We start from the raw sequence: 72,089 nt of genomic DNA, 5'->3' as shown, positions 1-72,089 counted from the left end.
TTTTTCAGTTCTGCCCACAAAGTTTTTTTTATAGGATTGAGGTCAGGGCTTTGTGATGGCCAGTCCAATACCTTGACTTTGTTGTCCTTAAGCCATTTTGCCACAACTTTGGAAGTATACTTGGGGTCATTGTCCATTTGGAAGACCCATTTGCGACCAAGCTTTAACTTCCTGACTGATGTCTTGAGATGTTGCTTCAATATATCCACATAATTTTTCTTCCTCATGATGCCATCTATTTTGTGGAGTGCGCCAGTCCCTCCTGCAGCAAAGCACCCCCACAACATGATGCTGCCACCCCGTGCGTCACGGTTGGGATGGTGTTCTTCGGCTTGCAAGTCTCCCCCTTTTTCCTCCAAATATAACGATGGTCATTATGGCCAAAGAGTTCTATTTTTGTTTCATCCCAGAGGACATTTCTCCAAAATGTATGATCTTTGTCCCCATGTGCAGTTGCAAACTGTAGTCTGGCTTTTTTATGGCAGTTTTGGAGCAGTGGCTTCTTCCTCGCTGAGTGGCTTTTGTCGTTATAGGACTCGTTTTACTGTGGATACAGATACTTTTGTACTCGTCTCCTCCAGCATCTTCACGAGGTCCTTTGCTGTTGTTCTGGGGTTGATTTGCACTGCTCGCACCAAAGTACGTTCATCTCTAGGACACAGACCTTGTCTCTTTCCTGAGCGGTAAGACGGCTGCGTGGTCCCATGGTGTTTATACTTGCGTACTATTGTTTGTACAGATGAACGTGGTACCTTCAGGCATTTGGAAATTGCTCCCAAGGATGAACCAGACTTGTGGAGGTCTACCATTTTTTTCTGAGGTCTTGGCTGATTTCTTTGGATTTTCCCATGATGTCAAGCAAAGAGGCACTGAGTTTGAAGGTAGGCCTTGAAATACATCCACAGGTACACCTCCAATTGACTCAAATGATGTCAATTAGCCTATCAGAAGCTTCTAAAGTTATTTTATTGTAAATAAAAAAGTGTTTATTTATAAAGTATTTTCTTTACTGCATTGTTGGTTAAGGGCTTGTAAGTAAGCACTTCACTGTAAGGTCTACACGTGTATTCAGCACATGTAACATAACGTTTGATTTGATGTCTTGTTTTGAGCTGTTTCGACTGATTTCACTTCTATGCTAATATGGCTAAAATTCGCTAGCTAGCTTATCAACAACTAACAATGTATTTGAGAGACAAGTGCTCATTGTGCAAATGTATATATGTTTTCAATAAACATTTGGAGACTAAATATATTTTGTTAACAATCTAAGCCAACCCTGTCTGTTTTGCCCCAATGTTCCGCATGCATCGGTTTTGTTGCTAAATAACCAACCTGTTTATAGCACCGTAAAACCACTCTGCTTGACCTTCCATGTACAATACAGTGCCAGTAGAGGGCACAGTGTGATATTTTGCTGCAGACTGTACAGATAGTTTGCAAGATTTCGTGATTAACTTGTTAGCAAATGCATGTGGAACCTCTGTTCAAGATGTATTTTGTGTTAAAGCTGAAGTTTTTGTTTGAGGATTTTAACCTTTTTTGCCCTGTTATTGTGTGTTCTCTCTACAGGCCCATACAGTGAGATCCAGCCAGAGGTGTATTTTCAAAGTGGAGGGGACCCGCTGCTCTAACCATTTTATCCCAATGACACGACACTGCTCTCTCGTATCCATCATAGTATGATCTATGATCCATCATGGGTTGACTTTAAAATGTGCACGAATACAATAACTTACATGGACTTATGTAAGTTATTAATGCTCTTTGTGACAAAACCTACAACATAACCTTGAATGTTGCCATGTTAACCAGCCAGCCTCGCTACTTCTTGGACATTTCCTTCAATTTCTTACATGTGCTTGAACTGAAGAAGATGCATGCACCTGCATTTTCACACTCCCTCTTATTGCTAACGCGGCCTTAATCAAGTCTGGCAGGTTTTTGTAGCTGTCCAGATCCAAACCAGGGCAACATTAACTTCTTCCCATGGTCTGTTGGTTTTCCCCCATTCTAGCAAAGGGGATAGTCAATTCAGTTGGAAGGAACAAACACCTCCTTTTCTCCTTAACAAATCATTATATCATTATTCCAAGCAGATGCATACATCCAACAATTGTTTTTAAATGTGACCTGCTTACAGTGCATTCAGAAAGTATTCAGACCACTTTACTTTTTCCACATTTTGTTACGTTACAGCTTTATTCTAAAATTGATTAAATTGTTTTTTTCCGCTCAATCGATCGGGTTCAAATCCGGGCTCTGGCTGGGCCACTCAAGGACATTCAGAGACTTGTCCCGAAGCCACTCCTTGCGTTGTCTTGGCTGTGTGCTTAGGATTGTTGTCCTGTTGGAAGGTGAGCCTTCACCCGAGTCTGAGGTCCTTAGCACTCTGGAGTAGGTTTTCATCAAGGATCTTTCTGTACTTTGCTCTGTTCATCTTTCCCTCGATCCTGACTAGTCTCAGTCCCTGCTGCTGTAAAATATCTTGGTGGTTCCAAACTCCTTCCAATTAAGAATGATTGAGGCCATGTTGTTCTTGGGGACCTTCAATGCTGCAGACATTTTTTGGTACCCTTCCCCAGATCTGTGCCTCGACACAATCCTGTCTCGGAGCTCTACGGACAATTTCTTCGACCTCATGGCTTGGTTTTTGCCCTGACATGCACTGTCAACGTTATATAGACAGGTGTGTGCCTTTCCAAATCATGTCCAATTAATTGAATTTACCACAGGTGGGCTCCAATCAAGTTGTAGAAACATCAAGGATGATCAATGGAAACAGGATGCACCTGAGCTAATTTTCGAGACTCATAGCAAAGGGTCTGAACACTTATGTAAATAAGCTATTTCTGTATTGTATTTTTTTTATACATTTGCAAAAATGTCTAAAAACCTGTTTTCGCTTTGTCACTATGGGGTATTGTGTGTAGATTGAGACAACAGTAGTTTAATCCACTTTAGAACAAGGCTGTAACGTAACAATGTGTGGAAAAGTCAAGGGGTCTGAATACTTTCTGAATGCACTGTATAGTCACCAAGAGTAAGCTGAACATAATGACTGATGTAGCAAGTAATTCAGCTGTTGATTTAGCATGTTTTTCCAAGAATCAATAAACCCTGATTTAATTCAAACTAAAGCCATTGTAAATGTGGTACAGAGTATTGTTGCACAAAACCAATCAAGCTTGTAAATAATTTGCACCTTCCAGCTTTTCATACAAGTACCCTAATACTGTTATTGTAGTGAGCTTGTGTGAAGTAACGCTAGTAATCTAGTAAGCTAGTAAGTCTAATTCATAGTGTAATTATATTAAGTTTATTGGTATGTGGTAATTGTAACCCTGATAATCTCCATGTTATATGCGTTACTAACTGGTAGATGTTTGTTTCTGTTTAACTTCTTAATGCCATATGCATCTATGGAAATGCAATAACATCCTATAGATCTAATAGTCACGGTCTGTTGGTGTGGTCCACAAAGATGCAATCTAATACTTTATTTAATTAAGTGTTTATCCTTGACCATAAGACATCTACAAGGACAGTAACCAGGTACTGTTTAACATGTGTCCGGGGCTAAAGGATGTTCCGTGTGATAGGCCGGTCCACATGGGCCAGTCTGAGGAGCCTCGCTGCCCCCTGCATCTCTGCCTGCCACCCCCCATGTACCAGCCTGAACAGGAGACAGCCCTGGCCCCAGAGCAGCTAGATGCAGTACTACCCAGAGACATGTACCTGAGTGCTGCAGCGTTACAGCCCACAGAGAGCCTGCCGCTAGAGTTAAGCGACGTACGTAAAGTCTGACTCCCACCAAGTTTCCTGCTCTTATGATATATCCATAATATAATGATTAACCCATTGCTAATATACCCTTTTTTTTTTCTTTTTTTTTTACTGATTTTCACCCCAAATATACATTTTCACTCTCCCTAATCAAGTCTGGCAGCTTGTTGTAGCTGTTCAGATCCAAACCGGGCCATCATTAACCTCTTCCCATGGGCTGTTGGTTTTCCCCCATATTAACAAAGGGGATAGTCAATTCAGTTGGAAGGAATAAATGCCTCTCTTCCTCAAATGTTCACCCCCAAACTGTCTAAAATGTTGCATGTTGTTTTGACTCCCATGTTTTAAGTGTTATACACTCTGGTGGGGAATGCGGATGAGTGCAACTGCACTGAAAATGCAAACCTCTGCTCAAAGCTACTTCCTGCCGTTGCAACACAGCTGTCTAACGTGCTGACCACACTGCCAGCGTTGCGAGCGTTGAATAACATGCATGTGTACATTTTATTTTACAATTTCATCCAAACTGCTCGCCCACATCAATTAGCATCTGCGTAGCCAGGCACTAATATATTACTTGGTTCTATTTTTTATATTTGTGCGCTGCAAGTCCGGCCTCTCCCATCTCCTCATTGGGTTTTAGGAGCATATACCCACCCGCGTGGGGGATTGAAAGATGAACTGAGGTCCACACTCAAGTCCAGTTGGTGGTGGTAATGCACCTTTAAAGTTGGTTGCCAACTGCCATATAAAGTCCACAGAAGAAGACTGAAGGAGGAGAGGTTACTAGAAACTAACTAGGTTTCCCCTTTAATCTGTCGATTTAATTGTCAGAGTAGGTAACACATGCTTTTTTGTGACTCAAAAGGGGTCAAAATTCTACAAAGATCCAGAAAATAACAACCCAATGTTTATATTCCAGGACAAATTAGCTAACAACAGCAAGCTAGCTAGCTAAATGTGCATGACCTGTCCTCAAATTAATCTAGTTGGTTCAGAGTTCGTTTTGATATTTCAACCAGGGTGTCCTGATGTGTGGTGTGGATGGACAAAATCAACATGCGCGCAATGGCGCATGCCCAGTCTAGTCAGCATGTAAGAATGTGTTAATATATTAATCATGACTGTCTCCAGGATTTGCACATGATTTCTCGCTTGATTTCCTGGGATGCCAGACAAAACCCAATAAAAAAGTTCAGGCTTTTTTTTAAGGCATGAATACAAACTTAAATGATGGGTCTTTGATACAAAAATATCTTCTAAAATACTAAAATAACACTTTGATACACACACCTCCTAGAACAGCATTAACAAGGCTTACAGTTTGGTTATACATGCTCACAAAAATCTGCCTTTTACTTCCCCTGTAGCCTATTTAGCTGTATTAATCTACTTTGTTGAGGAATATAAACTTCTTGCAGCATAGGTCCTCCCCCCCATCTGTTAATTTCCTGTAGGACACCCCACTACATCCAGGACCTATGTCCATTCTGACATGTCACACAGCCTTGGCCCTGGAGGACCAGGCTATCAGGGCCATTGCTGAGGCCCCAAAGGACTTCCTGACCGGGGCTGTGTTGGACGCCTCAGGACACGACGACTCGGCTGACATGGAGCTCTGTGAGAGAGAGATGGAGTCTATAGAGGACCAGGTGAGATGTCATGTTTAATTCTTGATAATGATTGTGGACCAGTAGCCTTGTGAACCAGCCAGACCTGTCTATAGCTCACTCTTGTTAAACAGAATGGGGAGCACAATAATCAGGCTGGTCCTACGTGGCTAGTGGACCAGAGCCCTATATAGGTGTTTGTCTACCATTTTATTATGGTACTCTGCACCAACCCCCTTTTGTTGCAGCACTGTCAAAGCTGTTAAATTATACATTGACATTTTTGTCATTTAGCAGACACTCTTATCCAGAGCGAATTACAGGAGCAATTAGGGTTGGGTTAAATTCGGAAGACACATTTCAGTTGAATGCATTCAATTGTACAACTCACTAGGTATCCCCCTTTCCCAAGTAGGGTTAAGTGCCTTGCTGAAGGGCACATCAACAGAATTTTCACCTAGTTGGCTCGGTTGGCTCGGTGGCTCAACCTAGTTGGCTCGGTGGCTCGGTGATGGGGAGTGATTGGATGGGGAGTGTCGCTGTACTGCTATTTTCAGGTCTCTCCAGAGATGTTCGATTCAGTTCAAGTCCGGGCTCTGGCTGGGCCACTCAAGGACATTCAGAGACTTGTCCTGAAGCCACTCCTGTGTTGTTCTGGCTGTGTGCTTAGGGTCGTTGTCCAATTGGAAGGTCAGTCCCTGCCTCTGATAAAAATCTCCACAGCAGGATGCTGCCGCCACCTTGTATCACCGTAGGGATGTTGCCAGGTTTCCTCCAGACATGACGCTTGGCATTCAGGGCAAGAGTATCGAGTGTCAAATATTCGGAATACTTATGTAAATAAGATACACTACCTGTCAAAAGTTTTAGATCACCTACTCATTCAAGGGTTTTTCTTTATTTTTACTATTTTCTACATTGTAGAATAATAGAATACGTCAAAACTATGAAATAACACATAAAATCAAGTGTTAAACAAAATCAAAATACATTTTAGATTTGAGATAATTAAAATAGCCACCCTTTGCCTTGATGACAGCTTTGCACACTCTTGGCATTCTCTCAACCAGCTTCACCTGGAATGCTTTTCCAACAGTCTTGAAGGAGTTCCCACATATGTGGAGCACTTGTTGGCTGCTTTTCCTTCACTCTGCGCTCCGGCTCATCCCAAATCATCTCAATTGGGTTGAGGTCGGGGGTGGATTGTGGAGGCCAAGTCACCTGATGCAGCACTCCATCACTCTCCTTCTTGGACAAATAGCCCTTACACAGTGTGTTGGGTCATTGTCCTGTTGGAAAAACAAATGATAGTCCCACTAAGCCCAAACCAGATGGGATGGCGTATCGCTGCAGAATGCTGTGGTAGCCATGCTGGTTAAGTGTGCCTTGAATTCTAAATAAATCACAGACAGTGTCACCAGCAAAGTATCCCCACACCATAACACTTCCTTCTCCATGCTTTACGGTGGGAAATAAAAGTGCGGCAATCATCCGTTCACCCACACCGCGTCTCACAAAGACACGGCGGTTGGAACCAAAAATCTCCAATTTGGACTCATCAGAACAAAGGACAAATTGAAGCAAATGTCCATTGCTCGTGTTTCTTGGCCCAAGCAAGTCTCTTCTAATTGGTGTACTTTAGTAGTGGTTTCTATGCAGCAACTCGACCATGAAGGCCTGACTCAGTCTCCTCTGAACAGTTGATGTTGAGATGTCTGTTACTTGAACTCTGAAGCATTTATTTGGGTTGCAATTTCTGAGGCTGGTAAGTCTAATGAACTATCCTCTGCAGCAGAGGTAACTCTGGGTCTTCCATTCCTGTGGCGGTCCAGTTTCATCATAGCGCTTGATGGTTTTTGCGACTGCACTTGAAGAACTTTCAAAGTTCTTAATTTTCCACATTGACTGACCTTCATGTCTTAAAGTAATGATGGACTGTTGTTTCTCTTTGCTTATTTGAGCTGCTGTTGCCATAATATGGACTTGGACTTTTACCAAATAGGGCAGTCTTCTGTATATCCCCCCTACCTTGTCACAACACAACTGATTGGCTCAAACGCATTAAGAAGGAAATAAATTCTACAAATTAACTTTTAACAAGGCACACCTGTTAATTGAAACACATTCCAGATGACTACCTCATGAAGCTGGTTGAGAGAATGCTAAGAGTGTGACAGCTTTGCAAAGGCATAGGGTGGCTGTTTGAAGAATCTCAAATATAAAGTATGTTTTGATGGAACACTTTTTTGGGGTTACTACAGAATTCCATATGTTTAGACGTCTTCACTATTATTCTACAATGTAGAAAATAGTCAAAATAAAGAAAAGGCCTTGAATGAGTAGGTGTTCTAAAACTTTTGACCATCTGTTTTTAATTTTGAATACATTTGCACACATTTCTAAACTTTTATTTATTTTTGCTTTGTCATTGTGGTATTGATGAGGAACATTTTTATTTATTTAATCAATTTTTGAATAAGGCTGTAACAATTTGGAAAAAGGGAAGGGGTCTGAATACTTTGCGAATGCACTGTATGTTGAAGTAAATATTTCAACACCATAGGAACAGACTATGGAAATTGTCTTTGTCTGAACTGCATTTCTTCTTGTTCTCTCCAGATTGTCATGGAGGTGAAGGGGAACCTACAGAAAACTCAACAGAACGGGACCATGTTGCTGCAGATGAGAAGATATTTACCTCAACCTATGTTTTAATGGGTTGAAAAGACTAAATCCCACCCATATAAAAAAAAGACATGTTGAATTCCAGCATCAGTGCCTGACCTCACTAATGCTCTTATTTTTATTTAACTAGGCAAGTCAGTTAACAACAAATTCTTATTTTCAAGACGGCCTACAAACAGTGGCTTAACTGCCTTGTTCGGGGGCAGAACAACAGCTCAGCTCGGGGATTCGATCTTGCAACCTTTTGGTTACTAGTCCAACGCTCTAACCACTAGGCTACCTGCTGCCTCTTGTGGCTGAATGGATCAAGTCCACACAGCAATGTTCCAACATCTAGTGGAAAGCCTTCCCAGAAGAGTGGAGGCTGTTATAGCAGCAAAGGGGGGGACCAACTCCATATTAATGCCCATGATTTTGGAATGAGATGTTCGACGAGCACGTGTCCACATACTTTTGATCATGTGTACATACCTCAAGTACCTTGTACCTCTGCACATTGATCTGGTACAGATACTCGCTGTATATAGCTCCATTCTTGTATTTGTTTTTTTTCCTCGTTTAGTTACAAAAATAAAATAGTAACTCTGCGTTGTTGGGAAAGGTTCTGTAAGCAAGCATTTCACTGAGTTGTGTACACCAGTTGTATTCGGCGCATGTAACAAATAAAATGATTTCTAAGCTTTACATAAGCATTTCTAAGCTTTACATAGGCAGAAATTATATATTTTTTTATACAATAACATATTTTAGATTGAAGGCAGGAAATGGCAATAGTAGGCTTGGTGCTAAAATGACTTTCCAGATTAGGACTAATAAGAAAGTCAGTCTGTAGAAATGTGTTTTAAGGCCCGTTTTTAAAAATTCAGATTAGTGGAGCAGCTCTTGTCAGGGAGAGAGTTCCACAGGTGAGGGGCAATGGAGCAGAAGGCTCAGTCCCCCAAAGTACATGTCTTGGGGACTTGAAGCAGTGGTGTGTTGCAGGAGTGGCATGTGTGATGTGGCTCATTGATAGAAATAGGTCGCTAATGTAGGTGGGGCGAAATCCATTCAAGGCTTTAAACACTAGGAGGATAATTTTAAAGTCAGTCCTATAGTTGACCGGTAGCCAGTGGAGTTCGGCAAGGATGGGGGTGATGTGGACTATTCTAGAGAAGCCTCTGAAGTGATTTGGCTGGAAGGCCCCCGAACAGTGTTGTCGATTCGGGAGACGATCAATGCGTGGATGAGTTTCTCTGCATCTGGCTGGGAAAGCGATGGTTTGAGCTGGGCGATGGTTTGAGCTGGGCGATGGTTTGAGCTGGGCGATGCTTCTTAGGTGGAAAAAATAGTTTTTTGCAGATATGTTTTATATGGGCATCAAAGGACAGCGAAGGATCAAACTTTACTCCCGGGTTCAAGATGACAGAAGGATGGGTTGACCATCAGTTTTAGTGCAGATGTTTTCAGCACTGGTGACCTGCTTGGGTGTCCCAATAAGCATAGCCTCTGTCTTGCTGCTGTTCAGCTGGAGGAAATTCTTTCATCCATGCCCTGATGTCATCTAGGCAGCTGCTAGGGCTGAGATGGTGTCCGGATTTGTGTTAATATATAATTGTGTATCGTCAGCGTAGCAGTGGAGGTTGATGTTTTACACTGAGTATACCAAACATTAGGAACACCTTCCTAATATTGAGTTGCACCCCCACCCCCCCACCCCTTTTGACCTCAGAACAGCCTCAGTTTGTCGGGGCATGGGCTCTACAAGGTGTCGAAAGCATTCCACAGGCATTATTGACTCCAATGCTTCCAACAGTTGTATCAAATTTGCTGTATGTCCTTTGGGTGGTGGACCATTCTTGATACACATGGGAAACTGTTGAGCGTGAAAAACCCACCAGCGTTGCAGTTCTTGACACAAACTGGTGCGCATGGCATCTACTACCATACCCTGTTCAAAGGCACTTACATCTTTTGTTTTGCACATTCACCCTCAATGGCACACACACAATCCATGTCTCAATGACTAAACATCCTTATTTAACCTGTCTCCTCCCCTTCATTTACACTGATTTGAAGTGGATTTAACAAGTGACATCAATAACGGATCATAGCTTTCACCTGGTCAGTCTGTCATGGAAAGAGCAGGTGTTAATGTTTTGTATACTCAGTGAAGTCTCTGAGGATTTGGCTGAGAGGGAGCATGTAGATTAGGAACAGAATAGGCCCCAAAACAGACCCCTGTGGGACACCACGTGTGACTGTAGACTCCTCCGATCTGGACTTTCCAATCGTAATTTACTGCTTCCTATTGGAGAGGTAGGTGGAGAACCAGTTCAGAGCAGTTCCGGAGACTGCAATGTGCTCTCTGAGACACCGCAGGAGATTGTCTTGGGCAACGGTGTCAAAAGTAGAACAGATCTAAGAGGATGAGGAGGAGGCTAAGTGACCCAGATCTGCAGCCATCAGTAGGTTGTTGCTAACTTTCACCAGAGCTGTTTTGGTGCTGTGCAAGGGCCAGAAGCGAGACTGGAAAAATGTGTACAGCTGATTGGAAGACCGATGGAATTGAGCTGGTTTGCAGCCACTTTCTCCAACACTTTTGTTGGAGAATGTTTTGAAGAGTGATTGCATTGGTACTTCACCGGTCAGCAGGGACTTGTTGATGAGGGTGGTGACAAACTGAAGTAGGCTAGATGAGCAGGTTTTGTGTAGGGATAAGGTCAAGGGAGCAAGTGATTGACTGTAGTGGTGGATGGAACTTCTGTGAAGTTGCTGAGGGGAGGGGCGGTCTGGGTTGGGGGTTCAGGACAGAGTGGGTGCAGGTCGTCTTAGAGGCCACGATATTTGGAAGAATTTGCTTGTTTACATTTAAAGCAAGGCACTCAAGACTGAAAATCAGCAGCAGTATGTGGGTTTAAAATGAAGCAGTCTCTGTATAAAACAGCAAGGCCGTGGCTGCTCGCCTTTTCAATGTATTTACAGTGCATTCGGTAAGTATTCAGGCCCTTTGACTTTTTCCACATTTTGTTACATTACAGCCTTATTCTAAAATGGATTAAACAAATGTTTTTCCTCATCAATCAACACACAATACCCCTTAATGATGAAGCAAAAACTGTTTAAAAAAAATGTTTGCAAATGTATTAAAAATGAAAAACATCACATTTACATAAGTATTCAGACCATTTTGCTATGAGACTTGAAATTAAGCTCCGGTGCATTCTGTTTCCATTGATTATCCTTTATGTTTGTACAACTTTATTGGAGTCCACCAGTAGTAAATTTTAATTTGGACATGATTTGGAAAGGCACACAACTGTCTATAAGGTCCCACAATTGTCAGAGCAAAAACCAAGTCGTGAGGTCAATGGAATTGTCCATAGAGCTCCGAGACAGGATTGTGTTGAGGCACATATCTGGGGAAGGGTACCAAAACATTTCTGCAACATTAAAGGTCCCCAAGAACACAGTGGCCGCCATCATTCTTAAATGGAAGAAACACACCAAGACTTCCTAGAGCTGGCCGCCCGGCCAAGCTGAGCAATAGGGGGAGAATGGCCTTGGTTAGGGATGTGACCAAGAACCTGATGGTCACTCTGACAGAGCTCCAGAGTTCTTCTGGGGAGATGGGAGACCCTTCCAGAAGGACAACCATCTCTACAGCACTCCACCAATCAGGCCTTTATGGTAGAGTGGCCTGACAGAACCCACTCCCCAGTAAAAGGCACATGAAAGCATGCTTGGAGTTTGCCAAAAGGCACCTAAACGACTCAGACCTTGAGAAACAAGAATCTCTGGCCTGATGAAACCAAGATTGAACTCTTTGGCCTGAATGCCAAGTGTCACATCTGGAGGAAACCTGGCACCATACTTACGGGGAAGCATGGTGGTGGTGGCAGCATGCTGTGGGAATGTTTTTCAGTGGCAGGGACTGAGAGACTAGTCAAGATTGAGGGAAAGATGAATGGAGCAAAATGAATGGAGATCTCTCAATGAGAGATCATTGATGGAAACCTGCTCCAGAGCTCTCAGGACCTCAGACTGGGGTGAAGGTTCACCTTCCAACAGGACAATGACCTTGAGAACACAGCCAAGACAACGCAGGAATGGTATAGGGACAAGTCTCAATGTCCTTGAGTGGCCTAGCCAGAGCCCGGACTTGAACCCAAACGTCTCTGGAGAGACCTGAAAATAGCTGTGCAGCGACACTCCCCATCCAACCTGACAGAGCGAGAGGATCTGCAGAGAAGAATAGGAGGAACTCCCCAAATACAGGTGTGCCAAGCTTGTAGCGTCATACCCAAGTAGGATCGAGGCTGTAATCGCTAAAGGTTCTGAATACTTATGTAAATGTGATATTTCAGTTTATTTATTTTTTAATACATTTGAAACATAAAAAATAAAAAAAATGTTTTTGCTTTGTCATTATGGGGTATTTTGTGTAGATTGAGGGGGGGGGGGGGGGGGGATATCATCCATTTTCTAATAAGACTGTAACATAACATTTGGAAAAAGTCAAGGGGTCTGAATACTTTCCAAATATGTATATCCAGGCGGCGCTGCCTCATTTTGATGGTAAAAGTCCCCTCTTTGAGCCATGTTTCAGATCATGTCAGTCATTGTCTGAGAAACTCATACAAAAGAGGAGACTTGTTAAGTATTGGATATTGTAGATTGTAAAACTTGTGGAGGCATTGGTGGAAACTGTTTCATTACATTTTGGGTGATCCACTGTGCTCTGTATGGACTGAATTGGCTTGGAGTGGGTGATGTCATTTGCCTGAGGGTCAGTCTGCAGAAATGGCTGGTGTCCTTTATCGTCCAAGTCCGGTGGGCATGTTGTACTGCGCTCATTACGAGTGCACATGTCGTGGAAAATCGTATTACAAATATAACACTTACAAGAACTTGTGAATTCAATAAAGGATTTTAATACAAAATATCAGAAGCCGTGTCAGTCCGCGGAAAAGACCAACTTCCATAAGCACTGGCTCTGTTCTTATACACATACATCAAATGAGTCCATCCCACATGCAAATGAAGTTCCTTCCCTTAGTCCATCTGCCACCATTATCTTTCAGTTTAAGCTTCCTGCTTGTTTACGCCCAATAACGCCCATATCTGCTTTCAGTTAGGTTATAATGGTGGCAGGACCCCTTCTTGTCCTAAAAATAATATATGTCCATCTATCCTATGGGCCTATATCTTTGGCCTTCGTACTTATGTTTAGCTTGGTGTGCTCTTTGGTATGTTTGCCCTTATTAGGATCAGCAGACTATGTGTCCCTCTAACATTAGTGTGTCCAGCTGTCCTATGCGCGCCTATGTGTCGCCTTCTCCTCCTGTGGTCTGATGTACAAATTTATATCTGTCCCTATATGTACCATTTACTCCCACACACACAATAGACTCTTGGTTTGTTAATTAGTCTCCTACCACCTCGCCGTCTGCACGTTTTCCATAGGAGCCTGTATTGAAAGAGGCTGTTATTGAGCTCCTTACACAGGGTTGTTTTAATCTGTGCAAGACTTCTAAGGAATCCTTCTGTATAATGAATGAAGGTTGCTGACATTTCTGAATGTTTTGGTCCTGCATTTGGTCCAGTACATGGTAGATGAGATGAGGATATAGGAAGATTTAGCTTAGTCTGGCATTTGAATTCAGACAATTTGCTAGTTGATTGGTGACGTTGGAGAAGTAGCCACATATGCTAACTCTTAACGTTAATGATCAAAACAAAAAAGATTCCTGTGATCTTGATAAGCTATCAAAAAAACAAAAGGTTGATTTAAAAACAATGTGCATAAAAAAGTTAATAATAATTTGAAGGAGTAAACTGCAACAGACAACGTTTTGCAACAGAATCTGCGTAATGAATACACCCATGCAGACGAAACGACAAAACGGCCCAAGACAAGACAGGGGTGGTCTCTCAATACACCGTCTTATATAAAGGTTATTGTATAAAGTAGCCATTGAGTATATTTGGGCCTATACATTACTGAATGGTCAGTTTTCAGCAGGACCCACCAAACCTACAAATGAGGTGAGTTTGATTACAATGTATCGATTCGACTCGCGCGTGTGTTGTCGCACCAATGTGACAAGCGAAATAGGCAGTCGTGTTATTGATGTAATGAAATTAGTCTAAATGTCGACAGATTTGTTTTAGCTTTCAGAAAAATAAAACGAAAGAACATTCAAAGCAAAAATCATACCGCGGCAGTCTGTTGAAATTTCTGTGAGTGCAAGTGAGATCAAGTCATATTTGAATGAATTGCTCTTGCAATTCAGTTTGGGATAGCGTTTCACCTTTGGGTTAACACACCACCTTGACTACGGGAAACCCCTAGATTTCAGTCAGTATGGCATCTAGGCCATTAGACTTAAGCATTGTTACCAAAATGTGCCCACTTACACCATGAACAGCAGTGACTAATTCAAGTGTAATGGGTGGTAGAAGTATTCCCTCACCCTGGCTCTAATTGTTTACAGATGTTTTTGCATGCCTTTTGGGTCACATACACTACCGTTCAAAAGTTTGGGGTCACTTAGAAAGGTCCTTGTTTTTGAAAGAAACTTTTATCAGAAATACAGTGTAGATATTGTTAATGTTGTAAATGACTATTGTCGCTGGAAACGGCTGTTTTTTTTATGTAATATCTACATAGTCATACAGAGGCCCACTATCAGCAACCATCACTCCTTTGTTCCAATGGCATGTTGTTAGCTAATCCAAGTTTTATCATTTTTAAAAGGCTAATTCATCATTAGAATACCCTTTTGCAATTTTGTTAGAACAGCTGAAAACTGTTGTCCTGATTTAAATAAGCAATAAAACTGCCCTTTAGTATCTGAGTATCTGGAGCATCAGCATTTGTGGGTTTGATTACAGGCTTAAAATGGCCAGAAGCATAACTTTCCTCTGAAACTTGTCAGTCTATTCTTGTTCTGAGAAATGAAGGCTATTACATGCAAGAAATTGCCAAGAAACTGAAGATCTTGTACAACGCTGTGTACTACCTTCACAGAGCAGCACAAACTGGCTCGAACCAGAATAGAAATAGGATTAGGAGGCCCCGGTGCACAACTGAGCAAGAGGACAAGTAGATTAGTGTCTAGTTTGAGAAACGGAGGCCTCACAACTCCTCAACTGGCAGCTTCATTAAATAGTACCCGCAAAACACCAGTCTCAATGTCAACAGTGAAGAGGCGACTCTGGAATGCTGGCCTTCTAGGCAGAGTTGCAAAGAAAAAGCCATATCTCAGACTGGCCAATAAAAGATTAAGATGGGAAAAAGAACACAGACACTGGACAGAGGAACTCTGCCTAGAAGGCCAGCATCCCGGAGTCGCCTCTTCACTGTTGACATTGAGACTGGTGTTTTGCGGGTACTATTTAATGAAGCTGCCAGTTGAGGACTTGTGAGGCGTCTGTTTCTCAACCTAGACACTCTAATGTACTTGTCCTCTTGCTCAGTGGTGCACTGGAGCCTCCCACTCCTCTTTATATTCTGGTTAGAGCCAGTTTGCGCTGTTCTGTGAGGGGAGAATACACATTTAATACACATTTATTACTGGCCATTTTGAGCCTGTAATCGAACCCACAAATGCTGATGCTCCAGATACTCAACTAGTCGAAAGAAGGCCAGTTGTATTGCTTCCTTAATAAGGATGACAGTTTTCAACTGTGCTAACATAATTGCAAAAGGGTTTTCTAATGATCAATTAGCCGTTTAAAATGATACATTTGGATTAGCTAACACAACGTGCCATTGGAACACAAGAGTGACGGTTCCTGATAATGGGCCTCTGTACACCTATGTAGATATTCAATTAAAAATCAGCTGTTTCCAGCTCCATTGTTAATGTTGTAAATGACTGATGTCTACACTGAATTTCTGATCAATTTGATGTTATTTTAATTGACAATTTTTTTTGCTTTTCTTTCAAGAATAAGGACATTTCTAAGTGACCCCAAACTTTTGACCAGTAGTGTATGTCTGTGAGACACAGTTGCTATATGTTATAATATTGTGATTGTTGCATAGATTTTAGAATGATTTACAAACCTAAAACATGATGAATATTGGATCCATTGAGATAAAAACAAATGATATACTTCCCTTAATTGCAACAAGACTGTTTTTAATGATCAAAATATGTGTTTATTTGGCCTTTGATCATCAAGCTTCCATGTATCAATTGTGTTCTGAGTCTGACAGAATCATGCTGACATTTCAAAATCATTAGTCCTATGGCTCCTACTCATGGAATAGGCCTAATTTAGTGCTTTTTTAAAATGTACATTTTTTTATTTATTTTTAGATTAGAACCTCTGTAAAGTCAAGGTAATTAAGGTCACTATGTTGTTCCTGGTTGTGTTGACTGCTCTAGTGTAGTAAACCTAATTCAGCTTGTCAACCAGCAATTATTAATATTGGGTTTGCTAAATTAGGGTTGGAGCGAAAATCTACAGGACGGTAGCTCTCCAGGAACAGGGTTGGAGAGCCCTGAATTAGAGTATTGATAACAGTTAGGTCTGCACAGGGCTCTATTCAGACACGCTTCTACAGTGCTGTTATTGAATGCCTTCCACAGATAGGTCACAGTGTCACTAGGCCATAGGAGGCCTACCTTTCTTAAACCTGCTGCTTCCCCTCGGTGCATATGCCTTATCAGCATCCTTTGAAGATGTGCAAGGCAGGGCTACCTCTCTCTAGCCTTGCTGACGCAACCCATGTGACTTTGAGTTAGGTGTCAGCCAGACTAACCCCACTCCCGTCTCGTCTGTTATCAGTTTTTCCTCTAATTCCCTCTGCACCCCCGCCGTCTGCTGCATGCAGGTAGTTACCATGGTTATGCAGCCGCACCAGCCGAGGCGCTTCTGGAGCTGCATCACATTGGCATGTACAAATATTCATAAATTACCCTGTGGAGCTCGAATGATATGACAGAGCTCACAGCAGGAGGCAGGACCAAGGTCTCCCCGAGACATCACTACTGTTTCCAAACACACTGCAGATATTTGGATGGAAGAACATTTCCCTCATCTGCATTGTTTTACCCAGCAGCCTTTTTGTTTCTCCTTTTCTTAAAAAAACACAAACCACAGAATCAGAAGAGTTGGTGCCTGTGTGTCAGTCAACTGGAATGTTCTGCTAAAGGCAGAACATTATTTAGGGGTTATTAAGAACAGCTTAAACTCTTCCCCTGGTATTTTTCTACTAATTTAAACTATATATAATCATTTGTTTGGTAGAAAATAACAATAGCCTTTTGGGCTTAGATATAGGCCTATACTGCAACAATTCATTCATCTGTGAGTGTTCAAAGTGTAAAGTACTAAAACTCGTTCAAAATCCAGCCTAAAATGGAATCTGCGGTCACACAAACATTGCAGTTGGTTAAAACACCTCCACAAAGCAGCTGTAACAAACATCCAATTCATCGCCTCAACCAGGGGATGTATGGCTTGCGATGTAGCGGCTTTAATCAATTCAAGCAAGCCAGGTCAATGGCACACATCCGGTTTGGCCAATGACAGGATGAATGGTTGGTCGTGATTGTGAAATCCTGATCTGAAAGAGCATGAAGTGACAGAAAGGGAAAAAAATGGTAAAACATGCATGTAAAATGCTATAACTTGTTTGCAGCATGGTCTCAAAAAATCACAGAGTGATATTACTCTGAGAAATTCACTCCTGTATTGCCATCCAAAATAGTGCTCCTTTGTGCTTAAAATGGTGCATTATTAGGGTGCTGCCCTTTTAAAAAAATCAATACATCACTCCTACAAGCGGCTTAGTAAAAATCAGTACATCACTCCTACAAGCGGCTTAGTAAAAATCAGTACATCACTCCTACAAGCGGCTTAGTAAAAATCAGTACATCACTCCTACAAGCGACTTAGTAAGCTTAGGATATGCCTTGTTGCTGGTATGTTTAAAAATCAGGCTCTCATACTTAAAACCGCTACCATCAATCTGATTTCTCAATGCACTAGAAACACATGAAGATACTTGGACATACCATGGACATTATATATAGCTAGCTACCCTCTGGCATCTGTATGATACATTGTTTTGATAAAGGACAGATGGCTCTTGGTCATCTCAGACAGTCAAAAGAAAAGATGTATGGAGTTTCCAACCATATAGTAACCTCTTCGTAATGTCAATGGGCTTCAATTATATATATTTTATTCTATGAATAAGTCTTTCTGGGTCTGGCCAGACATGAGAACAAAGGATGTGGATGTTGGGATGTGAGAACATGCTTGGCTTCAGCTGAGATCGTTCTGTGGGCGTCTGTACTGACTGACACGGTTGCGTCTCAAACGGCACCCTATTTTCAACATAGTGTACTACTTTTGACTAGAGCCCTATTGGCCCTGGTCTAAAGTAGTGCACTAAATAGGGAATAGAGTGCCGTGTAGGACGCGCCCACGATGCCTGGTGTCCAGATGTTAGCAGCTGGGTGTGTGCCTGCCCACATGTTAATGGTCCCTGCACCTCTCTGGCCCTGAGAACCACCCTGCTCTTCTATAGCCAGGACCACAATCAGTAGGCAAACATTGTGGAACGTTGCAGAGGTCCGGGGTTGTGTCCAGTAGGTACAACACAGAAACAAAAATGTTTTGAGCTGGTGAAACAGTGAGTTATTACCTGAATTTGTTCAGTAAGAAAGGCTGCACTCTTAGAAAAAAAGGTTCTGGATAGAACCAAAGGGTTCATTGATCAGAACCTCAGGGTTTCTTCAATTTCGGGTTCTATATAGAACCTTAAGGGTGCCATATACACTGAGTGTACAAAACATTAAGAACATGACATAGACTGGCCACGTGAAAGTTATGATCTTTGATGTAACTTGTTAAATCCACTTCAGTCAGTGTAGAAGAAGGGGAGGAGACAGGTTAAAGAAGGATTTTTAAGCCTTGAGACAATTGAGACATTGATTATGTATGTGTGCCATTCAGAGGGTAAATGGGCAAGACAAAAGATATGTGGCTTTGAACGGGGTATGGTAGTACAGTAGGTGCCAGGCGGACTGGTTTGTCAAGAACTGCAATGCTGCTGGGTTTTTCATGCTTAACAGTTTCCTGTGTGTATCAAGAATGGTCCACCACCCAAAGGACATACAGCCAACTTGAACAACTGTGGGAAGCATTTGAGTCAACATGGGCCAGCATCCCTGTGGAATGTTTTCGGACACACACACACACACACACACACACACCTTAACTCAAAGTCTAATTTAAAACCCTAATCCCCATTGACAGCAGTGAGGTTCACTTTGCACACCAACCAACCAACCAACTGCTCAAAGAGGAAGAAGAATGTGTCAGTTAGATGAACCATCTGTCAATGCATAGCTGAATTTCTTTATTGTGTTAGGGATATATTGATTTGAAGGTTGGATGCAGTGTATTTTTGTGCCTTTTTAGTCATACAGGTCCAGAGCAGATAGAACCTTGAGGATTTTGTATTTTTATGGAGAAAGCCAGTCTTATAGAATGGACTTGGTTTTCATACTGTTGGCGTTGTGCTTAAGTCAAATGTCCTGCTATGTCTTCACACATCTGTAAGGTGCCATGTTGAACAGTGCTCCGTGGTGGCCGGGTCTGCCAGCATGTCACGCCGGTTGTTACTAAGAGGACTCCAGTTGTCATTGTAGTATTTGCAGCTGTATAAAACCTGTCTGTAAAAATAGGCAAGACATGTTATAAAATGACTGAGTTTAATGTTTAGTGAAATGTAAGAAGAACAATACTTTACATTTTTATTGAACATTAATCAAATATTTTTACCTGTAAGAAATGTATTGTTATTCTGGCTACAGAATAATGTTTTTCTGTGGTGGATTTGGTCTTTTTATGCATTTTAAAGGAATGTCTTTGTATCCGCCACATGAATAGTTCAAATCAGCAATGCAGAAGCTACAGTACATGCCGGGGATGTCTCTGGAATGGATTGTACGATTCTAGACTTCATGGTCTTAGCTAAGGATTCGCTGTAGCTTCATGCAAATTACCATAGAGGCCACCATTCCCATTTTATAGCCCCAGCTGTGGACCCACCCTACCCATCTCCCAGTAGAGTGGGTGTGTGGGTGCGTGCACTTGTGCAGGATTGTGTGTGTGTGCGTTTGTACTTATGCCTACACGCGCATGTGTGTGTGTGTCTCCCAGCAGAGCACAGAAGCAGCCAGTGTCACATTTCTTATAGGTGGATTAGCTCCACCTCCCATGAAGCTGAGCCTATTACAGGCCATTAAACTGTCTGCCTCTCAATAGGGTTTTTTACCTCAGGAGTCTAATTTAAAACCCTAATCCCCTTTGACAGAAATGAGGCTCGCTTTGCAAACCAACCAACTGCTCAACGAGGAAGAAGAATGTGTCAGTCAGATGGACCATCTGTCAATGCATAGCTGAATTTCTTTATTGTGTTAGGGATATATTGATTTGAAGGTTAGATGCAGTGTATTTTTGTGCCTTTTTAGTCATACAGGTCCAGGGCAGATAGAACCTTGAGGATTTTGTATTTTTATGGAGAAAGCCAGTCTTATAGAATGGACTTGGTTTTCATACTGTTTGCGTTGTGCTTAAGTCAAATGTCCTGCTATGTCTTCACACATCTGTAAGGTGCCATGTTGAACAGTGCTCCGTGGTGGCCGGGTCTGTCAGCATGTCACTAGTGACTCAATCTGAATGTCACAATGTACTGTTACTGCAGTTTACCAGTAAGCACTGATAAATAAAACTATAAATCCATTACATATAGCTTACAGTCGCTAACTCCTATCAGTAACATAATATTAGTATTGAGTATTCTATTTGTGGGTCATGATCCTCGAAAAAGTGGATATTTTAAGGGTGACTATGGGCCTTTTTATGTGGAAGATGTTCTCATTCCCTCCCAGGGTACCATGTGACCTGCTCTCACTCATTCAGGCCATGGCAGCCTATCTGACCCTCTTTGAGGGGACTGGTTCTGTGAATGTTCCATTCATTACATCCATCCCATAGAGATAGATGCCCATGTGGATTAATGACTGACAGAGCAGAGGCATTGACTGAGTCCCAAATGGCAACCTATTCCCTATATAGTGAACTAAAGTAGTTCCCAATATAGGGAATAGGTTCCCATTTGGGATGCATTAATGGTCTCCAGCCAGATTCATCCCCAATTTATATGACTTTGGATGGAGATGGAAACAGTTTATTCTCACTTCCAACCACTAGGTGGACAGACAGCTATTTCTGTCTCTCTATTGTTGCCGTGCATTGATTCTGTCTCTTTGATAGCAGGAAGGAGGATACACCTCAACCTAGTGCCATTTTAGATGTAGGTATGGCTGAATTGTTCTCAATACAATATGTGGCAATACAATGATTTTTATCCAATGCCGCGGTTGAATCGGCAGAGGTTTAAAAGCTTTTGTCAGAATGTGGCACCACTGGCAAGCTGCTTAGGTTAAATCTAAATTCCAAGAGTGAGAGAGCCTGCAGACACTGACATTCAGGAAAGAACCAAACTGATTTTTATTTAGCATTCCGGAAGTCTGAAGTACAGTACATACAGCTCAGACCTCTGTCAGGTCAATTAGGGTCAATGAAGAAAGGATACACCCAACTTTCTATTAGTAATAATATGTGATATTTCCTAGAAAATACTAAACAATGGGGCCTACTGGTGTAAGGCATTTATTAAAGCTGTTATTTGAAAGAATCATTAGCTGCTTAATCAATTCAAAAATGAATAATGCTATTACAAATCAAACAGAATATTCTAATTATTAGCTTATGTATTGGTTGTTCATGTATGGTTATTAATTCACTCTTTGTCTTTCCCTCTGTTGCATATTAATAATAGTCATTAATGTTCTGATTCAGGATAAAATCCTCTTGGCACAGAACTCATGTTCTTTATACAGGCAGTTGAATAGCCCTGGCTGGATAACTCCATTACTAAACAAACCAACTAGCCAGACTGTTGGATATCCTCTCTGGGTCCACGCTTTTGTCTGTTACATAGTGGGGTTTCTTTGGAAACAACACCCTTTCTTTTCCTTCTTTCTCTTTTTTATGGCCTTGCCTGACCAGCAGCTGCAGGGTTAATGTTTAGCAGAAGCAGTAGTTGGAGGAGGAGAGAGGTGGGGGCAAGTCTACAGTTATTGTAGTAGGCAGGGTCTATTGGGGCAGGAAGCCTGCCTCCTCACTCGCCCTGGAACAATGGGAGATATGGCAGCCACTGCAGGCAGACGCGACAGCACAGGGCAGCCAGAGAGAGATGCACACAATTCACATGCTCGAGGACGAACCTTTTTCTATCAGTAGTTTAGAGGAAACAGTTCCTTATTAGAGGAGAGGGCATCACCTTGTGGATAAATCCCTTTTTCAACTGGAAAATACTTATATTGTGGGGCTTTTTTTACGATTGATTTTCTTTAGACTGGGGCTCTCTCGGATGCTTTGAGCGGATGCTAGGATATGAAGCAAGGTGAGACTGGGTGGGCATTTTAGGACAAGCAGATTTGAACATATAGTAAAACGTTTTTATTGTTAGGACTGACAATGTAGTCTAGACTATTTGTCCCTTTTGTGCCGTTATGGCTGTTTAGATTTCATTGATTGATTGTGTAGATATGAGATGTAGAGTTGATGTGACAGAACCACACCATATGACGTATTAGCTGTGGAGACTGAGAGGACAGATGAACCTGGGAAGCAGAAATCAGACGCCCACAGGCAGGTCTATGTAACCTCTATGTTATTATGAAACACCTATGACACTGTTGTTGTAGCATCAGTGGACAATTTTTGGAGCAACGCTAAGCACTCAGAACCATGTTTAGTAATTTCATTGTTCAACCCAACATGGATGCGTTTGATTGGGGTTGATTTAGTTTGTTTTATAGATCATAGGAGAGGGGCATGTGTACACATGTGGTTTGCTGTTTAGTGTGCCCAATTATGACAAAGCCTCCCCAGTCTCGCTGTATTGGGACTGGCAGTCTTATAATGCAGTTCCTGTAGGGAGGACGGAGGGTGGGGTTGCCTGGCAAATATTTAGAAATATCCCCGCGAGGCCTGCACCACTCAGGTTGATTAGTCTCAGACATGGCATTGATCCAACCTCTGGGTTCTTTTGGGAATCGCCCCTCCCCCGATCCGTTATTCCCTCTCTCTCCCCTGTACTTTCAGTCAAAATCTTGTTATTGGATGATTAGTCTCACTGTTATTTTGTCTAAACATCAGAAGCCACAGTAACAAATGAATCCAATAGTCTGAATATGATCTATGTCACTGTCTAAATGTGTATTTACAGTGACATAGTGTATTTTAGGCTAGTGACAGTGTTGATAGTCATGTTGATTCAGATTTATTCCTACGGGTCGTGATTTCTCTTTTTAAGATCCTGTTCAATTTGTCTGTCTGAGTCTTCAATGTTGTTTACATCACCTGTTGACACACTTTGATTGTTCACACCGAGAGAACTTCAATCTGTGCCATCCCAGATTGGCAGATGGGGAAGGGTACTGTTTGATATAACCTGAGACAGCCTCCGCCCGGCAGCAGCCAAATCCCCAAGTGTGTGACTGACTGACATGATTTAAGGAGCTTGAAGGGGTTTGGCTGTGCTGAGTTGTCTTTGATTTATACTGTAGCCTTGCCCTCATTCCATGAATATAGAGTGTAGTCTGCAAGTCAGCTCATTCCTTGTGGCATCACACCAGATCGAGCCACTTTGAACTCTGAGCTCCATTCAGGTTACCTCACACACACAGCATGATATAAATATCAATGTTACCAACCTCCAGAGGCAAAACACATTCTCAAGAAAATCATTGCTCAAGAAGTGCCATTTTTCACAGTTTCTTGGATGTGATCAGGTGTGTGTGCACCCAATAACACTATTTGGCTATGACAAGCGGATCATAAGAATAATCTCTAACACCAGTTGTTGTTTTTGTCACACAACAACAGATAGATCACAGGTCAGGATTTTCACAAATGGAACAGGTGTGTTGTGACTGAGACAGGTATGCAAAATGCTCTGCTCTGTTTGATCTGCAGCTGGAAACCCAAAGTGGGAAAGGCCGATGCTAATCGCATTGGAAAATGACAAGATCTAAGGGCTGCTTGGGAGTGAAGAGCTAATACTGTAGCTCTTTATCTAAACTCATCTTGTCTGAAGGAACGCAGCCAGACTAGACTGACTCTGAATCTGAAGCCTATGGCAGTGACTAAGCACGCTCCTATTTAGCTAGCTACAGTATGAGGACAAGGCAACCTCCCAAATGACACCCTCTTCCCTATATAAAGCCTATGGGCCCTGGTCAAAAGTAGTGCATTACATAGGGAATAGGGTGCCACATGGGACTCACCTATGACAGAGAGCATCGGAGTGTGTTTCCATTTAGCTATGAGGGCAAGTCTTGTGGAAACGGAAGATAACTACCGATGACAGTACAGTAATGGGGAATCCCAGATTACAGACGGGTTACATGGAGGTTCAATACAGTGATTTTAATACTGCGTGTCTGCAGCCTGCATGACATGGCATTATCACTGGAACATGAAAGGGGATTTCTTAAAGGCTACTGGGTCTCTCTGCTAAATTATTCATCCATCTTTCTTTCATTACACTTTACAATGACTCAGATGAAAAGAAGGCAAGATGAGAGCGAGAGGCAGATTGTGGTCTTGGACTGTCTGGGAGGACAGGAAGTCCATACCAGGCCCAGTCCTGATGGTGACATGACATTGCTCTGGGTCCGTATTCACAAAGCGCCTTGAAGTGCTGATCTAGGATCTCGCTGACCATATAATCTTATTTTAATCCAAAAGGCTAAACTGATCCTAGATCAACAGTCTGAGACACTTTATGAATACGGGTCCTGATAATGACAGACATGCTATTTCTCTAAGGTCCACACATGCTAAAACCACTTTGAAGCCCCTCTCTGGAGATGGTTTTTCTGAGTGTGCATCTGGGAGATCAAGATGGAGCAAGATGGCCTTGATGTCATAGACTATATAAAAATGTTTGATGTCAGCAAATCTGACTGAATACTGTGAGTGGTGGAAAAGGAGGGATGAGAGAACAGTTGAGAGGATGACAGAAAGGAAGAATAGAGAGGATGATAACAAGATGTAATTTTGTTTTTCCTCAGCTTTTTGGCTCTGACATTGGGAGAAGACTAGAGCGAGCGAGAGAGAGAGAGGTGGTTTACACACCGAGGAGTAGGACTGAGTGCTCTGCTCTAAGGAGAGCTGACATCACAGGTGACTGTCTGTTCCAGAAGACTATTCTAGTCGACAGTTCTTTTCTATGTTCTTTGTCTTGTATGTTCCACCCATGAAAACTGACCCCCCTTGCAATAGCTTCTGGCTGGATAATACCTTTGGGGAGACCCCCTGCTTGGCAATGTATTTCTGGTGCATGACACATTTGTTTTCTTATGGTATAATGTTACAGATTTTTGTCTCCTTTATAAAAGCACATCACATGTCCTTAAGCATACTTTTTTTTATAGCAGGTATCCATTTTACAACCGTTTTAGAGAAACAGGTGTTGTGTTCCAGCCCAGAGATTACGTGATATATCTTGTTCTCTACATTTAAACTGGGAAACTGTGTGTCATTGCACTTCATGTACTCTTTGTTTTCTGTGGAAGTATTATGGGGAAAGCGCAGTGGAGGTGGGAACATCATTGAAAACGAGCAGTGCTGCTGAAATAGCAATGTCTACCTTATGGTGTTCAGGGTTACCCTTTAGTTATCTGTGGATTTCACTCTCTGCTTTCTCTTCATGTCCTTTTAGCCATTGTCAGATTCTCAGTGTCCTCGCTTTAGTTTTGTGGCATTTGAATAGGAAACAGAAGGAGATACTGTGTTTAAATATTTTATTGATGGTGGTGTAAAATATAATTTGCTCTTTTAGAAGTTTTCTCTTTATAGATCCTCCTGTATGTCAGTCAAATGAGGATGGGGGTGGGGGGAAGAGGAGGGTTGGGGGTCGGATGAGGATGGGGGGTTGGGGAAAGAGGGTGGGGAGGCGGATGAGGATGGGGGGTTGGGGAAAGAGGGTGGGGGAGCGAATGAGGGTTGGGGAAAGAGGGTGGGGGAGCGGATGAGGGTTGGGGAAAGAGGGTGGAGGGAGCGGATGAGGGTGGAGGGTAGGGGGAAAAGGATGAGGGTGGAGGGTGGGGGGAAAGGATGAGGGTTGGGTAAAGAGGGTGGAGGGTAGAGGGAAAAGGATGAGGGTGGGGGGAAAAGGATGAGGGTGGAGGGTGGGGGGGAAAGGATGAGGGTGGGAAAAGAGGATGAGGGTGGGGGGAAAGAGGGGGCAGATGAGGGTGGAGGAGAGGGTGGGAAAGAGGATGAGGGTGGAGGAGAGAGGTTGGGTGAAAGGATGAGGGTGTGGAAGGGAGAAAGAGAGGATGAGGGTGGAGGAGAGAGGTGAGGGAGGGTGGGGTGAGAGGATGAGGGTGGGGAAAGGAGGATGAGGGTGGAGGAGAGAGGTGGGTGGGGTGAGAGGATGAGGGTGTGGAAGGGAGAAAGAGAGGAGAGAGGTGGAGGAGAGAGGGTGGGGTGAGAGAGGAGAGAGGTGGAGGAGAGAGGGTGGGGGAATGAGGATGAGGGTGGAGGAATGAGGATGAGGGTGGGGGAAAGAGGATGAGGGTGGATGAGGGTGGTGCGGGAAAGAGGAGGGGGGAGCGGATGAGGGTGGAGGAGAGAGGTGGGTGGGGTGAGAGGATGAGGGTGTGGAAGGGAGAAAGAGAGGAGAGAGGTGGAGGAGAGAGGGTGGGGTGAGAGGATGAGGTTGGGGTGGGGGAAAGAGGATGAGGGTGGAGGAAAGAGGATGAGGGTGGTGGGGGAAAGAGGAGGAGGGAGCGGATGAGGGTGGGGGAAGCGGATGAGGGTTGGGGGAGCGGATGAGGGTGGGGAAAAGAGGAGGGTGGGGGTGGCGGATGAGGGTTGGGGGAAAGAGGGTGGGGAGCTGATGAGGGTTGGGGAAAGAGGGTGGGGGAAGCGGATGGGGAAAGAGGGTGGTGGGAGCGGATGAGGGTGGAGGGTGGGGGGAAAAGGATGAGGGTGGGAAAGAGGATGAGGGTGGAGGAGAGAGGTTGGGTGAAAGGATGAGGGTGTGGAAGGGAGAAAGAGAGGATGAGGGTGGAGGAGAGAGGTGAGGGAGGGTGGGGTGAGGATGAGGGTGGGGAAATGAGGATGAGGGTGGATGAGAAAGAGGATGAGGGTGGTGCGGGGAAGCGGGGAAGCGGATGGGGAAAGAGGGTGGTGGGAGCGGATGAGGGTGGAGGGTGGGGGGGAAGGGATGGGGGTGGGAAAGAGGATGAGGGTGGAGGAGAGAGGTTGGGTGAAAGGATGAGGGTGTGGAAGGGAGAAAGAGAGGATGAGGGTGGAGGAGAGAGGTGAGGGAGGGTGGGGTGAGAGGATGAGGGTGAGGAAATGAGGATGAGGGTGGATGAGAAAGAGGATGAGGGTGGTGCGGGAAAGACGAGGGGGGAGCGGATGAGGGTGGAGGAGAGAGGTGGGTGGGGTGAGAGGATTAGGGTGTGGAAGAGAGAGGAGAGCGGTGAGGGAGGGTGGAGGAGAGAGGTGAGGGAGGGTGGAAGAGAGAGGTGGGGGTGAGAGGATGAGGTTGGGGAAAGAGGGTGGGGTGGGGGAAAGAGGATGAGGGTGGAGGAATGAGGGTGGGGGAGCGGATGAGGGTGGGGGGGGTGGGGAAAAGAGGAGGGTGGGGGCAAAGAGGATGAGGGTGGGGGGGGAAGGATGAGGGTGGAGGAGAGGGTGGGGGAAAGAGGATGAGGGTGGTGGGGGGAAAGAGGAGGGGGAGCGGAGAAAGGTGGTGGGGGAAAGAGGGGGGAGCGGAGGAAAGAGGAGGATGAGGGTGGGGTTGGGGGAGAGGGTGGGGGAAAGAGGATGAGGTGGGGTTGGATGAGAGGGTGGGGGAAAGAGGGTGAGGTGGGGTTGTAGGAGAGGGTGGGGTGGGGGGAGCAGATGAGGGTGGGGGAAAGAGGATGAGGGTGGGTGGGAAAGAGGGGGGTGGGGGGAGGATGAGGGTGGAGGAAAGAGGGGGTGGGGGGCGGAGGAGAGGGTGGGTGGGAAAGAGGATGAGGGTGGAGGAAGCAGATGAGGGTGGGGTTGTAGGAGAGGGTGGGTTGTAGGAGAGGGTGGGTTGGGGGGAGCAGATGAGGGTGGGGGGTGGAGGAGAGGGCGGGGGAAAGAGGAGGGTGGAGGAAAGAGGATGAGGGAGGGTGGGTGGGAAAGAGGGGGTGGTGGGTGATAAAGAGGGGGGTGGGGGGGAGGAGGAGGGGGGAGGAAAGAGGATGAGGGTGGATGGATGAGAAAGAGGATGAGGGTGGAGAAGGGAGGATGAGGGTGGAGGAGAGAGGTGGGTGAGAGGATGAGGGTGTGGAAGAGAGGAGAGAGGTGAGGGAGGGTGGAGGAGAGAGGTGGGGGAGGGAGGGTGGGGTGGGGGAAAGAGGATGAGGGTGGAGGAGAGGGTGGAGGAATGAGATGAGGGTGGGAGGATGAGGGTGGATGAGAAAGAGGATGAGGGTGGTGGGGGAAGAGGAGGAGGGTGGGGGGAGCGGATGAGGGTTGGGGAAAGAGGGTGGGGGAGTGGATGAGGGTGGGTGATATGATGGGGAAAAGAGGAGGGTGGGGAAAGGAGGAGAGTGGGGGTGGCGGATGAGGGTGGGGGGAAAAGGATGAGGGTGGGGGAATGAGGGTGGGAGGATGAGGGTGGGGCAAAGAGGATGAGGGTGGTGGGGGGAAAGAGGGGGAAGCGGAGGAAGGTGGTGGGGGAAAGAGGGGGAAGTGGAGGAGGGTGGTGGGGGAAAGAGGAGGGTGAGGGTGGGGGGAGCGGGTGGGGTGGGGTGGAGGATGAGAGTGGAGGGAGCAGATGAGGGTGGGGTTGGAGGAGAGGGTGGGGGAAAGAGGATGAGGTGGGGTTGTAGGATAGGGTGGGGTGGGGGGAGCAGATGAGGATGGGGGTGGGGGAAAGAGGATGGGGGTGGGGAAAAGAGGATGAGGGTGGGTGGAGGAGAGGGTGGGGGAAAGAGGAGGGTGGAGGAAAGAGGATGAGGGTGGGTGGGTGGGTGGGGAAAGAGGGGAGTGGTGGGTGGGTGGGAAAGAGGGGGTGGGGGAGGATGAGGGTGGGGGAAAGAGGAGGGTGGGGGGAGGATGAGGGTGGGGGAAAGAGGAGGGTGGAGGAAAGAGGATGAGGGTGGGTGGGAAAGAGGGGGTGCGGGCGGATGACGGTGGAGGAGAGGGTGGGTGGGAAAGAGGATGAGAGTGGAGGGAGCAGATGAGGATGAGGGTGGGGTTGTAGGAGAGGGTGGGGTGGGGGGAGCAGATGAGGGTGGGTGGAGGAGAGGGTGGGGGAAAGAGGAGGGTGGAGGAAAGAGGATGAGGGTGAGAGTGGAGGGAGGGTGGATGGAGGGTGGGTGGAGGAAAGAGGAGGGTGGAGGAAAGAGGATGAGAGTGGAGGGAGCAGATGAGGATGAGGGTGGGGTTGTAGGAGAGGGTGGGGTGGGGGGAGCAGATGAGGGTGGGGGAAGCAGATGAGGGTGGGTGGAGGAGAGGGTGGGGGAAAGAGGAGGGTGGAGGAAAGAGGATGAGGGTGGGTGGGAAAGAGGGGGGTGGTGGGTGGGAAAGAGGGGGTGGGGGGAGGATGAGAGGGTGGGGGAAAGAGGATGAGGGTGGGTGGGAAAGAGGGGGCGGATGAGGGTGGAGGAGAGGGTGGGTGGGAAAGAGGATGAGGGTGGAGGAGAGAGGTTGGGTGAAAGGATGAGGATGTGGAAGGGAGAAAGAGAGGATGAGGGTGGAGGAGAGAGGTGGGGTGAGAGGATGAGGGTGGGGAAGGGAGGATGAGGGTGGAGGAGAGAGGTGGGTGGGGTGAGAGGATGAGGGTGTGGAAGGGAGAAAGAGAGGAGAGAGGTGGGGGAGGGAGGGAGGGTGGGGTGAGAGGATGAGGTTGGGGAAGGGAGAATGAGAGAGGATGAGGGTGGAGGATAGAGGTGGGGGAGGGAGGGTGGGGTGAGAGGTGGGGGAAGGGAGGGTGAGAGGTGGGGGAAGGGAGGATCTAGAATGGACTCATCCTGACAGTATGTTTGTTGTAGAATGGACTCATCCTGACAGTATGTTTGTTGTACAATGGACTCATCCCGACAGTATGTTTGTTGTAGAATGGACTCATCCTGACAGTATGTTTGTTGTACAATGGACTCATCCCGACAGTATGTTCGTTGTACAATGGACTCATCCCGACAGTATGTTCGTTGTACAATGGACTCATCCCGACAGTATGTTCTATGGGCTTTGACAAAAGTATCGCAGTGTGCTATAGATTACTATAGATTCCTCAGTTATCTAGCTAAAGCCAGCAAACAGATGGATACACCAGTTATACATTTATCTGATCCAACACATCCAGTCTAACATGGCAGAATAGTGTTACATCTCTCCATCATCAAGAACCTGACACTAGAGGGATTTACTGTTCCATTCTCAGAAGAGAATGTCTTTATCGCTAAACACTCCCTGTTATTTGAGGTACAGTTGAAGTCGGAAGTTTACATACACCTTAGCCAAATACATTTAAACTCAGTTTTTCACAATTCCTGACATTTAATCCTAGTAAAAATGTCCTTTCTTAGGTCAGTTAGGATCACCACTTTTTTTTACGAATATGAAATGTCAGAATAATGGTAGAGAGAATGATTTATTTCAGCTTTTATTTCTTTCATCACATTCCCAGCGGGTCAGAAGTTTACATTTCGGGTAGCCTTCCACAAGCTTCCCATACTAAGTTGGGTGAATTTTGGCCCATTCCTCCTGACAGAGCTGGTGTAACTGAGTCAGGTTTGTATGCCTCCTTGCTCGCACACGCTTTTTCAATTCTGCCTCCTTGCTCGCACACGCTTTTTCAGTTCTGCCCACAAATGTTCTATAGGATTGAGGTCAGGGCTTTGTGATGGCCACTCCAATACCTTGACTTTGTTGTCCTTAAGCCATTTTGCCACAACTTTGGAAGTATGCTTGGGGTCATTGTCCATTTGGAAGACCCATCTGCGACCAAGCTTTAACTTCCTGACTGATGTCTTGAGATGTTGCTTCAATATATCCACATAATTTTTCCTCCTCATGATGCCATCTATTTTGTGAAGTGCACCAGTCCCTCCTGCAGCAAAGCACCCCCACAACATGATGCTGCCACCCCCGTGCTTCACGATTGGGATGGTGGTCTTCGGCTTGCAATCGTCCCCCCTTTTCCTCCAAATATAACAATGGTCATTATGGCCAAAGAGTTCTATTTTTGTTTTATCAGACCAGATGACACTTCTCTAAAATGTATGATCTTTGTCCCCATGTGCAGTTGCAAACCGTAGCCTGGCTTTTTTATGGCGGTTTTGAAGCAGTGGCTTCTTCCTTGCTGAGCGGCCTTTCAGGTTATGTCGATATAGAACTCGTTTTACTGTGGATATAGATACTTTTGTACCTGTTTTCTCCAGCATCTTCACAAGGTCCTTTGCTGTTGTTTTGGGATTGATTTGCACTTTTTGCACCAAAATACGTTCATCTCTAGGAGACAGAACGCGTCTCCTTCCTGAGCGATATGACAGCTGCGTGGTCCCATGGTGTTTATACTTGCATACTATTGTTTGTACAGATGAACGTGGTACCTTCAGGTTTTTGGAAATTGCTCCCAAGGATGAACCAGACTTGCGGAGGTCTACAATTTTTTTTCTGAGGTCTTGGCTGATTTCTTTTGATTTTCCCATGATGTCAAGCAAAGAGGCACTGAGTTTGAAGGTAGGCCTTGAAATACATCCACAGGTACACCTCCAATTGACTCAAATTATGTCAATTAGCCTATCAGAAGCTTCTAAAGCCATGACATAATTTTCTGGAATTTTCCAAGCTGCTTAAAGGCACAGTCAATTTAGTGTATGTAAACTTCTGACCCACTGGAATTGTGATACAGTGAAATAATCTGTCTGTAAACAATTGTTGGAGAAATGACTTGTGTCATGATGCACAAAGTAGATGTCCCAACCGACTTGCCAAAACTATAGTTTGCTAACAAGAAATTTGTGGAGTGGTTGAAAAATGAGTTTTAATGACTACAACCTAAGTGTATGTAAACGTCCAACTTCAACTGTAGATTATTGCCTTGAGATGAGGCTGTTATGTCTCCTATGGTCTAGCTGTTAGATGCCATAGGAGTCTACAGCCATGTCTCAAGGCAAGGGTAGACTTATGCTTGTGGTTACGTAGTGCATTGTGGTTTTGTGAGTAAAGTGAGACGATTGTAACATTAGAAACCGCCTTCTTGTGTTCATGATGAGAACCATGTCTGATGAGACAGAACCGAGGATGTGTGATGAAAACCTGGAGTCAGACGAGGGAGATGTTGAGGACTACCTGGAGGAAGAGGAGAACAGCGGAGAACTGATGGACCGACTCAGAGAGCTGGAGGTGAGCCAACCACCATCACAATTAAATGAATACAAGACATCTCAAATTATATCATGTTTTAAATATTATATAATTTTACCACATTCAGCGCTTTTATTTCTGTAGAAAGAGGAGGAAGGGAAGCGCTACTAAGGTACACAATAGTACATTTTGGTAGACAGAAGATGCTCTTTGGTGAAAGGGGTGAATTGGTCATCAAAAAGAAAGGAGGACCAAGGCACTCTTCATATAATTAATTAAAATGCCTTTATTTGTATGGCATGTTCAATAGAAACAAGGTTTTAAAAAATCTGACTCGTTTCGGCTGCATGGCCTTCGTCAGGGAGTACAAATAAATAATACAATGTCCTCTTTTGAACAGCTTTTCCAATTAGCCCTAATTTGAAGAGGGAGTGGTTACAAAATTGATTGGACACACCTAGTAAGCAATACTATACACATTAAAACGTGAAATACCGTAGCTATGTTATCATAAAAATACAACTCCAAGCTAGAAGTATCAGAACACTTAGAAAGGTAGTTCTAACCTTAAATATGACTGGGAGAAGTGTCAAGAATAAGAAAGCAATATATTCCATAGTACACAAGAACACAGCAAAACATGAACAACAACAGTCTAAACATACCTGAGGGCAATTGAGCAAAATGTCCACTAGATGACAGCAAATGGACCTATCACGACCCTACAGGAAGGGTGAGAAATCCATATCTTCAGTTAAACCAGGGTACTTAGTAGCCTGTAGTTTGTAAATCCATATCTTCATTTAAACCAGGGTATTTAGTAGCCTGTAGTTTGTAAATCCATATCTTCATTTAAACCAGGGTACTTAGTGGCCCGTAGTTTGTAAATCCATATCTTCATTTAAACCAGGGTACTTAGTAGCCTGTAGTTTGTAAATCCATATCTTCCATTTAAACCAGGGTACTTAGTAGCCTGTAGTTTGTAAATCCATATCTTCATTTAAACCAGGGTATTTAGTAGCCTGTAGTTTGTAAATCCATATCTTCATTTAAACCAGGGTACTTAGTGGCCCGTAGTTTGTAAATCCATATCTTCATTTAAACCAGGGTACTTAGTAGCCTGTAGTTTGTAAATCCATATCTTCCATTTAAACCAGGGTACTTAGTGGCCTGTAGTTTGTAAATCTATATCTTAATTTAAACCAGGGTACTTAGTGGCCTGTAGTTTGTAAATCCATATCTTCATTTAAACCAGGCTACTTAGTGGCCTGTAGTTTGTAAATCCATATCTTAATTTAAACCAGGCTACTTAGTGGCCTGTAGTTTGTAAATCTATATCTTCATTTAAACCAGGGTACTTAGTGGCCTGTAGTTTGTAAATCTATATCTTCATTTAAACCAGGGTACTTAGTGGCCTGTAGTTTGTAAATCCATATCTTCATTTAAACCAGGGTACTTAGTGGCCTGTAGTTTGTAAATCCATATCTTCATTTAAACCAGGCTACTTAGTGGCCTGTAGTTTGTAAATCCATATCTTCATTTAAACCAGGGTATTTAGTGGCCTGTAGTTTGTAAATCCCAAAACCTTCCCTTTGGTTTAACTGTTTAAGACGGTCCCCTTTTCTAATAGAGGCCGGAATATGATCAATACCCATAGCTTGTAGGGAGGCAGCGTTGCCATGGTGTAAGGACTTGTAGTGCCTTGCCATGGGGTAGTCTTCATTGCCTACCCGTATGGCGTACTTGTGTTCCGCTAAGCGGTCTTGAAGGCGTTTCTTTGTCCGTCCAATGTAGAACACCTTGCACTGTGGACATTCCAATCTATAGATGACATGAGTGGTTTTGCAGTTAATGAAATGCTTGACGTAATACTCCATTTTGGAAGCTGTGTCAACAAAATACTTTTTCTCTGCAATGGTTGCACTGGTTACATTTAAAAGAGCCCTTGGGTTTGTGGTCAAGCCAAGTTTTTTGAGAGTCACCCGGAAGATAACTGTGGACTAATTTGGCATTTAGAGTAGGACATCTCTTAAAGCTTATGACTGGTGGCTCAGGAAAGACTTGGCGTAGTAGCGTATCACTTTGGATGATTCCCCAATTATTTTTAATGATTCTTTTAATGTTCTCTGCTTCAGTGCTGTATTTCGTAACAAAATACATTCTCTCTGATGTATCACGAGGCACTCCCCTTCGCAACAAGTTCTCTCTGTCAAGTAATCCAGCCCTTATACCTGCATCTTTCAGGACCTGAGCGCTGTAGCCCCGATTCAAGAAGCGATTCTCAAATTCAGCAGATTTGACACTAGTCTGTTTCCTGATCGCAAATTCTGCGGACTCTTTGGAATTGGCCATATGGAATATTCTCTTTTAGCCTTTTGGGGTGAAAGCTGTCTGCCCTCAGAATGGTATTCCCATCTGTAGGCTTCCTAAAGATTGATGTGTGCAAACAACCTTTGTCATTTTTACTAATGTCGAGGTCCAAGAAATGAATGTTATCCTTGCTGTATTCCATAGTTAGTTTGATGTTAGGGTTAATGCTGTTAAGGTATTGGTGGAAGGAAATAAGTTAATCTTCTGAGCCGGACCAAAACAGGCAAACATCATCAATATAGCGCCCCCACCATATAATCCGGTCAAAGAAATGGTTATTAGAAGGATCCAAAATGAAGTCATTTTCCCATTTACCCAAGTACAAACCAGGGTAGGAAGGGCTGTAGCAAGCTCCCATGGCACGTCCTTTGACCTGTTTAAAAATACGGTCCTGAAAGATAAAGATGTTATGATTAAGAGTCCATTCAGTCAGTGAGACAATGAATTCTGTAGGAGGCATCTCAGTTTCAGGTCGGGTACTCAAGAAATGGTGCATAACTGCCAAACCTTGTTCATGTTCAATGGTGGTGTATAGAGACTCCACATCCATGCTGACTAAAAAGGAAGCTGTACCTATATTGTTCAACACATCTGTGGTATCTTGAAGATAGGCTGGGAGTGACGTCAGAAAAGGCTTAATAAAGTAATCAATGTACTTAGAGATGGGGTCTGTCAGACTTTCATTACCACTAATGACTGGTCTGCCTGGGGGATTTTCAAGATTTTTGTGGACTTTTGGAAGAAGGTAAAAAAGAAGCCATACGCGGACTGCCATTGAAAAGAAATTTGAACTCATTGTCTGAAATGTAGCCATTCTCCTTAGCTTCTGTGAGGATCACTTTCAATTCCGTTTTTAGGTCTTCTGTGGGGTTGAAGGTAAGAGATTGGTAGAATTCATCATTGTCTAATTGACGGTAGGCTTCTGTCACATATGTCTTTACTCCACACTACTGTAGCGCCACCTTTGTCTGCTTTTTTAACCATAATCCGTTCATTTTTGGACAATGATTCAACTGCATCCCTCCCTGTCTTGTTTGGTTGGAGTCAATTTTACCCTTGAACAGATTCTCCACATCAAAATTCACCTTCTTGGCAAATGTATTTAGTGTGGCATTCTGGACGATGGGACAAAAGGTGGACTTGGGCTTAAAAGGTGTTTTTGAGGGAACAGAAACTGCCTGACCTGAGACACTGGCGTCTGTAGTTGGAGAGATGTTTTGCTTGTACCAGGCCTTCAGATGTAGATTCCTGAAGAAACGAAATAGGTCAATCTTTGTATTAAATTCATTACTTGAGTATGTGGGGGCAAAGGACAGTCCTTTAGACAAGACCCTTACACAATCATCAGAAAGGGGTTCTCCAGAAATGTTGATCACAGCCTTGTTCTGGTCCTACTCCGTGTGGTTGGATAGTCTTGATTTCTTCCGCGTCCTCTCCCTCTCTTGTTGAGGAACCTGCGTGACTCCATTGTATTATTTCTTTGTACTCTGTGACGAAGGCCATGCAGCCGAAACACGTCAGATTTTTAAAACTTTGTTTCTATTGAACATGCCATACAAATAAATTAATTATATAAAGAGTGCCTTGGTCCTCCTTGCTTTTATTTCTGTTTTAACATATGAAAAATATTTTAACATTTATGAATAATTTATTGTCTTCCTGTTGCCAGGCAGAAAACTCAGCTCTTTTGTTGGCCAATGAGAGTCAAAGAGAAGCATATGAGAGATGTCTGGATGAGGTGGCCAACCATGTGGTCCAAGCCCTCCTCAACCAAAAGGTAATTTGCAACAAACAACCCACCATTGACAAAACACAATTTTTAACCACAAGCAGTAAGGCATGGGTTGTCATCGTGTTTAACTTATAGTTGTGCTATACATTGTGTGTGTGTTCTGTGTGTCTTTGCAGGATCTGCGAGAGGAGTGCATCAAGCTGAAGATGCATGTGTTTGACCTGGAGAGACAGAACAGAGTGTTGTGTGAGCTCTTCCAACAGAAGCTACCCAACCAGTCAAGCTCTCAGGACCAGGTATAAAGCAACGTCACAATTTGCCCTGAGACATGGCTGCAGACTCCTATGGCATTGGAGGCTCTACATCTACACCCATGTCTGCTGAGTATTTGAAATGAATCTCTCAGCTGTTATACCTCTTGCTTCATGTTGTTGTAATGTATAGATTCCTATAACAATACTGTGCTTAAAGTGGTGTACATGATTGCATTGAATCTCATGTTACAGGTGCAGCCAGGACCCCTCCCAGTATACAATACACAGCTGCTGCACAATGTCTCTGACAAGCAGGTGGGGTCACAGTCACAGAGCGACGCACAAGCCAAGGTGTGGACAGAGCACTGTTAGCACTTAATCCTAAAACATGGCTGTAGTCTCCAGCATTCCTCCAACATTAGCTGTCATGACATACTCAGTGGGTTCCAAGGTTTCTCAGATAAAATGGCATTTTCTTTCTATTTCACTATTGTATTCAAGAGACCTTGACTTTCTAATCTCTGTTTAACAATGAGGCTGCAGTCTTGGAAGTGTTATTGAATTAAGTGATTTCAATCTTGTTTATTACCTTGTATTTAACCAGTAAGGTTATTGAGAACACACTCACTTCTATAATAACAACCTGACAATCTTTCTCTCCACAGGGAAATGGGTTTCACCGCACACTGCCACAGGCCCCAGCAACTCCCCCCAGAGGCCCAGCCGCATCCATGGATGCCCTGTCCCCATTCTTCAAGAAGAAAGCACACATTCTGGAGGTCCTTCGAAAGATGGAGGAGACAGACCCCCTCAAGTTCCACCCCTCTGCAGGCAGCATCACCTTCTGTGACTACAGCCAGGTCCTGATGTCCACAGAGGCTGTCCTGGCTGCTGGAGACCTATGTAAGAAGCACCAGACACTCTGCTCCTGCTCAGATTCCGACATGCAACAACAGCAGCACATGAATGGTGAAGGGCAGTTATGTCCTACGCACCTCAAAAAGAGCACAGACAGTCCAGTCAAATGTAACTATGTTTGTGGTAGTCCTGCAAAGCTCAACTCGACCCCGAACCATGTCAAAGGCACATCCACCACAGCTGCTATCAGTGAATGCCACATCAAGAGCACATCAGTGGAGAAACAACAGACAATGAATGACCACCAGCAACCAGCAGGTCCTAACTCTTACTTGTCAATCACAGTTGTAGATCAGACTAGTCCAGCCAATCAGGGCCCAGAGGCTGGATTAAAGACTGGGCAGGTCCAGGACACAGAGAAGGAGAGCCGTCTTAAAGGGAAGTCTGATGAGGATGGTAGTTTGTTTACCTCCCAGCTGCCTGTCCCTGGAGTGAAGGACAACCCTCAGCTAGCATACTGTGAGCTGGAAACCAATGGGTTTCTCTTCTCTTCCAATGACAGTGATAACGTGTTGAGTGATGTAGTTATTCCAGAGAAAGACAGTGGCCCAGCAGAGGAGGGGGATTTCTCTGGGAGAGCCAACGTTGCCCTCAGCCCCATCCCTTCATCATGTCTCAGCGACGTCAAAGCCGCTACCATCAATTCCCCGTCCAGGGTCCTCAAGTTCCTAAAGATCCCTACAATGGCAGAGAGAACCCAGGCAGGGGCCAGCCCTGTCCGTCTGAGCCCCCAGCTCACCCGCACGTCGAAGATCCCCTGTCGCACTAACAACTATGAGGTGTACCACTCCCCTGTCCCCTCACGCAGAGCCGCCACCACAGAAAGGACCAGGCAGCCTCCTCCTCCACCCGCCAGGTCCGAGTCCTACCCAGCCACTACGCACTCAGCCTCAGCCCCCACCTCCCCGCCCCAGCCTGAGCATGCCTGCTCCCCTCCAGCCAAGGAGCTTTGCTACAGCAGCCTCTTGGCCCCCAAGACCAGCAATGGTGTCCCCGATCCACTGGCCCCTGGCACTTCGCACACACCCAGGGCCTCTTTGCAGAAGGTCCCGTACTACGAGAACATGTTGGAACTTTCCACCTCGGCTCAGGTAGAAGAATCCAAGGTCCCAGAGAATGTAAACATATCATCTTTCTCTCATACCATAACAGAAAGTGACAGGAAGCAAATGAATTCACTACTACAGAAAGACAATGTCCTGAGTCTCCAGCAGCAGCATTTGTCCCCTGCTTCGGACTCCTCATCCTCTTCCTCATCCTCCTCATCTTCGTCCGATCAGGATGGCAACACAGAGAGCCCAGTCTGGCACGGCCACCACAGTCTGCCCAACCCCTCTGCCCTCAGAGCAGCTCAGTCTCAGAGCAGCCCAGCTCACTACGCCAGCATGAAAGACAGAGGATCACAGGACCAGGATACTAGAGAGGCCACAATACAGAACTCTGATCTCTCCCAGTCCCAGCCTCCAGTTCTCCCAGCCAAGAGACATGATCCCTCGTCCATTCCCAAGAGGCCTTCTGGGGTAGCAGGGCCAGGGAGGCAGCCAGCCGAGTCTAGTCACACATTCAAAGACAGGCTGGCTGCACTTGGCAAGCTGAGGAGCTCAGAGGATTTACAAGTCAATGTGCTCCTGCCAGTAGACAAGCCAGAGCCTCAGAGTGAGGAGAGTATAGTCTATTTTAACGATGACAGGAATAAGACCGAGGAGAGCCCTGTGGATGGTAATTTAGAGGAGCAGAGACACTCGAAATATACAGACTCTCTGGACGGTAAGCTTAAAGGTATTCCTGGTAGCGTTGCTTTGAATTTCCCTGGTGGCTGTCAGTCCTACGATTCAGCAGCTAAGTCTGTCTTTGGCTCTTCAGTCGCCAAGGCAGAGCTGGAGACGCTCTCATCCAGAGTGGGTGTGGCTAAGACGGACAGCCCCAAAGGTAAACTGGGCCTCCCGTCGCCAAACACTGACACTCCCATAGTTTTACGCAACAACATGAAATGCCCGGCTTCTCTGAACCTGTCTTACCATGGTAAACAACCTGCACCCAGCATCCCTTACAGCACCAGCAGCCCCAGCAAGGTCCCTCCTAAGTCCCCGTCTAAACCATGCCAGGGCCTGGCTCCCTCAGCTGGAACTGGGAAGCCCACCCTGGAGGCCCCAGCCCTGGTTCCCCGGTACTCCTCCAAGTCAGAGGACAGGAGCAAACTCAACGCAAACAAGAGAAACACCCCAGTGTACGGTGACAGCCTTCCTCCCCCGCTCCCAATGCCAATGTCAGAACCACAGCAGCAGGAGGAGAAGAGACACCTTGTCCCTATTGTCTCCAGCCCCACACTTGGCCCCACGTCAGCCATTGAGGAGAAGGTGATGAAGGGTATCGAGGAGAACATGCTGAAGCTGGCAGAACAGGACAGAGGACAGGTATAAATGTTTGTTTTTTCTGTGATATATATATTTAAAAAATGTATGCATTATTTATTAGTGACATGTCAATTTTTTTCTGGAGCTGGAATTTGTTTATGTTAATATCAAGTATAAAGTATTTCACAGTGTTTGCTGTCAGCAATTTGATAAATAAAGACTTTGAACAGGTTACTGAGGTCAAACTGAAGGCCTCTAATGGGATCGCCAGCTGGTTTGGCCTGAAGAAGAGCAAACTCCCAGCTCTCAGCCGCAAACCAGACATACCACCTAAGGTCAAAGACGAGAAGAAAGGTGGAGAGTGGAGGCTGAATATCCCTTCCAAAATGGCGGGGTCTAAGTCTAAAGGAGAGGGGGTGGGGGTGGAGAGCCTAAATATCTCGATGCTGATGGAGAAGGCGGAGGGTCTGAGGAGAGCTCTGGAGGAGGAGAGGGCCTACGTGAACGGGGTTGGGGGGGTCGGGATGGACCGATCTGGAAGGGGCCACTCCTGTGAGGTGGTGATGGACCAATCACAGGGCCAACTGGCTGTGATGTACAGGGGAGCGCGCTCAGACAACTTCATGCAGCAGCTACTGAACAGGTGAGGAATAGATATAAGCTATGGGATTCTATGTTTAGTCAGTTAGGATTGTTTTGTATTGCTTTTGTTTGAAGTAAAACAACTTAAGTTGATATCTTTTTAATTAACTATCGCCAAGCACTATCTGAAGGGGGGGGGGGCTGTTCCTCTTTTGTTCTCTATTGCTCCTCTATTGTGCCTCAAGCAAGGGGGAGGCCGATGACATCAGAGGGCATCATCAGACTAACTCCATGAAGTTTGCCGTTTTTTTTATCGCTGGAGTATGTCTTTAATCAAGCTTAATCTAAAATGTTAATTTTGTGCAAAGATAAAGTAAAATGTTTGTTGCCTTTCCTCTTTTGAACAACATCTTACCTCTGTGTTGTCTGTGTGACTACAGGGTGGATGGGAAGGACTTCAGTGGCATCAGTGTGGCTCAGAGACGCCTCTCCTTTGACTGTAAGACCTCCAGACCGTTCAGCAGACACACCCCCAGCGGGGAGGACATGCAGAAGGTAAACTACAGATTAATTGCGATTTAATATTTTTCTTTATTCTGTGTGTGAATGGAGAAGGTGAGTATTTCCACTTTATTCTGTGTATGTGTAAATGTGCGTTTTGAGAAATGTTTTTTTACTTACTCAGGGTTCAGAACATCTGATCAGCAACGTCCCCTCAGATGAGAATTTAGCTGACCCAGTTCACTCTCATCACTTCGCAGGTAAGAAACCTGATCAGATTAATAATTTTTCATGGAGGCATTGATAATCTCAGATTGTGTTAATCCTTACCAAATCTAATCAATAATCAAATTAGAGAAGGTTTTGAATTGAATCAGTCTGTGAGACATGAAGGGACATACACTGATTGTCCCTGTTCTCTCTCTCCTAGCTTCTGGTGCTTCCACCTACACCCTGGACAGTGGCATTGGCACCTTCCCTCTGCCTAACTACTGTAGTGGTACGCCTGGGAGAAACCTGTCTAAGGTGAGGGGGGCTGGAGCTGAGCATGGCTCCTCTGGTTCTCCTGGCCGGGCAGGGAGGAGGGCTAGGACCCTGGACAGAGAGCCCTCATCCATGGAGCAGTGCTATACATCTCACAGAGAGTTGACTGCCCCGGTAATGTACAGGTCTGTACTGGAGGGGAAAGGCATGCCCAGGCAAACAGCTGGGGTCATTCATGAAGGTACAATATGAGAAATACTGTATACATAAGTTCATAATATCAAATACTGTACATCACAATTCTCTAAATCAAACATATACCCGTAATACGAATAGCAATCCGATGATTTGGTATAATGAAGAAAAACTGGAGCTTTTATACAACCAAATCTCTATTTTTGATGTAAATGCCATGTTTCAGAAGGGCCCAGAACCTTTTTTTTTTGTATGACTTCACTTGTTTTTGAGAAACATACTCCAAACAGCGATTCACTTTCCTCATCCTCATTGTGCAGTACGGGGGCTCTGAAAAAACATGAACGTAGGCTCCAAAAATACCCAAATACATCCTTTAAGAAACTGAAGAGCTCTCATTATAGTGATGCAGGTCTTTAGATGTTGTACACATCAAATTGTGTTATTCTGAATTTTATCCTCAACGTTATATTCCATTTAGTTGTGACTCGAGCAATACCTCTCTGTCCATTCTAGCAGCAGGCTACACAAAGAATTAAAAATAAAAAGGAAAACACTGCACACTGCTGTTCATGCTCCCAGGTGATATTGTTCTGTTTCGACCCTTAGGTCTTCATCAGGCATCCATATCCCATGTGGAAGGTCCTATATATAGGGGCAGTGCTGAGTGACATCACTTCCTGAAACAGGAGGTAAAAATATATAATATCGGTTCACAATATCAACATTCAATATCTAAACAATGTACAGTACTAGTCAAAAGTTTGGACACCTCCTCATTCCAAGGTTTTTCTTTATTTTACAATGTAGAAAATAGTAAAAATAATAGTGAAGACATCAACTATGAAATAACACATATGGAATCATGTAGTAATCAAAAAGTGTTAAACAAATCAAAAATATATTATATTTGAGATACTTCAAAGTAGCCAACCCTTACCTTGATGACAGCTTTGCACACTCTTGGCATTCAGAGAACCTTCCAGAAGGACAACCATCTCTGCAGCACTCCACCAATCAGGCCTTTATGGTAGAATGGCCAGACGGAAGCCACTCTTCAGTAAAAGGCACTTAAAGGACTCTCAGACCATGAGAAACAAGTCTCTGGTCTGATGAAGCCAAGATTGAACTCTTTGGCCTGAATGCCAAGAATCAAGTCTGGAGGAAACCCGGCACCATCCTTACGGTGAAGCGTGGTGGCAGCATCATGCTGTGGGGATGTTTTTCAGCAGCAGGGACTGGGAGACTAGTCAGGATTGAGGGAAAGATGAACGGAGCAAAGTACAGAGAGATCCTTGATGAAAACCTGCTCCAGAGCTCTCAGGACCTCAGACTGTGGCGAAGGTTCACCTTCTAACAGGACAATGACCCTAAGCACACAGACAAGACAACGCAGGAGTGGCTTGGGACAAGTCTCTGAATGTCCTTGAGAGACCTGAAAATAGCTGTGCAGTGACGCTCCCCATCCAACCTAACAGAGCTTGAGAGGATCTGCAGAGAATGGAGAAAACTCCCCAAATACATGTGTGCCAAGCTTGTAGTGTCATACCTAAGAAGGCTCGAGGCTGTAATCGCTGCCAAAGGTGCTTCAACAAAGTACAGAGTAAAGGGTCTGAATACCTACATAAATTTGATATTTGTTAAAAACTGTTTTTCTAAAAAACTGTTTTTGCTTTGTCATTATGGTGTATTGTGTGTAAATTGAGGGGAAAAAAACAATTTAATTCGAATAAGGCTGTAACGTAACAAAATGTGGAAAAAGTCAAGGGGTCTGAATACTTTCGGAATGCACTGTAGGTTAGCATAATTAGGAGCCACAGTGCTCCCTATCGCTGTTACTTTGGTCTGTAAGAAAAAGTATCTTCTGAAGAGAAAATTGTTGGAGGTTAGTACCAGTTCAGCCAAGTCCACAATACAGTTGGTGCTGGGTAGAGCATTAGGGGGAAGAACTTGAGGGCCTCTAGGCCGCCCTGGTGGGGGATGTTAGTATATAGACTGGTAACGTCAAAAGTACACAGAATAGAATTTTCTGGTATGTGGTCCACAGCTTTCAGGAGATGTATAAAATAAAGTCTCTGGTGTAGGTGGGGAGAGAGGTCACCCAGGGTTTCATGAAATGGTCTACAAAGTTAGAAATGTTCTCTGTCAAGAGATCTGTTACTACTCACAATGGGCCAGCCTGGTATAGGTGCTCTTGTGAATTTTGGGGAGAGTGTATATGACAGGTGTGGTTTGGCAGTCAACTTGCATGTACTCATTCTGTCTTTGCAATTTCCCCTTCATTCAAAAACTTTGACAGTTTATCATGGATCAGAGACTTTAATTGATTAGTAGGATCCCTGGGGAGTCTTGTAAAATTCATAATCACGGAGTTCTTAGAATTTCATTTTCATAGTCTGCATCACTATTGCACCTCCCTTGTCGGCAGGTTTTACAATAATAGTGGAGTCATTTTTGAGATGGAACAGCTGGATAGGGGAAATGGCTTAAGTCGCACAAAATGGAATATAATGTTGCGGATAAAGTCCGGAATGACACAATTTCATGTGTACAACATCTAAAGATCTGCATCACTATACTGAGAGCATTTCTGTTTCTAAAAGGACATATTTGGGTGGTTTTGCAGCATTTGTTAATGGTTTTTTTCAGAGCCCCATACTGCACAACGAGGATGAGGAAGTTAATCGCTGGTTGGGCTAAGTTTCTCAAAACATTTTTACATCAAAAATAAATTTGGTTTAAAAAAGCACATTTCTCCTTGAAATTACTTTTATGCATTAACAATGTACTTTATGTATGGACTTTCATTGAGTATAATCCTGAATAAAATGTATTTTGTAACCTTTGCAGACACAGAAGCCTATGAAGCTCACATGCTGTCCCCCCGCTCCAAGACCTGGACCTTCCCCAACCTGAAGACCCCTGCAGGGCCCACTGAGATGTACCTGGCCGTGGAAGAAGAGGTGGAGACGGCCCCCTATGGATCCCCATTCAGAGGGGTTGGTTGAAAGCATGATAATTTCAGACTAACCATTTGCATTTGTAATATGTAATTTATAATAGGATTATTACAAATTTATTGTGGATTTGTGACGTTTTACTATTGAGTCTCTCTTCTCCTTCCCTCTCTCTACCTTATAGAAGGCCTGTGGTACATCTGGATCTCGTAACATAGACCCCAGCAGTCTGCCGGTGCCGGCCCAGACAGGGCTGAGCCGACGGGGGAAGATCCGCAGTACGCCCAGTGCCCCAGAGATGAGCCTTGGCCAGGAGACGGGCCTGGAGCTGGTGAGGGAGAGGCCTGAGGAGGCCCTCTCCCCCAGCCGCCCCCAGGTCCTAGAGACCCCCGAGTCACTCAGTGACTCTCTCTACGACAGCCTCTCTTCCTGTGGCAGCCAGGGATGACTTGCAGATCTTACTATGGTGCCGACTGACCCACCTTAGTGGAATATGGACTGTGCTAAGATATAACCATTTCACACTATCGTACCAACCTGAACCATATTGGGCTGTCTTCAATTCCTAAATGTTCTTTTAACATTGTTCTTTCCAGAATGGTTCTAGCTACTATGGCGGATGCGTAACCAGGCCAGCCGGATATAGCTTGGTCCGACCCAGCTTAGTTTGTCTCAGTAGTGTGAAAAGGGTACAAGTGATGCTGACCATCCTTAGAGGAATATGGACTGTGATAAGATGTTGTCCCCTTAAGACTTTCATGTTTGCTTTCTCACCAGCTACTGTATGTTTCAAGGTTAACTGGAAAGACAAACCTCTCCTCAGGATAACTACAACCCAAAGGATAGACTATTCACAATAACACTGTTTTATGACAGGAGAGAATTGGACAAACTGAACACACTGCTAACCAAAATAGCTATTTATATAATTGTAGAATTATGGAAATAGTGTGCTGAGCGATTAGGGCTTTGAGGTCTTTTCGGTTCAATTACTAAAAAAGAATACCAGTTTGATTTCGATTATTTATTTTGCTAATTAAATGCTGTAACACAGAATAAAACAATTAAAGTCCAATGATGGTAGTTACATTTGTCAGTGACTGCACATTACTGCACCATTTATTCACATTCATTTAATAAAATATTTCAGTTGTGTATATTACGTTATTATTCCATTCCAAGTCATCTCATCTCTATTGAGCTGCTGCCTATGCTCTGACAAAATCCCTATTTTAGATGTTATTCAAAATAAATAAGGCATATTTTTATGACCGCTTAATACCAACTATCAATCACTTAGATAATGTATTGTTGGGTACAGACACCTCACGAAGCAAGTGCTCTCTATCCCTATCGCGCATTCTTCTGTCTGCCTCACACTAACCTAAGGTAGCATGCCTAAAAGAAGCAGACCTGACAAGTAGCTGCGCAATCGAGTATGGTCATTGTAGTTAATTACCACGGTTTCAGCGCGAAATTATGTAGTTTCCAACAGGTCAATATTCTACAACTCCCTACTACATTGCACATGGCTTGATCTGATTTATCTCTAGAGAAACTGCGCAATGTGCGCATTGAGGTCAGAAAACAACTAAATGGAATTCAAATAATTCAACGGATGTCAGTCCATTTGAAAACAAAAATAACTAACATTTCAGTTAATCGCTTAGTACTAGGTAATACACATGATGACAATATCGAACATTCCCACACAAAAAATAATTTTATGTTGAAATTGAATATGTCTTACTCAAACCTTCACCTACAGAGCGCTGGAACACTGAACATGCAAGGACTCATTACCAATAATACCAATAAATCCTTCTCTTTATCAGTACATCCAATGTACTGAATGCTTCATCTTGAGCTTCATTTTTCACTATTGAATACATTTAATTTTATGTAAAATTATTTGGTGATGGTGTTAAGATTTTCTCTAACTGCCAAGAAAGCGTTTAGTTTAGCTGACCATTCTTTGAAGGTAATATGCCAGCAATAATATTGTCCAATTAATGATGTATTTATTTTTATGTTAAATCAACTGCATATTTGTAATTGTTCATTTTATTTGTTAACTTGTAAATGCAGTCACCTGGCTAAAATAGATTGTTTAACTTTGGATGTCATAATCTTGAACAGCTAAGATGTCAACATTCTTTTAAAAAGGTTTTTGATTATTTCTTGTTCATGTGTTCTCACTGAAGCACAAATAAAATAAAATTACACCATGTACCTTGCTCTTGAAATGTATATCTGCAATGAAAACTGCATTTAGTTAACCTAATTTGATAAATGTATTCAAAGTTATCACTGGTAAAGTATGTTTTTCACAGTAGGCCTTTTCAGATAACAAAAATCTTACGAGAGAACGCATCGACAGTTGATCCATCTATTCTACAGCCTTGACCAGTCCTTTTTGTGGCGCACAAGCTGACCATAAAGTGCAATTGTACATCTTCATGAAAGGTCAGCCGAATTACCAATACGTTCTTCTTCAACGTAACACAGTGAAGTAGTAAATAAGAGGAAAATGAGAAGTTGTGACTCGGGACCGGTACCCCAATATATATATAGCCTCGTTATTGTTACTTTTTTTATTTTATTTAGTAAATATTTTCTTAACTATTTATTGAACTGCATTGTTGGTTAAGGGCTAAGGGCTTGTAAGTAAGCATTTCACGGTAAGGTTGTATTCGGCGCATGTGACAAATAAAATGTGATTTGATAAAGACATAACGGGTCAGGATGTCTGTCACATCCCTTCCATAAACTAAACAGATTAGAGGAATAGCATTAACAAATAAAATATTAGAACAACATAAAACTATGATTAATCTCCAAAAGCTCAAACAGCCTTCTGAAAATCTTTTTTTTTTTATGGCACAAAGAGTTCAGTTCTGTTATGTAGACCTTCATAGAACAACCACTCCCCCTACAGGACAAGCATTCTCACTGCAGCAGTAGCCTAAAATACAACCTTATCATAACCTCTTGCAAGCTCAAATCAAAGGACAAAAAGTAACCAAGAACGACAAATAGTAAAAGCACCAACAGCACTGCAGACAGAGGCTTTGTTGCTGGTTCTGTTCCTTGTCACAGATCATTTTTCATTTGAAACTTCAACTGGATTTATTTAATCTACTTCTTTTCTTTCTTCTTGTCCTGAAAATATAAAATATTACCATTTGCCTATTGTGAAATTTGCTAGTATGAGAAAAAGTAAACATTACATGAGATTAATATTCTGTCTTTGGGGGAAAATAAACAAATTACCTTCTCATTCATGGCAAGGAGAATCATGAGTTTTCTAAAAATGGTCACAAAGTCGAGGAACAGGTCCACGCAATGCCTTTCAAAAGAAAAACAATGACTTAATTTAATTGACTTTATATTATCTTTCATTCTAATACATCAGCAAGTAAAAAGTTTTACAACTGCTTATTTGGTGAAATGCTATAAAGCTTTACCAGATGTAGTCCTTGTCTCCATTCTCTGCTTTCTCAATGATGAGCTGAGTGTCGAACAGAACAAAGCCACACATAATGACCAGCCCCAGGTACATGTGAGCCTGTTAGTGAAGAGAAGAGCCACGTTATATCTGAGTCACCTTGCTGAGACCTCCTCACACAATTATATTACACACTTCCAAATTTATGAGTGGAATCACTTCACATCCAAGTCATAAGAGATGGCTCTATAAATATTTAGGCTACCTTGAAGAGTATCGCTGATCCAAAGAACATGTTCACCACAGACACCAGGAACAAGACAGACAAGCCAGACATCAGAGTACCTGAGAAGACAACGAACATGTCAAAGAGGAAAAATCACACCGTTTCAATATTTTTGGGGGGTTATATCTTGACTAAATTAACACAAATTCTGTGAAATTTGTGAATGACTTGTGCTTCTCAAGGAGCAAAAGGGTTTATTCAAGTAAGTTAAGATATTATGACCAGAACAGATAAATAACTATGCTACTGAATAGCGTATTACATCTTTGTACCTCCTAGGAAGAGGAAGCTCCTGCGCTTGGCATACAGGGCACTGAGAGTGAAGCAGACAAAGATGATTGAGGTTCCAAGGAAGGCTGTCACAATGATGCTAGAGAGAGACCAGATAGATAGACACACAATTTAAGGACAGTCTTCTTGACTCAATTGAATAACAAATATTCCTAAGAAATTATTTCCAACAATATTTAATATCACATAGGCTTAGATGTTCTACCTTGGGTTAATGATGATGACAAAGTCCATTGCTGGTCCAAGACCAACACCTGGTGAGAAAGAAAAAGTCAATTTGACTGCAGGGGAGACAAAGATGATGAATTGCCTGGCTGTGCCATGGGACAGTGGATGCGCATTGATCATTTAAAATTGAACTGTTAACAGGCATTACCCGGGGATTGTGGTGAATAACTAACTCCCTGCTATCAACCAATCAGCATCCAGGATTCAAACAACCTGTTTTATAATGAGGTTTTCTTTCTCCAATGACTGACAAATTAACATTCAATAACAGCCAAAATTGGCTGTCTAAAGCCCTGAGTTTACCTGTGAAGAAAGCAAACCCTGCAAGGATAGCCAGTCTCTTCTTCTCGGTCTCTGGGTTGTGTGGTGTCATGGACAACCAAACCACCATGCCCAGGGAACCCAGAAGAGTCAGCAAACCACCCTAGAGGAATAGGATAAAGCCAGTAGTATTTTTAGTAGTTATAGCTTCACCATTGCCTAAAATCTATCTGAACGTTACTGTATTTACTAGGGGTGAAACGGTTCACAAAACTCACGGTTCGGTACGATACGGTATAGTGGTGTCATGGTTCGATACGGTTTTGATACATCGCCAAAATAAATGCCTGAGAAATATGTAATTTGTATTTAGATTTTCCATTTATTATAGTAGTAAACAGGGTAGTTTGAATTCCCAGGAGAATATGGAAACAAAGGGACAAAAAAAACAGCAGTGCTTGCCTTATAACATGAAAAAAAATAGTCATTTAAAATAGAACTTCAACAAGAGTGCATAGTCCAGCAGCATATATCAAAATTAAGTCACATAGCAGTGCCTTAAACTAAATAGGACCACTTGAGACATTACTTGAGAATAAACAAAACAAAAAACATTTTTATTCGATTTTCAAGTTTTTCTTTAAGATTAGTCGATCCACATTATCTGCAGTGAGCACAGATCGGCTTACTGTGAAAATGTCAGCCGCTGTGGAGAATACCATCTCGCTAGGGACAGATGTCCAAAGCACAGCCAGGTAGCGCCTTGCTAACATGGCAAAATGAGGGTATATTAATTCTTTGGTCTTCCACCATGTAAGTGGATCAGCATCCAGGGGAATACAGTCCACTTCCCTGTATGAGGTCACCTCCTCTATGACCTTGACCTTTGACTTGGTTCCCTGCTCCTGGGTCGTGAACAACTCCCCAAAAAGGTCAGCCATGGCAGTCTTCTTTTCTGGAGGAGAACCCCTGTCGTCTGACGTCTCTGGAGAGGGGTTGGCTCCTGTGTTATCTGTGGCTTAGCCCTGCAGAATGAAATTAGATTAAAATTACTATCTCTGAAGTGGCTTTAAAAATATGATTTGTTGTTATAAATATATATATCAGACACTATGACAATTACAATTATTACTTCATAATTAATTGTTAAATCACTAATTAATAAAATAATAAATGTCACATTAAGAAAATAAATACAATACCTGTTGTATATTGGTCACAATCTCTGCTGTGAGTTCATTGTAGACTCTCAGATGAGCAGCAGCATCCAGATGCACCAGGGACTTGAACTAGGGATCCAAAGCGGTGCTCTTGTGTAAGAAGTCTTGGACACCAGGGTCAGCATATCTAGGCTCCAGGTTAACTCTGATAGCAGTCTTGACATCCCTTACTGCGGGTTCATCTTCATCAGATGCCACCATTGATTTCAGGATCATTGTTTTTATAGACTGGAAACTGATGGAATGCTCTCAGTGCATATAAGCATTGTGACTGTTTTGAGAGGTTTGCACACTTTGATAACTTCCTCTGCTAATCTTAGGTAATTTTCATACAAAGTCACCGTATCTTTGACATTCTTCCTCACAGCTTGATCAGTCAGTGTAGAATACACTGTGACTTTCTGCTCAAGGTATCTCTCAACCATGTCATGGCTTGAATTCCATCAAGTAGTGGCATCTTGGATTAGTTTGTGGTTTGGCAGCTCCAGCATCTCCTGTTTTGTCTTGAAAACAGGAGGTGACACTGCTTTTTGAGATGCTAGATTAATAACGTGAGCAAAGCATCCTATCTGTGGCCCCAATCCAGCTAGTGCAATTGCATTTATAATATTTCTAGCCTCGTCAGTGGTCACAGGAATCATTACATTATCCCTCTCCAACTTCCACACTGCAACTACTTCCCTCAGCTCTTCCCCCAAGTTTTCACTGGTGTGACTACTCTCAAGGGGACATGTTTGAAGGACATGGCTTTTTATCTCTCACTCTGCCATAATGAAATGAGCCGTTACAGTAAGGTAGCTCTAGACGTCCAACTGTCTGTTGTTAGAGCAACAGACCTCGTTTCTGACAACTCGCTCTCAAGTTGTTCTTTTGTATAAGGCAGGTATTAATGTCTGGGTAAAATGTGTACGGGGAAGGAATAGTGAAGCGCGGCTCGACCAATTTAAACATGTTTCTGAACCTCGCATTCTCTACCACAGAGAAGGGTATCATATCTGCCGCTATGAATTTTGCTATCGCTGCGTTGATTTCTGTAGCCCTACCGGAGTTAGACGCATATTGTTGCCAGCGGGCTGTGTGGGAACAAGTGGTTGCCGTTTCATTTTTTCGCCTAGTCCCACCGATTGGCACTTCGGGGTGATGTCGGCGCAAATGAGTAGTCATGTTACTCGTATTGCCACTCGAATATGCTATTAGCAATGAACAGAGCCTACATGTTGTAGAAGTTTTATCCGCCACTCGTCGGCAATCCCCGTTATTGTTTACAGGGATACTGAAATGTTCCCAGACAGACCTGCATGATACTGGGGCGTCTTCTAGTTCTGGCTTGCCAAAGCTTGCCATGTTGCTCCTTTGTATTTAACTAGCTTCTAATTCCTTCATAAGCGAAATTCTGCTACGACGGTCTCTCAGCTCTGTTCGCGCTGGAGTGAAATAACTAACGGTAATGAACTGAGCTGCAGACAACTATAACAACTTTATGACTATGTGGATATTTTTCCCACGTTAATTTAACGCCATTGGTTTATGCAATAATATATTTTTTACAATGATATATATTTTCCTAGCTATAATATATGATTCATGTATTGTTCGGTTCGCAGTGCGTACCAAACCGTGCACCCTGTACCGAGTATTTACCAATGTGTGTCTATTATCGGGTAGTGTGCTTACTGTTTACCTGAAAGAGCCGTGTGACAACATGGACGTAGGAGCCTGCTGCAGCCACGAACATGCAAACTGCCAAACTGGAGTAGACATTCTTCAGGTGTAACTGGGTAGATTGGGAACTGGGAAAAACATTGTGTTAACCATGTCATGTTAGTCATTTAGCTAGCTACCATAAGTATGGACAGATAGAACAAGGTGTCGGATGTTTCACCGGATGTATAAATCTGAAGCATCCAGTTGGAATTTCCATTTCCCACCAAATATGGTGAGGAGAGGAAGTCCAGTCAGTGTCTGGCAGTTTGAGAGTATCGAGCGAGATGGAACTGGGCCGGCATTCAGCTGATTTTCTCATCAAAGTAAAGCCAGATCTCAATATAGTTATTTTGCCAAAACGAAAAAGTGCACCAAGTTTTGTAGACGTGACCCGTTGTCAAAGTTTCAAAAATGTGCGTTCTTTAGGAGTGTATGGGCGAATTGAGTTATTACACACGCACTTCACATAATTATTTTTTGCTAAAGGAAATATGCAAATACATGCTAGAACGCGCCAATACGACCTCGCTAGCTCGTGCTTGGCTCTGCCCAGCTCCCTACTTGTTCTATCCACTATGTTTCATTTATTCCCATTGAAAATGACAGATTCATTTATTGGTATGGCTCAGAGCATTATTATCTGCATTAGAAATTTGACAGAAGAGTTCTGCTTACATTTGGGAGAACTTGAGGAGAACATCCAATTTGATGCTGCGGTCAAACACGTTCATATTGAGACAGGTTTCTGAGATCTTGGCAGATCTAAAAACAAGGAAATTACAAAGATTAATTTTAACGTAACCAACGATTATTGACTGTTCGTTAGTTAACTAGCTACACTAGCTAGCTAACATTACTTAGCCAGAATTGTAACTCTAAGAGTTACGTTAGCTAAAACAGCATAAAACGTTAACGAATAAAATAGTAATACATACCATAAACGTACTTGGCACAGTAGTTAGCCTGCTAGCTTTATTCCTTTTCTTTTATTTCCTTCGACAACAACTTTCTATCTATCCTTGTTTACTAACTGTACGTGTCATTCGATCGAGCGTCGCAACGTAGTGACATCATCACATTGCAAAAAATCTGGAAATCTCATTGACATTTATTCTATTGTCGGTGCCATCCGGAATCCTTGGGACGTCCATACCCGCATCGAAGTTGACATTTAAAATGGTTAAAGTTAGGGTTTAGGGTATGGACGTCCTAAGGATGCCAGATAGCCCAAATTATGAAAATATCGTAATTTCCTAATACAAAAACAATTTACTATTCCACAAAAACACACACCGACAAGGAAATATAATCAAACTTTTATTTGGTAACGTTTGACCAGTTTGGCTCCAAAATACATGTATTTCTTTAAAAATAGTCCAATATTATTGAAAGTAGCAACATTGTATCTCAAACTCTGTCCTCGGGACCCCAAGGGGTGCACATTTTGGTTTTTACTCTAGCACTAAAAACAATGCATTGGCCTAATATGTGTTACTGATTTAAAATGTACATTTTGTACACTTTATTTTGTTTGATTATAACAATATCAATGAGGACAACGTAATCTACACAATATCAACAACCAGATAGCTTTGGTTATTCATTAGGATTGGACATTTCTTTAGTGGTCAACATGTAAAAACAGATATTTAACATTATAAAAACAAACTTGATTGTACCTACATAAAATTATCCATATTTTGCTAGTTATTTGTCATTGATCTATACCCTGAACCTGGTTATTGCTTTTTGGATAAGCCAATGACGTTGGTATCATCTATGATGATATAAGGAGGCATTGGAAGGTTAAGAGTTATGTTTGAAAGGCACTCTTGAGAGGAAAATAATATGTGGTGTTTGATTAACTTGTTTACACAATCCAAAAACTCCAGGCACAAATTATAATTTGGCAGATGTTTTGAATATTGTTGTTTCTATACCCTCACTTGTAGTGGGCAAATAATGCACAAACGAATACACAAAATGTATAAGAAAAAAAGGCATATCATTTCAGAATTAAGAGTACCACAACTACATATCCTTTTTTTAATACAGTATTTGACCACATTCAGCATGGCATTGGGGTGCATATATCTGCACAGGCAGTGCATGATGTCTCTGACTGAATTTGAAAGGTACAGTTGTCACTTTTTAGCACAGTCTTACTTATAAAACAACAAGTGCAATTTTGTCATTTAGTATTCCAAGAAAAACATAAAAACGTGTTAGACTGGACCAAATATTCTAAGAGCGACAATATAATAAACTTTTGCTGAGTAGCCATGCATCCAGTATGTCTGCATTCAAGTGACCATAAAGGAATTAATCTTAAAAAATGTGGTCCCAAATGATCAACTCAAGAAGCTTTTTAAAGCTTTATAACATCACTGTATGCATGCTATTAATGGTATTCAGAAAAATATATTGATATAATGTATATAAAGTCTCCAAAACTTTATGAAGACATTATTTATTCTAATATATTCAGTACTTAAATGGAGTGGCATTTTGCTTTGTTGGCCATTTTACAGTAAATAATAGAAATATTTACATAGGTATCAGTTAAACATCTAGTATGTGAGCATATACTAACTGGTCATATATCTAGGAACATGTAAGGTTACATTCTGTTGGCATTCTGGATTTGACTGTGTGAACCGTATAACAAGTAGCACTGTAGTGCATCATGATTACAGAAGAGGATTGCATAGCGAGATTGGAAGATTTTTTTTTTTTTTACAAAATACCTTGTGTTTGTTTAGGGAAAAGGCACAAAGATACAAGTGTCCTGAGTCAGATCAGGCCATGCAGGCTTCTGGTTTGGAAAAAATAACCACTTTATTCATATTCATTTGGAATGACTGTAGTACTCTACAGTAGAGTCAGAGAAAAGGCGTTAGAATGTCATGAAGTGCTCATCAGCAGGGTCCCTCCATCATGGTGCTCGTAGCTCCCCCAGTCTGGTGTAGACATCCTCTGCCTGACTCAGGTCCTCAAACACAGGCAGCAGGTGGAGCAGCTCAGCATCCTCCACATCATCAAACCAGGACACCACAGGAACCTGAGGGAGCATCAGAGAAACCATTCACTCACTTACTAATGCTTTCTTTGCAGTATTGACAACTGTATATTCTTGTCGTATATAACTACTAAATCCAAAAGGTAAGTGGAATATAAGGTTAGAATAGAATCAGAATGCAGTAGAATCAGAACTAGTATCCTATTAATAATCACTTTGAATCCTGAAAGAGGTCACATTTGAGTTGACAGAAGTTGAATGAAACTCAAACTCACAGCATTCTCTGGGTGGAAGATGTAGGAGGCAGGAGAGTTGTCTAGGATGAGGGTCTTATGGAGCTCTCGGCCCAGCAGGCTGAGATCTTTGACGTAGCATCCCTGGTGGAACACACAGGACTCCCGGAACAACCGTGCCCGGAATACCCCGCACTGATCCAACAGGTCAGTCACTGGATCTGCATACTGGGGGCAGGCAAAGAAGAGGGGGAAAAGGAGGAAGACCAGGATCAGGGAAGGGAGGAAATGGCAAGAGGAAGAAGGAAATGGAGTTTGGTCAGGACTAACAAGGTGTCATCAAGGCACCTAAGCTACTAATAATGTAACTATGGGTTACATTATGGAATGTATGCTAGCTCATAATATGCAAATGTACAAAGCAGTCTTTGGTACTAGAAAGGTCACCTAGTGCATGGGGAAAAGGCTACGGAGGATTGTGAAAGAGAAAAAAGTATTAAGACTTTCTAAAATACAATAGGTTTTTTCATGAAGAACAACAAATAAATAGGCTAAATGTCAAGACAAGATAAGGTTTCGTTAGGTCTTTTCAGCTTACCTTGGCAAGACTGGCAGTGAACAGAATACACTCAAACAGCTCTCCCATTCGTTGTAGAAACTCATCCACATACGGCCTCTTCAGCACGTATACCTGAAAACAAACACCTGGCATGAAGCTTTGGTAGCTCTTTTACCTGTGTAGCAACAGACATTTCTGCTTGTTACGAAGGATTTTAGCAATTGCTTTATAATTGAACAGTAATAAAGTATCTGGAAGGTAACATTAACTCTTCTTCCTCTGCTGTGTCCATTTTGTTCCCATCTCAGTTGCTGGTGGCTGGTTCCTGAAACAAGTAATCAAGAATAGGCCGTGCAGGTGTTAACCAGCCTATCCTGGATTACTTGAACCAGGCAGAGGCCCATGGAGAAGAATTCCAAACACCACAACAGTTCTCATGTTGACCTGAAGTGCAAGTTTTGCATGTAGTTTTGCATGTACAGCAGACTCCAGTACATTTCAATATATAGAGTTTAAATATTACCTATGGTGCATTGCATTGGTGAGCAAAATCTTCTGAAAGGTGAACTGACTAAGCTGAATTGAACTGTTTTCTTCCTTTCCCATTCAACTTTTGTCCAGTAGAGGGCTCATACAGCGCCCATAACAAACATCTGTCCTGAGACCCATCCCATTTTAACCTCGGCAAACACTGACCATAACACACACACACACACACACAATACCAACCCACCCACCTCTACAAGCACACCGATAACATATTCAGATGAGAGATTTTACCTGGTGTGTGGTCCCCTCAATCTCCACAGGCACTATGAAATCTGCATTACTGATAGGCTGAGGAGAGAAGGAACACCGTGGAAGATTGTTGTTATGATGCTCCTGGGCTTTACAGTTATTCTGTATGTAATTACATAGGATCAAATCCCTAAATTAGACGCTAAACTATAAATCATTCCGTAAATCAAACAATTCACAATTTTTTAAATGTAATTCAAAATTATAATTAATTTCATGAAATGTCCTCTTTTCCCTTTGCATTGTATACAAACACCCCTTACAAAACCACATGTAACAGTGAGTGGGTGGAAAAGCGGTAGCTACCTTGAATGAGCTATGCACCAGTGTCTCATCCAGGTCTATGACCACACATATCTTCCCCTGGTCCTGGGGTGTCATCTCAGGCAGCAGGCTGGGCCCTGATGACAGCTGTGGTGGAGGAGAAAACAGGGGACATACAGGGTCACTATAGCTGGCACAATCTCCAGCCAGTACTACAGAGTACAGTACAGGACTGTGCAGAGAACACCACATCTTACCCTTTTTACTAGGCTTTTCTTATGCTTAGTAAACACAGTGCTTCACTCTTCAAGCACAGGGAATAACTGCAGTTGAAATTAAATAAAATGTTATGTCACATGCGCGGAATGCAGCAGGTGTAGACTTTAATGTGAAATGCTTACTTACGAGCCCTTTACCAACAATGCAGAGTTAAAAAGTAAGAAAAATTTGCTAAATTAAAAAAGGAAATACGAACACAATAAATTAACAACCGGTACCATGTTAATCTGCAGGGTTACGAGGTAGTTGGGGTAAAATGTACATGTAGGTAGGGGTAAAAGAGCTCTAAAAGTGTAATAATACTGTAATAATAGAATTTCAGATTAAATTCAAAGACCCAAACAATACCCATGCTTCACAACAGCTACAGCTTCCTCATTGCTCCAGTGCTGCCTGGAGGACAATAGGCAATGTGAACAAAAAAAGCGGCAATTGTACTGTTTGTCCCTCTTGAGATAACGAAGCCATTTCTTCAATATAGTCCGAATTAAGATAACTCCAGATATATGTAATTCATTTTTACGGTTTTTGCCGAGGAGGTCTTAGTCACGCAATTTTACATCTAAGATGTTTGGTGCAGTATATCTCAATTGGAAATATTTGCATGAAAACCGAATCGTTTCTCGTTGAATGACAACAAAACAATTAATTGAAGAATTCCTACTGTTGACCAATTACCGATGAAGGGGTGTATACTTTGGCTACTGAGCTTCGGCTTGCGTCAGGAAAACTTTTTGTGTGCACAAACAGCCGATAAACCCTTGCCGAAGACCAAAACATCACAAAATGTTGTTTTAATATATGCAGAAACTGTTTGGGATGGGAAGCATGCGGACGCCTTTACATGGCGCTAGCGCCACTACACTGACAGCCTCACTAGTGGCCTGTGGGCAACACACACCTTGTCATTCTTCTGTACACTTCGGTTATGACGTACCAGGTACAAAATACTGTACATATCTAATGTCTCCAACATGAACTGACATGCACATCACATTATCCACTCTTTGTAGGCCCACTGCACCACTGTTTCGCCTTAGTGGATTGCAAGGCACTCAGCTGTCTTATAATCATAGAAGATCAATATGAACAGACCTAAACTACTCTGTATCTGCCAACAGTCATGGTTATAGTGTTCAACAAGTTCACAACAGGTGCAGCAGCCATTTTATATTGCATCATGCTGTTATAACATCAACGGGCAATAATCCCACAAATTCTCACAGGGTATTGCTCAAGATAGGAAAGCAATCACTTGTGTAGTTATTGTCTGCTTATATAAATATATTATTTTCCTGTAATATGCATGGCAGAGTTGTTAAACACTTGATGAGGAAGTTGACAGTTGTAAAATAAAAAGAAAGCTGAGCTAAGCCTGACAGTTGTTTGGGTTAAAAAATACTTAGCTAAACTGTACACACAAGATTCATGTCCTATAAAAAAAAGTCTAAGACTAGCCAAATTACAATGTGTGAAACTTTGTGGTTAAAACTATTCATTTGTAATCTGCTTAAGCGGTCCAAACAAGCTTTGCAAACATAACAAAATGCAAAAGGACACTTTTTAGGCTACATAATAGTTCCACACTTGGTTGAAATACAGTAAACTACAGCCCATACACTCTATATGGATAATTACAACAACAATGCTGCCGAGATGTTGAGAATAATATATTCTGTTACCTTGACAACGTCCCCATTGTCCTGTGGCTCCAGCAAGGCATCTTGTGAAGGTGATGGTGGATTTCGGGCATCCTGTGCTCCTCTGAGGCAACAGAAGAGTGCTTTGAAGATGTTACAGCTCCTAGGCTTCTTCAGAGAAGATCTGCTCACCTCGCCTGTCACAAGACCAAAAAGAAGAATGCTGTATGCCTATGACACAACCAAGCTTTTGATCAAAACTCTGAGTGATATATGGATTTATCCCAAATGAAAATGCTATTCACCAACACATTATGGTGATTCCACCTGCAATGAAGGTTCTTATAATCCAGGTACAGATGTAGGATTTTTATTTGATCCCCCTGTTGCAGGAGAACTTTAAAACTTGGAGAATATTTTAGGTTTAAAAAGGCTTTTGAAGTTTGTAATTTCACTTTGACATTTCAGACATGATTTTCCCTTACGAAAAATGTATCAACGCTTCCATAAATGTCCATGAATTTCATCCACATTTCTTTTTGTTGCAGGATTATTTTCCTGCTGTAGCAAACTGGCTCAAGTTAAGACCCTACATCTGTAGATGTTAGGGAAATGTATGATGTGAATTTCTCAAGATTTTCCCATAAAGTAGTAAGGAGGATTTCCCCCATTTTGAGAGACATAGTTACTGCACACATGTAGAATGAACTCTGTGCTCCCTTCACGAAAGGCTTCCCTCTACACTACAGAGACACGCACGCACGGACACAAGCACAGTTGGACAAACACACACAAATAAAAATCTGCCTTTAATGAGGTTGCTGCTGCTGCTGGAAGAGGTTGGACCATGTTATATAATCATTGAGAGTGCGGGAAAACCCACACTCTTCACCAGGCAGTGACTGAGTCTCAAATGGCACCCTAATCCCCACAGGGCCCTTGTTAAAAGTAGTGCACTATATAGGGAGTAGTGTGTCATTTAGGACACAGTCAGTAACTTCTGCTGTATAAAAAAAAGACAGACAGAAAACATTCCAACCGTTTCACTGACTCTCCTGGAACAAGATCTCTGGTTGGAGTGGAGCGAGCTGAAGCCAGTCACACCTCAATGCTCCAAGCCCCTTTAATCAGTCAATATAAAAATGTGTCATAGTTCATAAAGGTTACACCAGAGGAGGCAAATAGCATCTATTCTTTGGTTGGATATGCATAGCACTGCTCGTAATAGTATGAGAGTTCATATAAAACTTTATGACACCTCACGTCCATCGTAAATTGTAATGCAGCAGACCAACTGCTTTCTGGTCTCTAGTTTTGGTATTTGGTGTGACAGAAGAGTGGCCACCCAAAACTTCAACATCAAACAATGAACACTGGGACAATATATTTCAACATCCGAATGATGGGAATGATGAGAGATGGAATATGGAAAATGAATGTCTATTTTGTGATGTCATTCAAATGGATAGAAAAACGTTATAACGGAAACATTGTAACTTGAAGAACTTGTACACTGTGTATATCAGGTTAACATCTAAACGTAAAAAATTATGATTAAATATGAGAATAGGTTTGTGAAGAAAGCAATGTGATTTTAGCATTCTAAATGAGAATTGTTTTCCCATGCAAAATTATGCCGTCAGTAGCCACGCACAAGTGAGCTCAGAGTTCGTGTCAGTGTGATGGAACCGCCTTTCCGACCAGAGTGCTTAAAAGGACTCGCCAACGAAATTTACATCAGACCAGCGTGACAGACAGCGTGAGCTGAACGTTTCGAAATGGTTGGTTAAAACTACAAGGCCAGACAGTGTGGAGCGGTGGCTACACATTACGAAATGGTTAGAAGCTCTGAAACCCTCAACACGAGTGAAGAAGGTAAAGACTAGACCAGAACATTCACAGTCTGCAGCCGTGCATGTAAAAGTGGTTCTAGGACATTTAACTCTCAACACGAGGGGGAAGAACATATCCCTCTGACCACCGTAGGTACGTCTGAAGTATCTATACTAACAAACACTCCAAGACCAAAGAAGCATAAGGAGATTGTGACCTCTGGTGGACAACCAGAGACTTACATCGAACCACACCCCACAGACAGACCGAGTGGTTTCAACAGAGAGATGACAAAGACATCTACGCGTAAATATATACATTGCCTTTCTTATCCGAATGAGCGGTCGTTCATGTGCAAAGTATTCATATTTCTGTGAGTGTAGCTTCCAAATGTATGTACGATATGTTCACTCTCTTTATCTTTCCCCACCCCCTTTCCATTGTGTAACAAGCAGTCATACCATGTCAGTCCACTAGGGACTTTTATCTCATGTAAGTGTGTATGGTATTCTGTGTTATTATTTAGTTAGTTAATAAATAAAATGATTAAATCAATTTGTGTAGTACTGAATATTCAAAGGGATAGGGTTCTTGCGGATCCAGGGATATTGCGACATTCAGAATGAGACTGATGAGGTAATAATTCATAATTGACTGTTATTGAGGTAAGAGATATCTGTATATCTTTAGAGTTTAAGTCGGGAGATAGTAACTCGTTAAATAACTTTTCCTGTGGTGCCCCAAATTCCTAATGAGTTCATTGTTAAATGATTAATTTAATAGAATATCAATTAAAACAGTTTGATAAAATAAATAACAGTCATCGGATTAATGATAGTCACATCACGACAACACTCAACATGCTTGTCATATTTTGTGAAGTAGTGTTAGTTATGAGACTCTCCTGATTCATAACCTCAAGCCTTGATACTAACTTTTAATTTCCCACCTTCTATCAGTCTCTTCCTTTCATCTTTGGGGGGCATCTGCAGCAATTGGAATGATGATACACTACAAAAGTATGTGGACACCTGCTCGTCGAACATCTCATTCCAAAATCATGGGCATCAAATATGGAGTGGGTCCCTCCTTTGCTGCTGTAACAGCCTCCACTCTTCTGGGAAGGCTTTCCACTAGATGTTGGAACATTGCTGAGGGGACTTGCTTTCATTCAGCCACAAGAGCATTAGTGAGGTCAGGCACTGATGTTGGGCGATTAGACCTGGCTCGCAGTCGGCGTTCCAATTCATCCCAAAGTTGTTCGATGGGGTTGAGGTCAGGGCCTGGCCTGTGCAGGCCAGTCAAGATCTCCCACACCGATCTCGACAAACCATTTCTGTATGGACCTTGCTTTGTGTACGGGGGCATTGTCATGCTGAAACAGGATAGGGCATTCCCCAAACCGATGCCACAAAGTTGGAAGCACAGAATCGTCTAGAATATCATTGTATGCTGTAGGTTTAAGATTTCCCTTCACTGGAATTAAGGGGTCTAGCCCGAACCATTAAAAATCTGCCCCAGACCATTATTCCTCCACCATCAAACATTACAGTTGGAACTATGCATTTGGGTAGGTAGCTTTCTCCTGGCATCCGTCAAACCCAGATTTGTCCGTCGGACTGCCAGATGGTGAAGCATGATTCATCCCTCCAGAGAATGCGTTTCCACTGCTCCAGAGTCCAATGGCGGCAAGCTTTACACCACTCCAACTGACGCTAGGCATTGCGCATGGTGATCTTAGGCTTGTGTGCTGCTGCTCGGCCATGGAAACCCATTTCATGAAGCCCCCGACGAACAGTTCTTGTGCTGACGTTGCTTCCAGAGGCAGTTTAGAATTCGGTAGCGAGTGTTGCAAATGAGGACAGTTGATTTTTACGCACTACACGCCTAAGCACTCGGTAATACCGTCCTGTGAGCTTGTGTGGCCTACCACTTCACGGCTGAGCCATTGTTTCTCCTAGACATTTCCACTTCACAATAACAGCACTTAAAGTTCACTGGGGCAGCTCTAGTAGGGCAGAAATTTGATGAACTGACTTGTTGGAAAGGTGGCATCCTATGAAGGTGCCATGTTGAAAGTCACTGAGCTCTTCAGTAAGGCCATTCTACTGCCAATGTTTGTCTATGGAGATTGCATGGCGGTGTGCTTGATTTTATACACCTGTCAGCAACGGGTGTGGCTGAAATAGCCAAATACTTTTGTACATATAGTGTACATAACCAAGGAATTGGGGAAGAGTGTATGGGAACTCAAGATAAATAATTTTGACTTGTAAAAATGTAAATGTGTTTAAAGGCTAATTCCTCTAGTTATTCTATAGGATTTTACATGGTGAGTTCACAGAGTGATTTTTTCCAATTCCACTCCTGTAAAAAACCATCGTCTATCTATATAAAAAGATACAGGACACTGGGCCCTCACCTGGGTGACATCATTCAACACATATAGAATATAATAAATAGAATAGACAGCCCCTCCCTGGGTCACAGGAAACAGATATGCCATGGGTAACAGGTAAAAAATTATGTAACTTAAAGCACTTGTGGTAACACTATTTGAAGGGTACCTACATAAGGACTTAAAAGGCACTTACGGACGGGCCACGGTAAACGGCAATTGAACCGGGAGAAAATCTGCCTACTGTGTGTAGAGACCAGCGGTCCTGGTTGTTGCCAGCTCGAATGTTGTCATTAAAACAATGGTTGACAAGATGAACTCTGCTCATTGGTCAACCATGTGCATCGGCCGCTCAAGACTTCAGCTAATTTCATCTTTTGGTGCCTCAAGAGCAGGGCCAGCGTCGCCGCTCATGGGAGCGAGCACCAGGAACCACACTGCTTGCAAAACTGCTTGTGTTTTGCCACCCGCCACGCCCTACTCCCATTGAAGTCTATGACACCTTTGGAGCTTACCACGGCCCGTCTGTAAGTATCTTAACACATTCATAAAGAAGCTATTTAGCATTTCAGTAATGCCATTGTCAACAACCACAAGTTGAAATCTGCAGTATTCATGTTAGAGATGGGCTTAAGTACTTGAACGGACGTCACAGCTTGATCTTGAACCAGAGATCAATTCTCTTCAAATAACATAAAACTATTTGGTGGACTGTGCTTTGTGGATGCCAAAACAGGCCAGTGAAATTGTCCCGAAAAATGTTGACATTTTGTCTTGAAGCCAACGTTAAATTTGCTTTGACTCTAGTGTTCCAATTGCACATCTGCATTTGCGGGGCACAACAAAAAAAGAAACCAACCCAAGCATCACACAGTTCTTCTCCCTAAATTCTCTTTCCCCTCCTTGTCTCATTCACTCGATTGCCTTCCGACCGCTCCCTACACACATGCGTGCTGTGTGCACACAAGCTCCTATAGAAATAACTGTCTATAAAAATGTATCTAACTGATGGGATACACAAGCTATATTCCTTGCCAAATGATGACAGTTTTATCACAAATTCAAAATGGACTGGGTGATTGATGTAGGAAAATATGCATTCCAACAATGAGCTGCAGATTAGGAATAATTGTGTCCCATCTAGTTCTGCTTAGGCTACTTTGCGAACTGCTAGTGCCATTTAGAATTAGTTAGCCTAGGCTATAACCCCCCTAAACATAGACAGGTTCCACACTGACAATATGCAAAAACATTAGTTTGATAAAGACAAAGAGCATATTTTCACCAGAATCATTAAGCATTCATTGCCATGCAGTGTTCAATGTGGAATTGATAAACCATTTAGAAAATTCCAAAGAACCGGCAGAATAAACTAAATTGAACATCTGTCGAAAAGAAGACAGATTTTGATTTCTAACTGGCCAAATTGATCCCCGTTTCAAATGATCACTCTTTGAGAATAACTTTCCCAGACTCGAGATGCGCATCACTTGCACTGGCAACTTTTTTCATTTGGTAAAAATATTCGGATATATTTTATTCTGTTATATAACATCATGTTTTTTTTACAATAAAATGTGTCTTTTTAAAAAGATTGTGTTCCACAATATAATATGACCAGTTGATAGTATGGTTTCAATAAATTCATCTTAAATGGCACTTGATTTTTTATTGACTGAATATGGCAATTTAGCAATTAGGATTTGTTATCTGTAACGGTTATGATAAATGAAGCATTGTTGCACACTGTTGGCATAGACTTATAAATAAATGTGCACATATGTTTTTCCAGTGCAGGCCTTGTGTTCTAAAAATAAACTTTTTTCCATTGGAGTACTCGGGAAAAAAATAATAATGTGAGTACTTGAACGGTCAAAAAAAGTAAAATGCCCGTCCCTAATTCATGTGGTTGTTGGCATATGCATCTATGAAATGCTCATGTATTGTTTATGAAAGCATTATGAATGTGTTATGAAGTCTCCCTTATGTAGGTACCCTTCAAATAAAGTGTTACCAAAACCGTTTAGGGCTGACATGTATAGGCATATTACCCAGCAGCTTACTTGTAATTGTAAAAATGATTGTTGTTGTGGATTTCCTTCATAAACACAAACATAACATGCTAGTGCCAAAAAGCCATTTTAAGGGTAGGATAGCCTATTCCTGAATATATCAAAACAAAATGATAATAAATGAGAAAAAAACTATCTATAATAATCAAATAGATTTGTATCAGTTGAGCAAACATAGGAGCAGCAAATCAACCATAACCATACAGCAGTACCCTACCCTCCAATTCAAACCGGACTGCCTGAAGCATGAAAACAAAGATTCTTTGAAACCGCGCTTTACAATGGGCGGCGGAGGGCGTGTGCTGAGGGTTGTGCTTGTGCATTCCACTGCCAATATCGACCGCGGCACCTGGCATTTCTACGGTTATGTTTCTCATCCGCAACCGTTGTTGGTTTAATTTCCAACAGCAAATTGTATATCATACACCTGCCAATCGTTGTATTGTATAGGCCTGTGATGTGGTATTTTTATAATAACATTAGGATAGCGTCCCACACTGGCGCGCATTGATCTGCCTTGATGTGTCTCCAGCCTGAGCCTGCGAACAAAAACAAGACATGGCTGTGCTGTGTGTATGGCTGCCTAGAGACATATGTGACAGTAATATATGGAACGGCGACATGCAACAGCTGGAGAGATATATCCTAAATTAAAAAACACAGGGTAGGCTATATTTGGGGTGGTTTGGTTGAACATTTTACACGCAAAATTATTCGTCTGTCAATTAATGAAATTATAATTATTGGCTAATAATAATTTGGTATTGGATGTTGTAGCCTTGTTTTGATCGATAGTAATACTGTAGCATCAACAACTGAATCATTTGATTGGTCTTGAAAGTCCAATCATGTAAAATGGGAAATAAATATTGATTTGAATTGTTTACAGTAGGCAACAAACAGTGACTGAATATTATTGGCAACCTTGAATTCGTGATGACAAAAGACATGTAATGCGATACAGTTTTTCAAATAGCCTTTACTCTTACATTGTCAAAAATGTGTTTGTACCAGAGGGGTTTTCCCCTTCCAATTATGCAGGTGTTCCATAATACCTTTGAAAACCAATCCATGTTCAGCATCAGTTGCATGTGGCGGCTTGAACCATCATGAAATATAATATTGATATTCAACGTAGTCTATTTATATTCAAGATTAACCCAATGTGTACATATCCGACCGTCAATAAGAACAGTGAGCTCTAGAATGTCGCGCGCAATATCCGCGACGTTGGAACTGTCAAATGGACGCGCTGGGAACATGTTTGAATCAACGTTAGAGTGCTTGCATTTGATTACTTAACGAAGCTCCTCCAAATCAAACTAACCTTTACCCTTCTAGTTAAACCCATGTTTAATCAGAACAAACAATAAAAACCGGAGCATATCATATTCTTACCTGTTTTCGGTGACAATTGAATGTCTTCTTTTTGCACTTGAGTGATGATAGAACTTTCCATCTGACAAGCACAGAGCCCTCAAAATCCAATCCGTTCCCCAAACAGAGATAAGCAGCCTTCATTAGGTTATATTGACAAGTTACTAAATGATTGCCTTGATAACTGTCATCCGTGGCTTTGTTGGATATGGAAGACGCTACAATTCATCACCAACAATGCTTCTTTATTTCTTGCTTCTTCTGGGAGGGGCAGGGCGCTTGGATATGTTTTCCTCGGCTGCGCGTCTCGGTTTACTTTATCGCTAGTATATTTCGGAACCGAACGGCCCCTTCCTGTCTCTGCGAAGACCTCACTTTTCGCTCCAACAACATGGAGAATACAGGCGAAAGAAGAAAAACAACCGAGGAAATGGGGCAAGGGGCGGTTTCAAGTTCCCCTTACTACAGATAAACAACACCGTCAAATTGATATTACCGAGAGGAGGAAAAGAAAACAGATTACATCGGCGGACATATTTCTCAAATAGAGAATTGGTTATAAATATAATTCGATTTTAAATGTGAGATGTATTTTTTTTTCTCCGGGGCTTTGTTTTTCTTCGAATGGAACACCAAGGGCGCCTTGAAACCGTTTCTCGTTTCGGATTGGATCTTTGGAAAGTGGGAGTTGCAAAGGCATTCCTCTCCATTCTGCACACGCCACACCAAAATATGTTCCAGAGCTGTTTTTGTTACGACTGAGTGTGCATTTATGATTGTAATAAATTGTTTTAGTAAATCAAGCAATTTTTTTCTTCAATATATCATCATTATAATAATAATGTTTTTATTGATATTGTCATTGATAATATTATACATCTTTAGTTAATTGAGACACAGGACTTCAGTAATTGCAGTAATGACTAAGAAAAAAACAGCACTTCGAACTTAAGCATTCAAGTTTATCCACAGTATATGATTGTTTCCTTACAAATAAATATTCATTTTTTGCTAAATATAATGTTTATGTCCACCATAACTAATGGTAATCTGTTTAGTTGATTTGTTGTAATTTTCCAGCACTCCAACATGACAACACTTCATCATATACAGATGAAGGAAGAGGTAGCTACACACATCACATACAGTGCATTCAAAAAGTATTCAGACCCCTTCACTTTTTCCACATTTTGTTACTTTACAGCCTTATTCTAAAATTGATTACATTTTTGTTTCCCTCACCAATCTATGCTAAGCAAAAACTGAAATATCACATTTACATAAGTATTCAGACCCTTTACTCAGTGCTTTGTTGAAGCTCCTTTGGCAGCGATTACAGCCTCAAGTCTTGTTGGGTATGACGCTACAAGCTTGGCACAAATGTATTTGGGGAGCTTCTCCCATTCTTCTCTGCAGATCCTCTCATGCTCTGTCAGGTTGGATGTGGAGCGTCACTGCACAGCTATTTTCAGGTCTCTCCAGAGATGTTCGATCGGGTTCAAGTCTGGGCTCTGGCTGAGCAACTCAACGACATTCAGAGACTTGTCCCGAAGCCACTCCTGCGTTGTCTTGGCTGTGTGCTTAGGGTCGTTGTCCTGTTGGAAGGTGAAACTTCGCCCCAGTCTGAGGTCCCGAGTGTACTGGAGCAAGTTTTCATCAAGGATCTCTATGTACCTTGCTTTGTTCATCTTTCCCTTGATCTTGAGTAGTCTCCCAGTCCCTACCGCTGAAAAAAACTCCCTGCAGCATAAATCTTGTTTCTCATGGTCTGAGAGTCCTTTAGGTGGCACACTCCAAGTGGGCTGTCATGTGCCTTTTACTGAGGAGTGGCTTCCGTCTGGCCACTCTACCTTAAAGGCCTGATTGGTGGAGTGCTGCAGAGATGGTTGTCCTTCTGGAAGGTTCTCCCATCTCCACAGAGGAACTCTGGAGCTCTGTCAGATTGGCCATCGAGTTCTTGGTCACCTCCCTGACCAAGGCCCTTCTCCACCGATTGCTCAGTTTGGCCAGGTAGCCAGCTCTAGGAAGAGTCTTGGTGGTACCAAACTTATTAAATTTAAGAATGATGGAAGCCACTGTGTTCTTGGGGACCTTCAATGCTGCATACATTTGTTGGTAACCTTCCCCAGATCTGTGCCTCGACACAATCTTGTTTCAAAGCTTTGTGGACAATTCCTTTGACTTCATGGCTTGGTTTTTGCTCTGACATGCACTATCAGCTGTGGGACCTTATATAGACAGGTGTGTGCCTTTCCAAATCATGTCCAATCAATTGAATTCACCACAGGTGGACTCCAATCAAGCTGTAGAAACATCTCAAGGATGATCAATGGAAACAGGATGCACCTGAGCTCAATTTCGAGTCTCATAGCAAAGTGTCTGAATATTTATGTAAATAAAGTATTTCTGTTTTTTATTTTTAATACATTTCCGAAAAAAAGAAAAAAAAACTTTTTTCACTTTGTCATTATGGGGTATTGTGTGTAGATTGATGAGGGAAAAAATAATTACATCCATTTTAGAATAAGGCTGTAACGTAACAAAATGTGGAAAAAATGAAGGGTCTGAATACTTTCCGAATGCACTGTACCTCCTGAGGTGCAGTTTCTATTTTTGATTGTTGTCTAAAAATACATTTCACCAGCTCCACAGAACACACTGAAATGGATGAACAAATGTGTTTCTTATAATTTTTTTATGCTTTTGACGCTGAAATAATGTGTAACATTAACACCTTCAACAGCAACAGAGGGTGAATTTCAGAACACACCTGTAGTGCAGTAAGGGCTGAGCGCTCTGACTGACTGTGTGATGTGAGGCAGGTGTATACTGTGACCGGAAATGAATGGAAATAAGATAACACATTGATGAAATGCTTATGGACATGCACACAGAGAAAGGGACATATATCAGGGAATTCTGCATTTCTTTTGGTTGGGAATTTGGGAATTCTGCATCTCTTTTGGTTGGGAATTTGGGAATTCTGCATCTCTTTTGGGTGCGGCATGTTTTGGAAGCCAACCTGTGTATTCTAACAGGAGCACTGAGCAGAGGACGCAAAAGGCGGAAGATGTTGTTTCTTTATGACTAACCCAACTAACAACACTGGAGCAGAGAGAGAGAAACTCTGGGGCCCTACTGCCTGGACCATAGATCCGGATCAAAACGTCAACCACAAAACTAAAGCATAAACAAGAATGGCACAGCTGTTTGCATTCCTGCTTTCGGACTGTTTTTACACAGCAACACAGATGCATTGTGAATGTATGTCAAATTAGCATCAACTGGATGACCTGGAAAATGTCATGAGGCTCAAAGTAGAAAATGAGGCCTCTGATGACACAAATTAAACTTGAAATATTTTCTCTGTGCTTGTTTTCTGGTGGTGCTTCTCGTCTGTCTGTCTTTAAAGTGTCTCTCTCCTGGTCATGTTGTCTTTGCATTCCTCCGAGCTATAAGAGCTGAGAGAGAGAGAAAGGGACTGAGAAAGAGAGAGAGACAGAGAGGGAGTGAGTGACAAAGAGAGAGAGACAGAGAGAGACATAGAAATGGACTGAGAAAGAGAGAGACTCAGAGAGAGGGACTGAGAAAGAGAGAGACAGAGAGAGGGACTGAGAAAGAGAGAACTAGAAAGATGGAGAAAGAGAGAAGGACAGCTGATGCTGAGGCCCTGTTTTGACTATGAATTGCAAAGTGACACACAAGGGCGCAACAGGGATAAGTTACTGTTCGGTGTCCAGTAATGGAAGAGCTCAGGTTTAAACACTCAGATGACATGCTATCGTTTCCATTTTTAGCAGCAGTAGTGTATCTATCAATTTGGCATCTTCATTTCAAAAGATGAAACCCAATTGTTAACTAGTGAAAGAGAGTAGTGTTCTACCTGTGGGAAACAAACTACACAACTTGGTGAGACCTGACAAAAATTCACCAAACAAACATTAGAAGTGGAGTAGGGAGAGAGGATTAAGGACAATGAAGAAAATGCGAAGAGTAATTCAAATCATCATGCGACATTGCTTTAAATCATGTGTTTTTATTATTAATATTAAGTCAAATTATGTAGATTACAAATTAACCATTATGGTGTTACACTTATACTGCAACTAATATACAAGTAGCCTACATGATGTTGCAAAACAGCACAGCAGCAATTGATTTCCCAAATAATCACTGAAAGATAATTGAGTTGAACATTTTATGTTATAAAATTGTGTTATAAACATGATGAGAAGTTTCAAGCAAAGCTTTTTTAAATAAATAATTAGACAAAGTAATTTCAAATGTCCTATCTTATTCTTTAGTTCCAATCTTAGTTATCTGAAAAGAGCAAGGTCAGAGAATCCGGATCCATCAATCTTTGTACAAAACAATACAAATGTGCAGATAATTATCTATTCACCATCAAACTTCATCTTATTAAATTCTGTTTCAATTTTTTTTAATATAACACAATAACAACACAATATTAATTTGAGAATACACTGTTTAAATTAAACATTAACCTAAAAATGTAATTAACCATATTACATACAGTTGAAGTCGGAAGTTTACATACACTTAAGGTGGAGTCATTAAAACTCGTTTTTCAACCACCACAAATTTCTTGTTAACAAACTATAGTTTTGGCAAATCGTTTAGGACATCTACGTTGCGCATGACACAATTAATTTTTCCAACAATTGTTTACAGACAGATTGTTTCACTTATAATTCACTGTATCACAATTCCAGTGGGTCAGAAGTTTACATACACTAAGTTGACTGTGCCTTTAAACAGCTTGGAAAATTCCAGAAAATTATGTCATGGCTTTAGAAGCTTCTGATAGGCTAACTGACATCATTTGAGTCAATTGGAGGTGTACCTGTGGATGTATTTCAAGGCCTACCTTCAAACTCAGTGCTTCTTTGCTTGACATCATGGGAAAATCAAAAGAAATCAGCCAAGACCTCAAAAAAATATTTTTTGACCTCCACAAGTCTGGTTCATCCTTGGGAGCAATTTCCAAATGCCTGAAGGTACCACGTTCATCTGTACAAACAATAGTACGCAAGTATAAACACCATGGGACCACGCAGCCGTCATACCGCTCAGGAAGGAGGCGCGTTCTGTCTCCTAGAGATGAACGTACTTTGGTGCGAAAGGTGCAAATCAATCCCAGAACAACAGCAAAGGACCTTGTGAAGATGCTGGGAGGAAACAGGTACAAAAGCATCCATATCCACAGTAAAACGAGTCCTATATCAACATAACCTGAAAGGCCGCTCAGCAAGGAAGAAGCCACTGCTCCAAAACCGCCATA

At 42.6% G+C, this 72,089-nt stretch overlaps 2 protein-coding genes across 3 annotated transcripts; both read right to left on the bottom strand.

Moving 5' to 3' along the window:
* Positions 1-45,880: 45,880 nt before the first annotated feature.
* Positions 45,881-53,378, bottom strand: LOC120059139 (probable Bax inhibitor 1). Of its 2 annotated transcripts, XM_039007973.1 has the most exons (10): positions 53,251-53,378; positions 52,991-53,077; positions 52,293-52,401; positions 49,434-49,554; positions 49,108-49,156; positions 48,884-48,981; positions 48,591-48,670; positions 48,345-48,445; positions 48,151-48,226; positions 45,881-48,039 (listed from the first exon to the last, which is right to left on the bottom strand). In XM_039007973.1, exons 2-10 carry the CDS (start codon positions 53,044-53,046, stop codon positions 48,016-48,018), a joined length of 714 nt encoding a protein of 237 aa, XP_038863901.1. In that variant the 5' UTR covers positions 53,047-53,077; positions 53,251-53,378; the 3' UTR covers positions 45,881-48,015. The 2 variants fall into 2 exon arrangements, with proteins under 2 accessions (XP_038863901.1, XP_038863900.1); XM_039007972.1 differs by having other exon boundaries at positions 45,881-48,226.
* Positions 53,379-53,619: 241 nt separating this feature from the next.
* LOC120059138 (carboxy-terminal domain RNA polymerase II polypeptide A small phosphatase 2-like) lies at positions 53,620-67,384 on the bottom strand. The gene is made up of 7 exons (XM_039007971.1): positions 66,809-67,384; positions 59,150-59,304; positions 57,231-57,335; positions 56,907-56,963; positions 56,166-56,258; positions 55,610-55,795; positions 53,620-55,376 (listed from the first exon to the last, which is right to left on the bottom strand). The coding sequence occupies exons 1-7, from the start codon at positions 66,867-66,869 to the stop codon at positions 55,251-55,253; spliced, it is 783 nt and encodes a 260-aa protein (XP_038863899.1). The 5' UTR covers positions 66,870-67,384; the 3' UTR covers positions 53,620-55,250.
* Between the last annotated feature and the right edge of the window lie 4,705 nt (positions 67,385-72,089).

Source organism: Salvelinus namaycush, chromosome 14 (genome assembly GCF_016432855.1).
Source record: "Salvelinus namaycush isolate Seneca chromosome 14, SaNama_1.0, whole genome shotgun sequence".
Taxonomy (NCBI): Eukaryota; Metazoa; Chordata; class Actinopteri; order Salmoniformes; family Salmonidae; genus Salvelinus; species Salvelinus namaycush.
Note: the sequence above shows the minus strand (reverse complement) of the source record. Positions and strands in the feature narration are given on the sequence as shown.

What these genes read in the sequence shown, in the direction of transcription:
- LOC120059139 (XM_039007972.1), bottom strand. Translation starts at nt 53,046, where the DNA reads ATGAACGTGTTTGACCGCAGCATCAAATTGGATGTTCTCCTCAAGTTC. An exon ending in TTGTCACACGGCTCTTTCAG is followed by an intron (nt 49,555 to 52,292) that starts GTAAACAGTAAG and finishes CTATTCCTCTAG; the next exon opens with GGTGGTTTGCTGACTCTTCT. An exon ending in GATCAGCGATACTCTTCAAG is followed by an intron (nt 48,446 to 48,590) that starts GTAGCCTAAATA and finishes CTTCACTAACAG; the next exon opens with GCTCACATGTACCTGGGGCT.
- LOC120059138 (XM_039007971.1), bottom strand. Translation starts at nt 66,869, where the DNA reads ATGGAAAGTTCTATCATCACTCAAGTGCAAAAAGAAGACATTCAATTG. An exon ending in ACAATGGGGACGTTGTCAAG is followed by an intron (nt 57,336 to 59,149) that starts GTAACAGAATAT and finishes CCTCCACCACAG; the next exon opens with CTGTCATCAGGGCCCAGCCT. An exon ending in TTGAGGGGACCACACACCAG is followed by an intron (nt 56,259 to 56,906) that starts GTAAAATCTCTC and finishes GTTTGTTTTCAG; the next exon opens with GTATACGTGCTGAAGAGGCC.